This window comes from Dendropsophus ebraccatus, chromosome 1, assembly GCF_027789765.1.
Source record: "Dendropsophus ebraccatus isolate aDenEbr1 chromosome 1, aDenEbr1.pat, whole genome shotgun sequence".
NCBI classification, from domain to species: Eukaryota; Metazoa; Chordata; class Amphibia; order Anura; family Hylidae; genus Dendropsophus; species Dendropsophus ebraccatus.
Window position 1 is genome coordinate 24,333,579 of NC_091454.1, and position 72,089 is coordinate 24,405,667.

At 41.8% G+C, this 72,089-nt stretch overlaps 1 protein-coding gene and 2 long non-coding RNA genes across 4 annotated transcripts in view; 2 read left to right on the forward strand and 1 right to left on the reverse strand.

Annotated features, from left to right (window-relative positions):
* The first annotated feature begins 15,243 nt into the window (after window positions 1–15,243).
* SPARC (secreted protein acidic and cysteine rich) lies at window positions 15,244–36,380 on the forward strand. 2 transcript variants are annotated; one of them, XM_069969104.1, is made up of 10 exons: window positions 15,244–15,347; window positions 27,051–27,120; window positions 27,543–27,599; window positions 27,685–27,775; window positions 28,376–28,497; window positions 28,866–28,986; window positions 31,079–31,212; window positions 33,542–33,690; window positions 33,827–33,975; window positions 35,621–36,380. In XM_069969104.1, exons 2-10 carry the CDS (start codon window positions 27,064–27,066, stop codon window positions 35,647–35,649), a joined length of 909 nt encoding a protein of 302 aa, XP_069825205.1. In that variant the 5' UTR covers window positions 15,244–15,347; window positions 27,051–27,063; the 3' UTR covers window positions 35,650–36,380. The 2 variants fall into 2 exon arrangements, with proteins under 2 accessions (XP_069825205.1, XP_069825206.1); XM_069969105.1 differs by having other exon boundaries at window positions 27,546–27,599.
* Window positions 29,560–30,115, reverse strand: LOC138790314 (uncharacterized). The gene is made up of 3 exons (XR_011362985.1): window positions 30,026–30,115; window positions 29,835–29,877; window positions 29,560–29,753 (listed from the first exon to the last, which is right to left on the reverse strand). It is a non-coding gene; the product is annotated as an uncharacterized lncRNA (long non-coding RNA).
* A 27,907-nt stretch (window positions 36,381–64,287) lies between the features above and the next one.
* Window positions 64,288–72,089, forward strand: part of LOC138772853 (uncharacterized) — an 11,229-nt gene continuing 3,427 nt past the window's right edge. Inside the window, exons 1-2 of the long non-coding RNA XR_011359836.1 lie at window positions 64,288–64,344; window positions 71,200–71,307. This is a non-coding gene — a long non-coding RNA (uncharacterized lncRNA). The remainder of the gene's footprint in view (window positions 64,345–71,199; window positions 71,308–72,089) is intronic.

Genomic DNA, 72,089 nt, shown 5'->3' on the forward strand with positions numbered 1-72,089 from the left:
AACTGGGAAAGTGGAATGATCTGAATGACTAATAACAATGCCTCGTCATTTGTGCTAGACTAGCCATACTCTGCCAAGCTTGTGGGGTGTTCTCATGTAACGGTGTGGAGAGTATACCAAGACTGAGATACAACATCATGCAAAAGGGAATCCTGAAATAACAATAACAATGTGAGAGGTCGAGAATGGATGTCTAGCATACCAGGTTAGGGCATTGCCAAAAACCATGTCAGGGCAGTAATGGCATAAAGCAGGTGCAGGGAAGGGAGATGCACATGGCATCCTTAAAGAGTCACTGTCGTATTTTTTTTATTTTTTTTTCAGAAATCAATAGTCCAGGCGATTTTAAGAAACTTTGTAATTGGGTTTATTAGCCAAATCTGCCATTATCTGTCTATAGAGAGGGGAGGGGGGAGGAGGAAGGAGGGAGTTAGCCGGCAGCAGAAAGCAGATGACAGAGGATTACAGGCAGGGAGCTGGGTGACAGCTGTAATCTGAGCTCAGACAGGTCACTGGTGACTGTCACAGGAGATATCCCGTGAGGGATTTGTAGATTAACTCTTTGTTGTCCTGTCTTTTATTTAGCTCTCTCCATAGGAGAACAATGAAGACAGGGGGGAGAGCTTCAAACTGCTTTTTCATGATAAAAATGCATTTTTCGGCTAATAAACCCAATTACAAAGTTTCTTAAAATCGACTATTGATTTCTGCAAAAAAAAATTTCACGACAGTGACACTTTAAGGGTCATATTACACAGGCCAATGGCAGCCCGATCAATAATGTAATCGAGCACCGATCTGCCTATTATACAGCTCAATTATTGTTCAGCAAGGGCTGCACGGACATCGTTAGCGATGTCTGTGCATCCCCTGCCCTAAACTGTTCATACATTGCCTGTCTGCACTCCTGGTCTTCTCCTGCCCTTTGATTGCTTCCCATTACCCGCAGCTGTAGCCTCTATGAGCTGACAGGCCGCTCAGCCAATCGCTGGCTGCTCAGGCCCGGCCAGTGATTGGCTGAGCAGCCTGTCAGCTCGGAGAAGCTGTAGCATGTGGTGCCAGGAAGCAAGCAGAGAGCAGGAGAAGACCGGGAGCGCAGACAGGTAATGTATGAACAGTTTCTTTAATTGTTAGTCATTGCCCGCACATTGCTATTATACATATGGGCGCCCGACACCCAGTGATTTTAGGTCTGGATCAGCTGATGATCGGGGTGTCAACCTCAAATATGCACAAAAGTATGCCCCATATAGTAATTGGTTCCCCCAATAATCCTCCATACATTTGTTAATTACCCCAATAGTGCCCCACATAGTAAGTACTCTGTCCATTAGTGCCCCACATGGTACTTATGCTCCTTCCACCTAGGTGAATGGGCTGGACTTACCTATCCTGGCTCCGATGCTGGAGCTCCCCCTCCTGCAGGACGCACCTTGCGTAGGCAGCATGTGTGATGATGTCGCCACACTGCCTGTGCCAGAAAATAAAAATATGGGTGGCCTGGGCTGCTGCCAGACCACCTATGTTATAATTAGCTGCGCTGTCCGGTGGGCCAGAAATCAACTGCCTTCCCTCTAGGATTAAAAATATGCGACATCATAGTAGTGCCTTGATTCTCAGGGTCGCAGAAGATTTCCAGGAGGAAATCCCTCTGCACAGTGTTTCCTCGGGGCACACCATCATTTTCTCAGTTTCTCACACTGATCTGCAGATTCAGGTGACACATAAAGAAACAATAACCCTTTACGTCGCTCAGCTGTGCAGCTTCCAAATACACATATATAATACAGTGACATCTAGTGGCGAAACTTTATTACTATTTTCATCACCACACAAGTACAATAAGTACAGACTTTTGCGAAGGGTGTATATAACTGTAACACCCATGGTAGGATACCACAATGTGTACCATTGCTATTGGGGTTGCACCATCAGCATCAGGCTCACTCATTACTGGTAAGAAGTATAGAGATAAAAAGCTATGCCTATAATCCTGATGAGAAGACAATATAACCTTTACCCCTCTTACAATATTACATGTTGGCCTACTAGATGCCATACAGAATCAATATACACTTAAAAGGCTCTATTCCGTGAACAACATTTATGACTTTGATCAATTTGATGCTATTAATATTTGATCAGTAGTAGTCCGCCTGTTGTCCATCACACGTGTATCCTCTGCCACTCTCCTGCATGTTTTCACAGTTTGTACGGAAAAATTGTTACACGGCTGATTGTTTTACCCTACCACGTCCAGTTTATATGTTCGAGGGGCGGTTACAGGATTCCCTTGATCATAGAATGTGATCACTGAACAAGTAAAGAGGTGACCTTATTTTCTATGGTGGCACACAATGGTGGTACAATAAGCTTGGTGGTTCCAGGTCGTACATGGAGGTACTAATACTTGAATGTTGCTCTCTTGATCACTTTTGCGCAGTCTTTTAGAAGAGGAAGGGGCCGTGTGATACTCCACAAGTCCAACAACAGGCAAGTTACATCTGAAGTGACTACTGGCTTTAGCCCCTGTGGTCTCTGATCCCCTGCAGCTCCTGTTGCAGCCCCTTCCAGTCTACTCTATCTGTTCTTCCAAGATGTCAAAGCAGGACTTACCCGCTCAGCCAATCACTGCAGCGGTTTGTCGTCTAGGCTAGTGATTGGCTGAGCAGGCACATCCTGCTCTGATGTCTTTTCTCAGAAGAAAGCAAAGGCGGAATGCAGCGGGGGCCCAGAAGATGCTGGGACAGCAGCTGCTACATATCACTCCCCCCCCCCAGTATTTATAGTAGAAAACCCCTTTAACGTCACATAGACCATTTGCCTTTTAGTTTCACTTTCACTGTCTTCAGAAAGGGACAATACTCACCCTCTCCCACTAGCTTCCACCAGTACACAGGCTATAACCCAGCTGTATGGGAATCTGGGACCTTGATGGAATACAGGGACAGATAGATAGTGTGAACCCTAGCGCTAGGCCCCCCAAGACTGTCCCTGCCTACTTGCAGGCCTGACCCCAGGCAGTCAGCGGCAATTGGGTGATAGTTTCTACACTAGATAAGTAAGACACAGAACAAGACAAGACAAGACAGACACATATAATAAAGAATAGTCAGGCAGATACAGATCAAACTGTAGGTAGCAGAACAGTACAAACAGAGAGGTCAGAAGGACAGACAAAGAGGTCAGAACACCAAGCAATAAAATCCAATACAAAACACCAGCTCAAGCTCCAAGAGACTATCGCTAGCAACGTCCCAGTGCACAGGTGGGATTGGACCGGCCCTCTGACATCCAGACCACACAGAACACAGACTGGCAGGGGAGAGAGATAAGTGGTGAAGGCAACTGCCCATCACTACTCAGTCTAAACCATCTGCAGCCCATCTAAAGGCAGTATTACACAATAGAAGGGACCGCCCAGACCGCCCATTGAAGTCAGTGGCAGTCTGCTGCCATTGCACCTGTAGCACTTAGTGTACATGCGATCAGCCGACATCGTGCATGCACTATTAGGCTATGTTCAGACTACGTATAGAGACCGGCCGTTCCGTGACCCGACCAGGTCATGGAATGGCCGGTCTCTGCCCAGATCATCCCAGCGTGCGCCCGCATAAGAGCTTCCCATAGCACACAGTGAAGCGAGCGGCCGGAGCAAACACGCCGGAGTGCCGGAAATTTTATAAGATTTATTTTTGAGTTAAATAAACAGCAATTTTGTGGCAAAGACGCCACGTACACCAGCAAAACTCCCATCATGCACCCTGCCATTTGGTTCTGTTTAATAGAAGGAGGGTGCGCTTTGGGCCAGGAATAGGAGGCTTTTCCTTCTGCCACGTCTTCAGACCAATCGGCTGTTACTTAAGTCAGCCCCGGCCCAGATGTTATGCGTCTTGTAGAGACATGCAGCGTGGAGGCAGCTGCTGTTCTCATTGCACAGTAATCAGGTTTGTACATGGAGAAGACTGTAATAATCGACCTCAGATTACACGTCATAACCCGTCCTACAGAAACACAATGAGGAGCACTAGTATATCCAGCTAAATATAGAAATCTTCTCATTCTCATCACATTTCTAAGGAAGCTGAGAATGACCAGCAGGGCCATGTGTATAGCTGTATAGGACACAGTCATCCGCCTCTCCTACTATAGAAGGTGACATATCTATATATCCAAGGCTGGAATAAGGTTTATAAGGGCCCGTAGGTAAAAATACAGGGTCCACTGCTGTTTTATGTAGTGGTTTAATTAAATGTAATAACACTATAATGCCCCAATAACAGCGTTATATAGTGATGAAATAAGGACACCAACATGACACTGCTATATGGTTCCTATATAATACTGCAATATGGTGCTAAAGGAAACAGTGCTAAGTACACAGATAATGACACTATACAATTCGCCTATCTATCTATCTATCTATCTATCTATCTATCTATCTATCTTCTATCTATCTATCTATCATCTATCTATCTATTATCTATCTCCTATCTATCTATTATCTATCTCCTATCTATCTATCTATCTATCTATCTCCTATCTATCTATTTATCTATCTATCTATCTATCTATCATCTATCTATCTATCTATCTCCTATCTATCTATCTATCTATCTATCTATCTATCTATCTATCTATCTATTGTCTATCTATATATCTATCTATCATCTATCTATTATCTATTAATCTATCTATCTATCTATCTATCTATCTCCTATCTATCTATCTATCTATCTATCTATCTCCTATCTATCTCCTATCTATCTATCTATCTATCTATCTATCTATCTATCTCCTATCTATCTCCTATCTATCTATCTATCTATCTATCTATCTATCTACCTATCTCCTATCTATCTATCTATCTATCTATCTATCTATCTATCTATCTATCTATCTACCTATCTCCTATCTATCTATCTATCTCCTATCTATCTCCTATCTATCTATCTATCTATCTATCTATCTATCTATCTATCTATCTATCTCCTATCTATCTCCTATCTATCTATCTATCTATCTATCTATCTATCTATCTATCTATCTACCTATCTCCTATCTATCTATCTATCTATCTATCTATCTATCTATCTATCTACCTATCTCCTATCTCCTATCTATCTATCTATCTATCTATCTATCTATCTATCTATCTATCTATCTATCTATCATCTATCTATTATCTATTAATCTATCTATCTATCTCCTATCTATTATCTATTAATCTATCTATCTATCTATCTATCTATCTATTGCTGGGTTTACACAGAGCGATAATTCGCCCGATTGTACGATTAACGATTTAGAAGTAACGATTTTTTTTATAACGATCAGAGTTTAGATGGAACGATATATCGTACAGAAGATTCGTTTTGCTATCGTTTTGCGATCGCTTAAGCCTATCTCGCACATAGGTAAAATAGGTGAACAACTGTTTACACGGAACGATCTGCGAATTTTTTGCGAACGACGAACGACGATACGAACGACGATTTAAGAACATGTTGAAAGATCAAAATGAACGATTTCTCGCTCGTCGTTTGATCGTTCGTTGCGTTTACACGTACGATTATCGTTCGAATTCGATCGTTATCGTGCAAATTCACACGATAATCGTTCTGTGTAAATGCAGCATATCTCCTGTCTATCTATCTATCTATCTATCTATCTCCTATCTATCTATCTCCTATCTATCTATCTATCTATCTATCTATCTATTTATTATCTATCTATCTCCTATCTATCTATCTATCTATCTATCTATCTATCTATCTATCTATCATCTATCTCCTATCTATCTATCTATCTATCTATCTCCTATTTATCTATCTATTATCTATCTATCTATCTATCTATTATCTATCTATCTCCTATCTATCTATCAATCTATCTATCTATTATCTATCTCCTATCTATCTATCTATCTATCTATCTATCTATCTATCTATCTATCTATCTCCTATCTATCTATCTCCTATCATCTATCTATCTATCTATCTATCTATCTATCTATCTATCTATCTCCTATCTATCTATCTATCTATCTCCCTATCTATCTATCTATCTATCTATCTATCTATCTATCTATCTCCCATCTATCTATCTATCTCACTATTATCTATCTATCTATCTATCTATCTATCTATCTATCTATTATCTATCAATCTATCTATCTATCTATCTATCTATCTATCTATATATCTATCTATCTCTTATCTATCTATCTCCTATCTATCTCCTATCTATCTATGTATCTATCTCCTATCTATCTATCTATTTCCTATCTATCTATCTATCTATCTATCTCCTATCTATCTATCTATCTATCTATCTATCTCCTATCTATCTATCTATCTATCTATCTATCTATCTATCTATCTATCTATCTCCTATCTATCTATCTATCTATCTATGTATCTATCTATCTATCTATCTATCTATCTCCTATCTATCTATCTATCTATGTATCTATCTATCTATCTATCTATCTAGAGTAGAGAAAAAGCCGCACATCCAGATCTAGATGGATTGGTGGTTGCCGAGTAAGTAATTTGACCAGGGATCCCAAAAGTATGTAGCACACCAGGTAGTAAAAGTGAAGAGTCTGGTGTGCTGCAGATTGTTGATATCTATCTATCTATCTATCTATCTATCTATCTATCTATCTATCTATCTATCTATCTATCTATCTCCTATCTATCTATCTATCTCCTATCTATTATCTATCTATCTATCTCCTACCTATCTATCTATCTATCTATCTATCTATCTATCTATCTATCTATCTTCCTATCTATCTATCTATCTATCTATCTATCTATCTATCTATCTATCTCCCTCCCTCCTATCTATCTATCTATCTATCTATCTATCTATCTATCTATCTATCTATCTCCTATCTATCTCCTATCTATCTATCTATCTCCTATCTATCTATCTATCTATCTATCTATCTATCATCTATCTATCTATCTATCTATCTATTATCTATCTATCTATCTATCTATCTCCTATCTATCTATCTATCTATCTATCTAGCTATTTTAAATTATTTTTGGACTGCATTTTCATTTCCCCCCCATTGAATTTCATTAAATAAACATCTGTCCGTTCACATCTAGTTAAGTGTCATGGCCATTACTATCACAATTGAGGGCATAGGACGTCTTTGGGTCCCATAATGTTTCAAAACAAGCCCCATTGTCTGACATTGTCTGTTTACAGACCCCAAACAGTCTGGTTTTGCTGAAGCCCCTTCCAATGGAGAATTCATAGATACAACAGGTAAAGGATGGGAATGGCTGACACAATCACCCAGATGCAATGTTAAACCTCCATATCGACAGTGTGAACATAGCCTTACAGTGAGCATGGGAAGTCATTCTCTATACTGATATTCCGGGAAGCTATTACTGTCAGCTGTATTTCTAGTGTAAACTCGATTGTGTGTAAAAAAAAAGGTCAAAGATCAGGAACATTTTATATCTAAGCGGACAATGATTTGTCACCCGTTTCCTGTTTTCTTAGATATTTAGGGCTGGGGGTCATCAGTAAATTCTCTAGGTTACAATGTAAGAGGTGGGCTCCATAAAACAAGGCTACAGGGCTCCAGGCATTGGGACGATGAGCTCGCTCAAAGCAACGGATGATCCGCTAAGATTGGCCGATCGAGCCAGTCCACCAACCAGTGCTAGAAAAATCTAATATTGGTCAGTGATCGTGAACGTCATTCATGTGCAACTTACGAATAATGGGTTGAAATGGTCAAAATCAGCCAATGAATGTGTACGGCCAGCTTAAGCTCAGGGTCTGACCAAAGGGAGCAGTTGTCAATGGGAGGTATTACGTGATCAGATCGCTGTCGACCAGGTAGATTTGCACTCAATTAACAAGTCTATTATACAATACATTGTTATTGTGGCCATTTACTTTTATCATTTGTCAGCCACACATCCCCCATTACATTATCCCCCACTATATATATATATATATATATATATATATACACTCACCGGCCACTTTATTAGGTACACCATGCTAGTAGCGGGTTGGACCCCCTTTTGCCTTCAGAACTGCCTCAATTCTTGGTGGCATAGATACAACAAGGTGCTGGAAGCATTCCTCAGAGATTTTGGTCCATATTGACATGATGGCATCACACAGTTGCCGCAGATTTGTCGGCTGCACATCCATGATGCGAATCTCCCGTTCCACCACATCCCAAAGATGCTCTATTGGATTGAGATCTGGTGACTGTGGAGGCCATTGGAGTACAGTGAACTCATTGTCATGTTCAAGAAACCAGTCTGAGATGATTCTAGCTTTATGACATGGCGCATTATCCTGCTGAAAGTAGCCATCAGATGTTGGGTACATTGTGGTCATAAAGGGATGGACATGGTCAGCAACAATACTCAGGTAGGCTGTGGCGTTGCAATGATGCTCAATTGGTACTAAGGGGCCCAAAGAGTGCCAAGAAAATATTCCCCACACCATGACACCACCACCACCAGCCTGAACCATTGATACAAGGCAGGATGGATCCATGCTTTCATGTTGTTGACGCCAAATTCTGACCCTACCATCCGAATGTCGCAGCAGAAATCGAGACTCATCAGACCAGGCAACGTTTTTCCAATCTTCTACTGTCCAATTTCGATGAGCTTGTGCAAATTGTAGCCTCAGTTTCCTGTTCTTAGCTGAAAGGAGTGGCACCCGGTGTGGTCTTCTGCTGCTGTAGCCCATCTGCCTCAAAGTTGGACGTACTGTGCGTTCAGAGATGCTCTTCTGCCTACCTTGGTTGTAACGGTTGGCTATTTGAGTCACTGTTGCCTTTCTATCAGCTCGAACCAGTCTGCCCATTCTCCTCTGACCTCTGGCATCAACAAGGCATTTCCGCCCACAGAACTGCCGCTCACTGGATGTTTTTTCTTTTTCGGACCATTCTCTGTAAACCCTAGAGATGGTTGTGCGTGAAAATCCCAGTAGATCAGCAGTTTCTGAAATACTCAGACCAGCCCTTCTGGCACCAACAACCATGCTACATTCAAAGGCACTCAAATCACCTTTCTTCCCCATACTGATGCTCGGTTTGAACTGCAGGAGATTGTCTTGACCATGTCTACATGCCTAAATGCACTGAGTTGCCGCCATGTGATTGGCTGATTAGAAATTAAGTGGTAACGTGCAGTTGGACAGGTGTACCTAATAAAGTGGCCTCCTGGCCGGTGAGTGTATATATGTTAATGTGATTGGCGTCAATAAAGAATAGAGAAGTAAAACTAATTTCTATCAAAAACAGCACCACCCCTGTCCTTAGACTGAGCGTGGTATTACAACTCGTCTCCATTCACTTCAGTGGAGCTGAGCTGCGATACCACACACAACCTGAAGACAAGAGTGGAGCTGTTTCTGGAAGAAATTAGCTGTTTTTCTAATCCTGGATATCCCCTTTAAAGAGGATCTGTTAGCTTTCAAGTCCAGTGAAAGGTGACACCGCTAGAGGAGATAATAATGAAGCTCGCACCTTAGCCTTCCCCTACCTGTTATATTATCTCTTCAAAGGTCACAGAGCATGTCCAGTAACATTTCCCATTCATGTCAACAAGTCATGGAACTGCAGATCCCCATAATGCAGTAGCGTAGTACAACAGGCTAGAATAGAGAAGCAGGGCTGCTGTCAGAGGTCTGTGTGGTCACATGACAGCAATGGGGAAGGGAGGTGTGTTCATAGACCAATCAGGAAGTGAGAATCACAGAGCTGTGCAGGAGGACGGTGACAGAAACTTTATACTTTAGCAGCTTAAATGGCTGAGTGTAAGTGCGAGCGCTTTATAGCAGCAGTGTGTATAGCTTAGTGTAAGTACAGACAAATTATAGCAGCAGTGTGAATGGCTGAGTGTGTGTGCAGGCAGATTATAGCAGCAGTGTGAATGGCTGAGTGTGAGTGCAGGCACATTATAGCAGCAGTGTGTATAGCTCAGTGTGAGTGCAGGCACATTATAGCAGCAGTGGGTATAGCTGAGTGTGAGTGCAGGCACATTATAGCAGGAATGGAGAGGATGGGAAAGACAAGGGCTGACAGAGACTGCAGGGAGCATGAAGGAATGAGCAGGGCAGATGTGGACACAGTATAGCAGCACTCTGACCGAGAGAGAGGGGTTACAGCTATGAACAGATTATCTCCACAGTCCTGTCCCCTGTTGTAAGCCCCAGCCTGCAGTAGATCTGCTATGATTTGGAAGGTGAGGGAGACTTCCTGGTTCATAGTACAGAGCTGTAGACCCCGCTATGCAGACCATACCCCTCCCCCACTTGCCTTCCCACCCAGTACAGGGAGCTCTTAAACCAAAGCAATGCTCTTAAACTAAGTCACAATTTAGAAAAACTGTGAGCTCTTAAACCAAAACGCTCTTAATCCAAGTTACTCTTAAACCAAGGTACCACTGTATATATATATATATATATATATATATATATATATATATATATATATATAGAAAACAAAGAAAAAGTTTGAAACAAAGAACACGTTTCCGTCTCCGACTATAATAGTTAAAATAAAACTTATACTTTCTCTTTAATCTTATACCTAGGAAATCATGTCTTATAGCTAGGTGAATGGTCTTCCTTACGAAAAACTATAAATACTTAATCAGAATGACCGTAATGAAAGACAATGGAATAGATAATGTCCTCTGGGGATAGCTGATGCAATGGTTACATCGAATTTCTTAGTGCACTAGGATGTGGTTTAAAGTCTCGGTCCACAAAGTCTTCCTCCCAATTCACAGAGAGCTCATAAGTAATAATTGATCTTATTACTGCACGTTTCATCCGTATCTTACACCTCCTCATCCTCCTCTTCCTTCTTGTCTTATTGTTATCAAATAACTGTGTGACTTATGGTTCCAGAGTGCTTGGCCATGTACGGACCCAAAAGCTAGATCGGCACGATAAATAGCTGGGCCACATGAATGATCGCTGTATCGTTCATGCGGCCATTAAAGGAGAAGTCTGGCGAAAATTTTTATTAAAGTATTGTATTGCCCCCTGAAAGTTATACAAATCACCAATATAGACTTATTACGGGAAATGCTTATAAAGTGCTTTTCCCTGCACTTTCTACTGCATCAAGGCTTCACTTCCTGGATAACATGGTGATGTCACTTCCTGGATAACATGGTGATGTCACTTCCTGGATAACATGGTGATGTCACTTCCTGGATAACATGGAGTTGTCACTTCCTGGATAACATGGTGATGTCACTTCTTGGACAACATGGTGATGTCACGACCTGACTCCCAGAGCTGTGCTGGCTGTGGCCGCTGGAGAGGATGATGGCAGGGGGATGCTCAGTGTCCCTCCAGTGCCCTGTGTCCCTCAGTGTTCCCCCGGCCATCATCCTCTCCAGCAGCCACAGCCCGTACAGCTCTGGGAGTCGGGTCGTGACATCACCACTTTATCCAGGAAGTGACATCACCATGGGAGCAAAAATCCTGGCCATCGTCTCTTACGGCAGATGCTCATTTTTTGTGCAGTGGCCTCTACAGGAAGAAATTGGTATTGCATGGAGTCCATTAAAATTGTTTATTATACGGTCGTGCTAAGTCCTCCAAAGCTGGAGCCACTCTTTGCAGTAGTGGTAAGATGGGAGTTCCTTTGTGCCCTAATACATATATAGGCAGTCAATTTCCTTTCAATTGAGATTATTACAACAACTTCTTATACAAGATCCTATAGCCAGAAACCTATTTAGTTATGAACTATCCCACCTTGTCAAACGTTCACATAGAGGAACTGTGAGCACATTTATTTTGGCTGGAGAGTTCTGAAAGTTCTGCTTTTATGACTATTTGGTTGCCGAGATGGAAAAAGAAATACACAGCGGATTTAAAGGGACCTCACATTTTTATAATGGCCCAGAAGAGATGAATGACTGCTAACCACATGCTTGCTGCTGGTAATGGCTCAAACCAAGTACATAAATAAACTAGTATAGGACTGTATGTTATGTACTGCCAGGCAGGAAATATAACTCACACAGCTGTCAGTTCACCTTTTACAAGCAAATATCTATTGAAGACTCAAAACAAGACATGTGTCAGGCCTGAAGGTGTGGAAAATTGCATATAGGATAAATTATTTACATAAGTCACTAGGTCTTAAAGGGGTATTCCCATCACGACTAATATAGTTATACTTGTAGGGTTTTTCAAGTTAAATATTTTCTTCCCCTTGTTGACAGCTCGTTGTCTAGGTTACAGACCAAAACCCTGCTCAATGACTTTTGTGACCGGAGGCGGCACTATGCCTACGGTCACAAGAGGCGGCTCTGTATCGCCAGGGGGCGGCTGCGTTATTCATAGCCAATGTTTGCTATGTCACCCGTCAGGATGCAAGAAGAAGAAAGACACCACCACCGGAACCTCTCTTATAGGGAGCAGAGCTTAGGGAGAAGGATGGATCTGCTAAGGAGCGTTGTGACAGGTGAGTATGTTTTTATTTTTTGTTTTTCTCATGGGGGACCCTACATGGGGGGGGCTTCACTATTTGGGGATGCTGCACACTGGGGGGGGGGGGATATATAGAGATGCTGCACATGAAGAGGCCTTTACTACTATGTGGGGATTCTGCACATGGGGGGTCTATAATGTCTAGGGATGCTGCACATGAGGGGGGGAGCTACAATATATAGGGATGCTGCACATGTAGTGGCCTTTACTATATGCACACACATGGGGGGGGCTTCATTATATGGGGATGCTGCACATGGGGGGCTTTACTATATTGGGATGCTGCGCAGCAGGGGTGGTCTTCACTATATTTGGATGCTGCACAGAGGAAGCCTATACTATATGGGGATGTTGCACATTGGGGGGGGGTCTTTAATATGTGGGGATGCTGCACATAGGGGGCTATACTATGCTGCATATGGGGGATTGTATAATATATAGGGATGCTGCACATGGGGGCCTGTATTATATGGGGATGATGCACATGGGGGCTTCACTATATGGGGATGCTACACTTGAGGGGCTATAATATATAGGGATGCTACACATGGGGGGCTATAATATATAGGGATGCTACACATGGGGGGCTATAATATATAGGGATGCTACACATGGTAGCTGTAATAAATAGGGATGCTGTACATGAGAGGCTATACTACAGTATATGGGGATGCTATACAAAGCAAATTCTGCACAGGGCGCCATCTACGGCCATCCAGAGTCGAAACAATATAATCTACATATTTTCGCGGCCGGACATATACGTGTTAAACTCCAGCCGGGGATTTACGTAAGTTGAGGTCGGCTACGTACGGTCCGCGAACTTACACCCGTAGTCTACTTACGCTTCCCGAGCGCCGTACGCAGCGATCTGACAGCGGTCTTTTACTTGGAAATCTTCGGCTAGCCCCGGACACCCCACAGAACCTTTTGGATCGGCAAAGAAAAGTGCAAAAATGAAGAAATCACCACTACGTACGCGTCCGCATGTTACGCTACGGGCGTAAGTTACGGCATTTCCGTCCTCAAACAATGGTCTGGTTCATTTTTTATGGCGCCGCGTACGATCCGGCCGTAAGTTCTTACGTAGTGTGAACTGTGCAGCTGTACATCGTATACTTTCCATTATAAGCAAACTACGTAAATCTCCGGCCGCTTATTCACGGAACGCGCTACGTCCGGAGACTTACGTAGTGTGAACATAGCCCCAATGTTCTGGTAGTATTTTTATCCCTAATTATGCAGTTGCCTTATGTGATTGAATATTCTATAGATTTTTTTATGGCTTATTAAAGGAACAATACAATGTATTGATACATAAAGAGGTACCACAGCGATAAAATGTTTCTTCCAAATCAACTGGTATCAGAATGTTATATAGATTTGTATTTTACTTCTATAAAAAATACTCTTCAGTCTTCCAATACTCAAAGCCAGTCAAGAGACATAACTGGCGGCTGAATGATTGTTTGGCCATAAGTTATTGAAGGGGTATGGATACCTTAAAGAAGGCTAATTTGCTTCTATTTAATAATCTCAAGTCTTCCAGTACTTATCAGCTGCTGTATGTCCTGCCGGAAGTGGTGTATTCTCTTCAGTCTGACACAGCGCTCTCTGCTGCCACCTCTGTCCATGTCAGGAACTGTCCAGAGTAGTAGCAAATCCCCATAGAAAACCTCTTTTGCTCTCCTGACTGGGAAGAATACACCATTTCCTTCACGACATACAGCAGCTGAGAAGTAATGGAAGACTTGATATTTTCAGATGGAAGGAATTTACAAATCTCTCGCACTTTTTGACACCAGTTGATTTAGAAGAATTTTATTATATTATTGTAACTAGATTTAAGTTTTTGTAAAACAGATACCATTGTATACACAATTTCAGAAGGAGCTGTCATATTAGAGCCTTGATGCTTTTGGGGGCACACACCTTTATCAGACCCCAGTGTTATAAATGGCCCATTATAGTGGGGGCGACCTGTTACAGTGTTTGCACTGGGGACTAGGATACTTTTACAGAATGACATTAAAGGGGTTGGCCACTTTATAGTAAAATAGTTCAGTCTATAGTGTACTCACTGTATATACTGACAGCAGCTCCTGTGTACCTCATAGAGCTAATATCAGACTCCCCTCCTCCATGCTGGGCAGTCCTGCTCTGTGGTGAGTCTGTCCATAAGATGGCTGACATGGAGGAGCATGTGACCATGCTCCACCCCCTAGTGTCCACCACTGAGCCTGTATATGCCTGTGGAGGAAACTAGGGGGGCCATGTCGGCCATCTTATGGACAGACTCACCACAGAGCAGGACAGCACAGCCTGGAGGAGGGGAGTCTGATATTAGCTCTATTAGGTACACAGGGAGCTGCTGTCAGTATATACAGTGAGTACACTTACTAATACTGTACACTGAACTATTTTACTATAAAGTGTCCAACCCCTTTAAGCAGGTATTACATGTAGGTTTGGATACAAGCTCCATGTTAGGGTGAGCAGGACTTCTATTCTTCAGTCTTTTAGTCACATCAATGTTAGTCCTGACAGTATTGGACTCTGTCATTAGCTTCCATTTCCTGACATTACATTTAGGAGTCTCTGTGGATTGCTCTGGTCTGAGTTTTTTTTTTTCTGGCTGCATCCTTAGAATAGGACTGGAAGAATGGGGGGGGGGGCAGGATGGGGTAGTGCAGCCTCCTATGAAAGAATGAGAGACAGACAGCACAGTCCCACCCACCCCATCTCTGTTCTCTGCTAACTTATCCTGCACCCTTCAGATTTCTTCAGACCATCCCAGCGGCTGAAGCTCTCTCCTCTCTTGTCCCAAGGTATGGAACCCATGCACACAACCTCCAATAGGACTATCTTATTGTCTTTATAACTTGTAGCTCTTGGACTATAGAAACTCCTTTATAGGGAAATATTAGAATTTGCAAGTAGATGTTGCAGAGCTGAGTTTGTCATTTGTTACAACTTAAAATTGCAGAAACATTTAACTACTATACAGAAACTATGCAACCTGCAAAGATTTAAACTCAGCTCTTTATACAAGGTAGTATCTGTAAAGATTTTATATATATATGTATATATATATATATATATATATATATATATATCCTACAACCAATATATTCTGCAGGGCTGTACATACAATATACCACATTTCACACTCTCATTGGAAACCAATGAACCTGTATCTTATTATAACACTTTATTATGATGATCTATTGCTGTATACATAGCTAGCGGTGTATAGTTTTATAGGTTTTAGCTTGCCTCTTGAAATTCCTTTCTGATAAAGGGATGGAGCTTAGTGTGGATGAGGAGGAGGAATCTGAACAATCCACTCAGGAGGACACTTCATCTGTGATAGCGGCAATAAAGGAAGTGTTAGGAATCTCAATGGGATGGGATATATATTTATATATATATGTATATATATATAACTGCAGGTAAAACTATTGCGTTATTTTAGCTCTCCTATCTATCTATCTATCTATCTATCTATCTATCTATCTATTATCTATCCATCTATCTATCTATCTATCTCCTATCTATCTATCTATCTATCTATCTATCTATCTATCTATTATCTATCCATCTATCTATCTCCTATCTATCATCTATCTATCTATCTATCTATCTATCTATCTATCTATCTATCTATCTATCTATCTATCTATCTATTATCTATCCATCTATCTATCTCCTATCTATCATCTATCTATCTATCTATCCCCTATCTATCTCCTATCTATCTATTTATCTATCTATCTTTTATCTATCTATCTTTTATCTATCTATCTTTTATCTATCTATCTATCTATCTATCTATCTATCTATCTATCTATCTATCTCCTATTTATCTATCTATCTCCTATTTATCTATTATCTATCTATCTATCTATCTATCTATCTTCTATCTATCTCTCTCCTATCTACCTATCTATCTATCTATCTATCTATCTATCTCCTATCTATCTATCTATCTATCTATCTATCTATCTATCTATCTATCTATCTCCTATCTATCTCCTATCTATCTATCTATCTATCTATTATCTATCTATCTATCTATCTATCTATCTATCTCCTATCTATCTATCTATCTATCTATCTATCTATCTATCTCCTACCTATCTATCTATCTATCTATCTATCTATCTATTATCTATCCATCTATCTATCATCTATCTATCTATCTATCTATCTATTATCTATCCATCTATCTATCATCTATCTATCCATTATCTATCTATCTCCTATCTATCTATCTCCTATCTATCTATCGATTATCTATCCATCTACCTATCTATCTATCTATCTATCTCCTATCTATCTATCTATCTATCTATCTATCTATCTATCTATCTCCTATCTATCTATCTATCTATCTATCTCCTATCTATCTATCTATCTATCTATCTATCTATCTATCTATCTATCTATCTATTATCTATCCATCTATCTATCATCTATCTATCTATCTATCTATTATCTATCCATCTATCTATCATCTATCTATCTCCTATCTATCTATCTTCTGTCTATCTATCTATCTCCTATCTATCTATCTCCTATCTATCTATCTATCTATCTCCTATCTATCTATCTATCTATCTATCTATCTATCTCTCTCCTATCTACCTACCTATCTATGATCTATCTAATCTATCAGTTTTATCTGGTGTCATATTTTTCAATATAAATGCATTGTTTTCTCATTTCTGGGACTTTGTAACAAAGGAGAGAACAATAAAAAGATATAACAATGCATAAACGACAATAGAAATGTAGCAGAGCCGAATATGCTGTCGCAGTGTGTTATCTGCAGGTAAACCTAACCTGGTATCTGCAACTATTCTGTTATCTCCAAGAATGATCTCAATGCTGGGTTGAATAACAGACTCGGCTCTGCTACATCTTGAAAACAGCATCTGTAAAAGCAAAGAGTTGCAGCTGTTGACATAAATTGTAGTTGTCACTGCGTGGCAGCTTCTATATCGTAGAGGGGAAAAAGGGGTTAACACATGCATTGTCTGCCACATAAGCAAAAAAGGGGGTGGGGGGGGGGGGAGGGGGGGATGGGAGAAAAGAAAGGAGGGGGGGGGCTGTTATGTGGGAGAGAGAATCAACTCTACAAAGTTGCTGGAAGCTCCACCAGCTCCACCCTGCCTGGCTCTCCTCTCACATTACTCAGGCCCTGAGGAATGCCTGGCGCTATAGCAACGTGGTCAGGTCCTCCTTTACGACCGATCACCCCCATCATCATAGGCTGGGATGTTCAGAGTAGTTGGTCTCTCTGGTTTGCACCTATATCACCTTTCATGTATGACGCATTTCCAATCAGGAGTTAATAAAATCAAGAATCGTCTATTGTTTTATTTTTTGTCCTGTAATATTTTTGAATTTTTTTTTTCTTTTGGTGTTTGAAACTTTTTTTTTTACATGATTTTTTCCCCCCTATTACGAATGAACTTCTAAGGGTCAAAGATTATCTGCCAAAGATTTGAAGCCAAAGCCAGGAATGGATTTTAAAAGAGGAGAAATCTCAGGCTTTTCTTTATGACCTGGTCTCTGTTTATAGTCTGTTCCTGGCTTTGGCTTCAAATCTTTGGCAAATAATCTGTCAGATAATCATTCTGTGTAAATGGACCCTAAGTCATGTCCCATTTGGGACTAGCGTTTGATAGCAAAAGGTGGGAGGCGAGTTCACTGTCAGCACTGGAGGAAAAGAGGGTCGCATATCATAGAGGACAATGTACGTCAATGGGGGCTTCTTTTTAACAAGACCACCATAGGCCATGATCAAACTGTGGTTGCTGCAAAAACAAATGAGAATTTAGGGCCAGGTTCACACAGTGCAGTTTTGCCAATTTATTTTTTTTTTTTTCAATTAGAATTTCACAATATTTATCTTATTCCTTTTGGATCTTCTGGAATCTTCAAGCCCTTAGGGCAGGATCTATTGCGGGCCTACCCCACATATCATCAAGGGTATGTTCACATGTACTTAATCCGCTTCTGATTTCATGCTATGGATTTCAGCTATTTATTTACATCAATGGAAACAGCAGCAGGTTAAGTACATGTGCACCTACTCTTATAGTACTCTTATAGTAATGGTCTCCTCATGTTGGGCAGATGGAACCTTTGGTTGTAAGTGTAATATATCTTATCAGATATATCTTATCAGAGAAAAATTCTCAACTCATTAGGCTCATCTCTTCCGCCTCCCTTAAAAAACTCATCATTCACTCTGAAAAGCAGCTTAAAGGGGAACTATCAGCAGGTTAGACAGATGCTGCTCATAACTCCCTATTTTGCAGGGGACACCGAGAAGGAAGGTATGTCTCTTACCTTCCTCCTTGGCGACGTTCCTGTGCTGTTAGAAGTGTCATTAGGAGCAATGCCCCGTCCAATCAAGCAAGCTGGCCCGCTCCTTCTAACGATAGTCAATTAAGCAGGCCAGCACGATGGGGGCGGGGCAGTGCTCCTATTGGTGCTCCGAACCGAGGATTACACTGCGAACAGCATGAGAGCAGCGCCAAGGAGGAAGGTAAGACACATACCATCCTCCTCAGCACCTCGTGCACAATAGGGGACTATCAGCAGGTTAGATTAGTCTAACCTGCTGATAGTTCCCCTTTAAATCAATGTTGAGATATCAGAAAGACTCACTGAGAGATTAGGTTACAGATGCCAATAGTAGTCTATGGAGAGGGGAGGGAGCAAGAGGGAGAAGAGGGGGAGTGGCAGGACAGAGCCAGAGGCAGACAGAGAGACTTCTGAGAGACCATAGAAGTTTATAGTAAGTATTGATCTCAGACTGTTCACTGCTGCTCTATAATGTCTTCCATGTGTCTCCTATTTCTTAAGGTGTATATAGTAGAGACATGGAGGTGTAGACTTCCCTCTATTGTGAGCAGTGTATGGGAGACATACGAGGCTAGGCTCCACCCACTAGCACAGGGACAACTAAACATTAAAAGTGAAGACTGCTGAGGGGAAAACTGGTGAAAAATTATGTAGACACGTGGCAGTTTATCCTGCCTGAAAAGTCACCCGAAGTTATAAGTATAATATACCATATGGAGAAGCATGGGATAGAAGTAAACCACTCTGTTATATAAAGGAACACTCCTTGTAAGAATTTTTTCTTAAAGGGACCTGACTCCGATAATTTTTATTTGAAGCTATGGGGGAGATTTATCAAACATGGTGTAAAGTGAAACTGGCCCAATTGTCCCTAACAACCAATCAGATTCCACCTTTCATTCCTCACAGACTCTTTGGAAAATGAAAGGCGGAATCTGATTGGTTGCTAGGGGCAACTGAGCCAGTTTCACTTTACACCATGTTTGATAAATTTCCCCCTATGACTTTGATTTAAAACTGCATTCCAAGGATACTCATGCTAAGTCTTCGTAGGTAACATTTTTCCCGATATCACACTTATATTGTGGAGTGTAATGTATGTAATTTGCCTCCATCGAGTGAGCACTGTAATTCCACCCATTGCAGATGATGGCGGATGTCACTGATGTGACTATATATTCATCATCGACTAGATGACCGAGATAGGGCCCTATTCCACCGGATGATTATTGTTCAGATTATCGTTAAATCTTTCGAATCTAAACGATAATCGTTCGGTTGACATGCAGTTAACGATTAACGGCCGAACGAGAAATCGTTGATCGCTATTATAAGACCTGGACCTATTTTTATCGTTGCTCATTCGCAAAACGTTTGCAAATCGTTCGCATTGAATAAGACATCGTTCGGTCGTTCGCAGTAGATACGAACGCAATAGCGAAGAAAAAACTATCGCAAATACGATCATAAGTAACGATTATCGTTCCATGGAAATGAGTGAACGTTTTCAGGTCTTTCGCAATAGCGGTCGTTTGAGATCGTTAATCGTTAACGATTATGCGAACGATAATCGTCCGGTGGAATAGGGCCCTTAGAGCTGTACTGGGTGGAATTACAATGATGACCCCCTGATTCGGAGATGCCTGCGGACTGCTCTGATGATGATTTACATACAGCATTTACAGCAAATTATAATATCCAGACAAATGTTATTCACATGGATACAGCACAGGTATCTTAGAAATGCATAGCGAAAAAAACTATACCATGATGACTGCAGTTTAAAGGGGTAATAAAGTCCCAGAAAAGTCAGGGTGCTGTAAAAAGAAACCATACTCACCTGTCCCGGTTCCATGCTACTGCCAGTCCTCGTTCCAGTGATGTGTCGTCCTTGCAGAACCTGCCTGCTCTGCCAATCACTGAACACAACACTGGCCTGGTCAGTGACTGGCATGGTGGGCAGGTCCTGGATCCAGGAAACTGTAGTGAGTGGCAAGGACTGTGAGTCATTAGATTGTAAGTGGCATTGGATCAGGGCAGGTGAGTATGGCTACTTTATATTTTTATAGCACCTTTAATATAGAAGGTGCTGTCTTCAGAAATCCTCAGAGATCAGTTGTAGGGAAGCTGGTCATACATTTACCGTAAGCAGTTATACAGTTTTACATATTGCCCATGCAGATGATAGTTGCTAACCCTTTCTTAGTGGGTTCAGCCATTTATATTGGAGGAGGGTCCATAGTAGGACATATAAAACAGAATTGTCTTGATCAGATCAAAAATCCTCCATAGTTGTCAGGAGAGGTCAACCCTTTCTGACCTAGATAAGGGGAACCCCTGGTAAGTATTTACCAGAATATCAGGAACACTTTTCCAAAAAATTAGGAACCATAGATGACCACACAGATGTCATCTACAAGCAATACAACCCGAATTGTAATGGAATAGGTTTTATGGGGAGACACTATTGAGGTCTACATTTCCTTCTTCTTCTTCTCAATCCTTAGACTCTATGTAGACAGTCTTATAGATCTAGCCTCCTGGTACTTGTCACCATGACCTCCGTGATTCATTTCTAGATTTAAGACGTGGGTAAATCCCATAAAGGATCAAAATAGCCTCCTAAGTTTTCTTAATATAGCGGTACAACACAAGCATGAATGCCTAGGGAGGTGTATGCTGCAGTAGCTATAGTTTTGCCGATAGACGTCCACCTCTTGTCATGTGTTATAGTTCCAATAAAGTCTATAGGTGACCCATCAACATAAACTCAGAAGTGCAGGGAACTCTTAATGCCACCAAACCAAGGACATGGGCCCACTGCACTATTTTTTTTAAGGCTTTTGGCCAAGTTGAATTTCCTGCTACTTCATTACTTAGATTAATATGGTCGTATCTTGGAAAACCGTATCTTGTCCTCAAGTCCATAAAGAAATTTTACATTTCTATACAATAGTAGTTCTTCCCTGGTGTCTTCCCCATGTTCTCTTTTTTCTTGGGATATACATAGCAAACCAGTATCATAACCATGCTGGATCCATTTATTTTAATGGACACAGTCTGACAAAAAGCCGCATACATTTAGTTGGATGGACTACACATTGTCTTCTGGGGACTGTGTGTGATCTGTTTCCACACATATATTGTTATATTATTGAACTTAATAGGCAAGGCTTGGGTATGAAGCTGTATATGACGCCATAGATGTATGCCAACATGTAACCCAAAAGTAGAGTATTTAACATTTCAGAATTTAAAGAAAAATTCACTCTAGTGGAAACTCAATGAAGACTAGTATCATTACATGGAGAACGTCTTCATCTCAGGCAACATAGGGCCTAAAAAAGTAGGCAAACTTGCATGTTTATTTTAAGGGAACAAGGCATGCTATATACCTCTGATAATGGCTTTTCTGCAGCAGTAAGAAAGGATTGGACAAATAGACATCCAAATATGACCAAGGTATTTATACTTTACATTGTTGTCCAATGCCATGGGGTTAAATTTACTAAGACTGGTGATATATCACATATTGGTCTAAGTGAACTCCTGGCCATGCGCAGAACTGGTGTAAATCATAGTAAATTGGTGTAAATCATAGTAAAGCTGATCTAGCGGGCCACTATAGCCATCTCCTGTACACTGTGTTCCACCCACTTTTTCAAAGGTGAAAAAATCTGCTGCAATTTTTGTGCAACTGAGTGTTGGGCAAAACTGTGCAACTTTTTTTAAGCCAAATACCTGGTGTAAGTGGTTGATAAGTAGCAGACCTTTAATGTGTTTGGCCAAATTTAGTTATAGCATAGTAAAACTGGCCATAAAAATTATTTTGGCTATCATATGTTCATGTTCATGTGCATTCATGTGTTGTGAATGAGAATAGAAGAACAAGCCGTTGCCAGAAACCTCTCCCTGAGAACAATGTTTTGGCAGTTGATCCTTCTCCCCCAATACTACTACTACTAGGGGAGTTGCCAAACTGTTTTGGTTCGGGAACATTTTCCGAACCCAAACACTCTGCATTTGACTCCCAGATAGGCTGAATCCATGTTTTCCTGGCAGCCCAAGGGTGGCGCCAGCCACTGTTAGCCAAACGCCATGTTTTCGAGTTTAGAGGACTTTGCCAAACCTGAGCAGTTCGGCAACTCTGCTCAACACTAGTTGGGATCCTTTGATCCTGTGAGGCATAAGCCATTGACAAAGGCGCCTGGCATCATCCTATTCCTCTCTCTCTCCATAACATACACGCGTATTGCCAGCTTTATTATTATAGTATTGGCCAAACTGGAACCACACTAAAGTTCATAGTCAGGGTACTGGCACATAGAGACACCACCCAACAAAAAAAAATCGGAAAAATAGCTTTTATAGCTCCGTCTACAGATTCCTGGATAAAAGTTAGCTCAGATATTCTAATGTTCAATATTAACCTACAAATCCATATCCAAGAAAAAATGGAAACTTCCTCTGCACTATTTGAAGAGAACAGATGCGAAACCCATTGACCAAACGGGTTAACGTCTACATTTGCTTCATCTTCCATGATGAATCCCACCAATGTGTATTCCTCTGTCCATGAAGTGTACCAAGTGAAATCTTTCCAGACATAGACACGGAGCAAGAAGAAGTCTCTTTTCATAAAGTTAGTTTACTCTTCTGAAATAAACTTGTTTTTTCCTCGCTCTGAGATCATGAGGAGCTGAGGTTTGTTTGCTGCAGGGTACATTTCCCTCTCCGGGCCCTTCCAACCAAAATACATCAGGTTCTGTACTTCTGTGTCAATGAGTTTTAACATGGGAGGACTATTTATTGACATGTTGGGGGCCAACCAAATAAAGTAGGGGGTCACTTCATCCTCATTTCCTATAACTATCTTTATTTTTTTTTATTTTTTTTTTGCCAAAACTAACAAAAAGTAGCACTCTCATCATTGCTCCCAGTGTATAAGATATGAATACATCTGTATATATGGAGGGGAAGATTTATAAATCAAATATATTTTTTGCATGTGTAGTTTTTGTCTTATATTTGTACATATTCAAGTATCTTCACTTTTTGAATTTTATGTTTGAATTTGTTTTGGTTCTTTTAAGGCGCCTATACATTTTCTATATCTCTTCCCTATATACATGAATGTTCGGCACACATCTGGTCCCTATGGGGATGGATAATCTGCAGCAAGATAGTTCTGCTGCCAGGTAGAACAATAGGATCGGGCATTAAAAATTCATCACACCCAACCATATCACCTATTGGTGGAGAGTGGGGAGGCCGCATGCCTTCATACCCGGCAGTGGTGGGTTCATCTCACATTAGTATAAGGTATATGGTCGCCTTTAACTACAAACTACATATACTCTTGAAATGATAGGGCATGGTCTATAATGTGCCACTTGGCTATTTGCTGTCTCAATAGAACATTATGAAAAGAACAAAAAATTCTAATCCTGATTCGTAACACGTCAAGATGCTACTAACATGGTACTCACTAGTAAGAAAAGCGGACATTGTTACTAGCATAGGCCTGATCTACTTAGACCTCTCTTAGAACTTAGACCCAATTTATAAGGGTTTTTCTGGGCAAAATTTATATTGATCTGATATTGATGGGCATCTGACACCCAGTCTGACATCCGGAGATGTAGCTCCGGAAAACGCTGTAGTGGAAGCAGATGGCTTTGTACGTTTTGGGTTACTGAAGCTCAGCTCTCTTTCATTTCAGCGGCAACCGAGCTGCAGTAACCCATCTCGGCCTTTACACACTGTATGGCACCATCTTCTTCCTGCTCTGTTTAACTTTGTAGGCCGATGCCACAGCTCTGGCAAACAGCTAACTGGAGGGCCACTGATCTGATATTGGAGAACAATAAGTTTTGCCTTGAAAAGAAGACGTCCTGTGGGAAGGGGGGGGGGTAATTTTGGGCAGGGAGTGGGGGTGAGACATAATAAGGTATTTTTACCTGTCCCAGTCCCCACACAGCGCCGCGTCCCGCTCATGGACCCCGTCAACAATTTTCATATCTTCCCTCCTGCTTCATCACAACCTGGCCAGCGGATGCCCCGCTTAGCCAATCAGTGACTGCGGCGAGACACCGCTGCAGTCACTGGTTGGCTGAGTGGGCTAAATCCCACCCCTTTGTGACGTTTCGGTCAATTCCAGCAGAGTACGGGAGCCTGGTGATGTGGCGGTTATGTTTCCCCCATCCTCTGCTTGAAATGATCCACACCCCACACCGGCTGGACTTCTCCTATAAGCCAACATGCCACAGTAGATCACAAAATGGACGGGGGGAGATGGGGGATGTGAGTAGCCTATATTCTCAGCACAGGTTACAGGGAATAGAAATGACTGTTCCACCTAGGTGTAGTAGGGGACACTCAATAGTAAAGGCCCTGGGCCAGTTGCCCATTTTCCCCTCTTTATAATCCCAACCTGACTACGACTACACAGATAAGTAATGGACGATAAATAACAATCTGTCGTATATGTACGTAGAGTAGGCCACTATGCCCTAGCAAATGATATTCTTCCCCTCGGATTTGGGATAAATTATAGTATTAGGATAGAGCATTTTAACCAACCACCTGAATCTATATGGGGGCACCGCAGTCATCTCAGTCCCGCTGTTGCTTTTGGTTAGTAAAGTGTTTTTGCTCCCTGATCTGAAAAGTGATGAAATAATCCTGTTGGTTTTTGGACTGCGGACATAAAGAATGTTCTCCCAGGGTTCATATAACGCCTGCCAGGAAATGTCCGGGTGCCCCGCTCCATGCACAAGCCTATCAGGGCAATGGGTGTAAAGAGACAAGCTGCCAAAAGTGGCAGTAATTTTCCACCCAGACACTCATAAAAGGAAAAAAAAAATCAAGCTGACCCCAACCTGAGACAGTGCACAGAGAGCGATCCATGTCCAGGGAAATTAGAAGGAAAAGATGTTTTTTGGCTTACTCCATCTGACCACTTCACAAAGTGTACTGGGGATGTAAATGAACATTTGTAGGTCGATCTACTTGAAAGTCCTATGTGAAGTGTGAAAGCTACAAATTTCAACAAGTTTCAGCAATGAATGTTTTTTCGAAATTAGTCAAGGAAAATAAATAATAAAATCGTATAATTTCTACTGTCCAGTGATAAGATGTGGTGGTCATAACTTCTAAGGGCTCACACAAAGTCATATACCCTGTGTATAGGCAGCTAAATACTAGGATGGCAACCAGCACTTTCTGTACATACAAAACACCATAGACACAACAGAGTCTTCAAGATGCAGAGCATTTTTTTGTGAAGACACAAAAAACTGTGTGTGAGCTTTTCTCTTTGTCTCACCCTCCCTTCCGAGACAGCTGATGTAAACAAGTCCCTATCTGTAACTTTGTAGCAAAGTTTGTAATCCTGGGAGGGTTACACTGAGGTCAAGTTGCTGATTAACTCACTTTGATTATCCCTACCGCCATTACAAAGAAGCTACAAAGTTGCAGATAGGGACTTTTTTGTTGTTGTTTTTTTACTTCAACTGCGTCGGAAGTGAGGGGGGGAAGGCTTCGAAGTATGCCAGGAGCGCGCTTTTGATAAATGTGCCCCAATGTTTTTTTACGTAGGTTTTTTTTTATAATTCTCTTTTTTTCCAATTTAAGTCAATGCATCAATGTTATATCTCGCCCTAAAATTAATTGACTACAACAGCAAATCAGAGTGGGCACAAAGATGCACCTCAAATGCTAGTATCAAAGTACCTAGTACTAGTAACCAAGTAATACAGCTCCACTCTGCTTATATAACCTGACAGAGATTCTTACTATTAGAGTCCAGCACTGTCTTCTTTTGTATGAACCATTATCCTCAAGGTGACCTCATTCTTCCCCATCTCTATATTGTATTGGTTATCACGCCACAATTCCAAATTCTCCTGCTTGCTCTGCTGGGACTTGTTCCATGCCTCGAGCCACATGCCTGTCTTGGCTCTGCAGTACATGTTCCTGTCCCCTCGGTCCCAGTCTCATAATGGTAGACTAGATTATGTTATTATTATGATTGATCGGTGATTGGAGTGAACATTTTAGATCAAGAATGTATTAATATTTGAGAGGGTTCCCCATAATTGTAACCCTATGGTAATGACACGCTTGACTTAAACTTTTGATTTCTTTTCCAGGTCTGGTTGCACAATGAGAGTCTGGATCTTCTTCGTCTTCTGCCTGGCTGGCAAAGCACTAGCTGCACCTGTAAGTGATCATTTACATACAATGACTTACTCTTCTCCCTTAGCCCTTACATAGTAACATAGTAGAAATAGGAAAAAAAAACCTTGTTCCATCTATAATATTACCATGTTGATCATGAGGAGCTTTGCTGCTGTTGGCCCAAAACATGTTCTTTTGTGGACCCTTTATGCCTGACCCACTATGCCAAGCCTACGTCTTCGTAGGTCACAATGGAAATATTCAGCATTGGGAATTATATACTTGTCTTCCCATGATAGATTAAGTAACGGGGGCCCTGGCCCAACCCATAAACCCAAGTTCCCACATCTACGTTGGTCCACACCATACCATGGAACAGGCCATAATGGAGGAGACCATATAATCGGAAAGTTTTTTCATAATTTATGATACTCTATCATTCACTAAGTTTTCCTTTCTTTAAGCAGCAACAGGATGCTTTGCCAGAAGAGGAAGAGGTGATAGAAGATGTCGTGACTGAGGTAAGACAACCTAAGACTTGTCAATTGTTGCCCAAACGTTTTTCTACAGTTTCTTTCATCTTCCATTTTTTTCCCCTATTAACAGGAGACAGTAGTGGGAGCCAACCCTGTGCAGGTAGAAGTTGGAGAGTTTGATGAGGCAATAGATGAGGAAGAGGAACCCACCACACCTGAAAGTAAGGAATACTTCCAGCTAACTCTATTACCCCCATACAGATTTAAGTAACATTGTCCATGCCCGCCTATTACGGCAAGACTGCCTGATGTTCTGGGACCTTCCAAACTTTTTTAGTAAAAAGAAGGATCAGTCGCATTGAATTTCAGCACCAATCCTTTTGTTCTCTCTAAAGATATGCCAGTGTTGGAGGTGTCTCGGAGAGGTCTGGGGAGAGGCCTACCACCCACTTCCACTACATGAATATGGGGAAATCAGGAAGACTAACTTTTATATATATATATAACTACAACAAACCTGAATAGACTGAAGAGGACAACTTCTGGAGCTAGAATATGGTTTAACCTAGTGGCGTAGCTATCATAAAGGCAGGGTAGGCAGTTGCTATGGGGCCCGTGCAGGAGGGGGGCCCGGGGGAAAAGGTAAGAGCGTGTGTAAAACCCTCCCAATGCAGTGACCACAGCGATGATACGGTAGCATGCTCAGGTCTCCACTACAGCCCATCACTGGCTTCAGTGATTTTGTGTCCTACACCCTTTAACTTGAAGAATAAAACCTTACCCAATTCTTCTAAAGTCTTATAAAACATTATTTCTCACAGATCCATGCCTGAACCACCACTGCAAACATGGCAAGGTGTGCGAAGTAGATGAGAGCAACACCCCAATGTGCGTCTGCCAAGACCCATCAACTTGCCCTGCAAGCGTAGGCGAGTTTGAGAAGGTAAGTCTTTGACTGGATCTTTCTAGGTCCCATTGTTTTCAATCCCACTAAAGAATCCATCCTATTTGTCTCATTCACACAAGCAGGTTTCCTGTCACTTTGTGTTCTGTATCTGGAAGGCCTTGAGTATGTTTGCCAATGTGGATACTAACAAAGTTCATAATGTGAAGAGTTGACAGCTACTAGCTGGGGCCTGAAGCGACGTTTTCAGCATATTTGCACATTCCAGTCTAGAGGTTGTTTGACTATGAATGACAGGGAACCATAGGGGACAAGCTGTTACACATGTGACTGAGTAAATAGAACCTATTGAATTCCTAAGATACTTATTGAAATTACCTTTTTTCCTATCTTTCCTTTGCTCGTAGGTCTGTGGTACAGACAACAAGACCTATGACTCTTCCTGCCACTTCTTTGCCACCAAATGTACCCTGGAGGGAACAAAGAAGGGTCATAAACTCCACTTGGATTACATTGGACCATGCAAATGTGAGTTACTTATTACTAGCTGTACTCAACTTCTTTAGGACCATTGAGATTAATGGACGTGTTGAAAGTCGCGTTGAGTCACCAGTGTTGTTTAGCGAACTTGCAAATTGTTTGCGTTCAGTAATGTCCTCCGAACCCAAAAACTCAGCATTTGACTCCCGGTAGGTGGAGAAGTTTGATGTTGCCCAAGGGAGTCCTGGAAAACATGGACACAGCCATAGCCTGTATCTATGTTTTTCTGGCAGCGTTGGGGCATCATCCAAATTCTCTAGCCACCAGGAGTCAAATGTTGAGCTTTCGGAGAATGTTGCCAAACCTCAACAGTTCGGCAAGTTCACCCAACACCCCATTGCTGGAACCCCAATGGGTGGAACTATTAATAGTTGGGGTTGCATGAATACAATGGTCAATAGGGAGCCTATGGTGGTTTCAACCCAACAATGGACTTGTTTTTAGACAAATTTGGTATTGAAGACTGGGAGAGAGAATGGCTGAAATTGTATTTAACTGGTTTCGCATGAATGATCGTTATTTTAGGATCCTCGCTCCACCCTCTTGGCTGTATACGTAAGATTCACATTTTCCACTGCTGGGCCTCGGGGTCATTTCATTTTGAATGGCGGATCCCATGAGGGAAGTTGTCTTCTCCAGCTGCTGGGAGTCAAATGTCTGTATCCTGCTAGCTCAGCGCTCTAGATACATGTAGCCAATGAGCATCGCCGTCTCCCTTAGGGACTAATTCCTGAGGTGCACAGATGTGTCCTAGCCTGCAATGCAATGTTTTATGGAGAACATTCTGCTCATTCTATTATAATAAAGCTATTATTACATTATATACATGATCTCACCTCAACGCCAAGCTTCGTTTTCAGCATATTTGCTTGTGAGCTGCTGCAAAGATAATAAATCCATTAAACGATAAAGTAGTGCCACCTAGTGGCCTAGACATCATGAAAAATTATCTATGGATTTTTTTTTCTACTAGATATTGGTAGGATAAAATACAGTATATTTTCTCCCTTACGTCTATGTAACTCACTCTATAGAACGTTGCGTCTTGTCAGCATTTTGCTGGGAACCAGTGTTTCAATCTTCCCTTGTATCAGTAAGGATGGCTTTCTTTGGTAATATGTACCCTGGAAAAAAAAAAGATTAACTCCAAGAACTTCACAATCCAAGGCTTACTTTAGAAAAAGATACTTCCCCTGTAAGTATGTCAGTGACAACAGGCAGGATAATAGACATTCCTGCCCGGACAAAGAAACCTCTGTTAAGTGTGAGAACCTCGGGCGACTGACTTTGCCTCAACAATGACCGCCCTGTAAATTGGTCTTTCAGGCAGACTGTGAGCACATGACCAGTGCCAAAAAGGATCTCGGCAAAGTGAATGGTGTCAGTCGCCATACTGATGTATTTGCTTAACAAGTGTTTGTGATAGATTCCTATCCTCAGGATAGGCGATTGATATTGATCACCGGGGTTCCGACACCTGATACACCTGCACCCAACCCCATACACAACCCCATACAGTCAGAAGCACACAACCCCATTCAATTTTTAGTGGTCGTTCATTTCTCCTCCCACAGCTATTTGGCATATTGGGCCAAGTATTGGTATCTAACTGATAAGACATCAATGGCTTATCTTGAAGATAAGCCGTCAACCACAAAGTTTTAGAAAGCCACTTTGAGTACGGGATTACCGTGAAGATTATTTATGAAGGCCGAAGATCTTTACCTCCTTGGCCAGTTGGGCTAGACGTCAAACTGTACATAGGCTTCTCTGAGTAGTTGGCTCTATTGCAGCCTCTAATTTGGGGCTTCTTGGACCGACCAGAAGAAAAGGTTCTTAGCACCAAGCCTCCATCTATACTGAACATCTACATGTCCACTTGCACAGACACGACATACAGTAACATCAATATGGTCTAGAAGGTTATTGGTAAATCAACCCATAGGAATTAGACTCTAGTGGCTCAAAGTCATATGGGGTTGTTTTCTCCTAGACTTATTACGTTGGAGCCACTAAAAGATCTGAACCAGCTTAGCCCTGCTTCTAACCTACTAAACTAAATTTGTATAAATTTTTTTAGTCATTCCTCCCTGCGTGGACTCTGAGTTGAGCGAATTCCCTCTGCGCATGCGTGACTGGCTTAAGAACGTCTTGGTCAGCTTGTATGAGCGTGATGAGGACAACAATCTCCTCAACGAGAAGCAAAAGATGAGGGTAGGTGAAATTTAGAGAATATAACTTTTGTATTCCGTCCATCTATGAACAGACCACCCTACCCAACATCCAGTGCACCCAACGCTCATCAGGTCACATGGTGCTCCAAGGAAGATAGCATTGGAGGATTGGGGTCATGGATTTAGTATTAATAATGATGGTTGTTAATGATTCTACAAATGACACTTCTGATGCAACCTGCTCCTTCGATTAGAGTCCTCATGGAAATGCTCTCAGTATAGTTTTGTTTATTAGCATGAAATTTCAATTCTTTTTTGCCCTTTTTGACATGCATTTCAATTAAGAAAAACATAAATCTGTATGGCCCAATGTGGTCAGCAGAAACACTAGATTTAGATGATCTTTTTTTCTTTATAACTAGCTCCAGATGGTGGATACTGGAGCACTTGTAGGTTACGCAACTTTTTGGATCCAACTGATATAGTAAACATGGAGGTCTAGTGAAGCTCGCCTAGATGGGATTTCCACAGTCATATCCTGCAGTAATTGCTCCACATCTGGTCTAATTCCAAAAGCCACAAGATTAACACTTAGTGCTGTCAATTCTGAATAAACAATACGTTTTGATTTCCCAGGGTCAGCTGACTTTTCTTCTTTTGTAAGCCAAATAGCCAATAAATGTCTCCATCTATAACAGTAATGCCATATCCTTTTAGAGGGAGAGAGAGGGACAAAGATGAAGTGAAAGATTGATAAATGGAAAGAGAGACGAAGCGAAAGACTTACAGAGAGAAACAGGGTGGTATAAAGGGAGAGGGAGCGAGAAATCGAGAGACGGAGATTGAAAAACAGAAAGAGAAAAGGGAGGAAGTGAGAAACCGAGGGATACCAACCAAGAGAGGGAGACCAAAGAACAATGAGATGTAAAAAAGAAAACTGAAAGAAAGGGAAAGAAGGTAGCAAGAGAAAAAGAGGTGACAGAAAGAGACTGACAAAAACAAAAATAGAAAAAGAAGGTGACTGGTAGAGAGAAAGAGTCAAAAAGACAGAAAGATACAATAAAAGTTCCCATACACTTTATACTAATGTTGGCTAAATCTGCCAGTGGCTGGGTAAGATTATCAGGGCCTTCCAACTCTCCAGTGACATCATCCAAGGGTTGGGCACAGTGGCGTAGCTACCATAGAGGCAGGGAAGGCGGTTGCTATGGGGCCCGTGGAGGGAGGGGGCCCACGGAAGATAAGAGCCTCCTGTGTCCTTTTGCTTAACCCCTTATTTACTGCAGTGTGTAAGTGACCCAGTGTTCTCTAACATGCTGCAAAACAAAAAAGGGGTTAATACAGAAGACAATTAGCTCTCTCCCTGACTACTCTGATAACCTCTGACCTCTTTTCCCTGAGATCCTGCAGAGGTCAGGGGTTATCAGAGCTAATTGTCTTCTGTATTAACCCTTTTTTGTGTTGCAGCATGTAAGAGAACACTGGGTCACTTACACAGAGCAGTAAATAAAGGGTTAAGCAAAAGGTATTCTGCTCCTGCATCTATGTATATAACCATAGGATTCTGCCTCTGGCCACAAGAGAATTTTTTCGGCCACATCACCGATTGTGTGTGTATGTATATATATGTATATATATATATGTGTGTGTGTGTAGGGGAGGGGGGCCCCATACAGTTTTTTGCTAAGGGGCCCCATGAATCCTTGCTATGCCCCTGGTTTGGCATGATGAATTTCCACTGCCCAACTTTTTAGGAGGGGTAAGTCGACACCAGTGATGTGGCTTTACCCCTCCGCATTGCATAGGAACAACAGGAAGGTTTGTCCATGCCCAGCATTTATACATATGGGGAGGCCAGGAGAGATAACTCTCAATCGATTGTCAATCAAACAGTCATTAAGCAAGAGCTATTAAAGGTGTATAGGCACGTTAAAAGTCAAAGAGCAAGTAGGAAGGACAGAGAGAAAAAGACAAGGAGACAGAGAGAGAGAGAGAGAGAACAATAGGCAGAGAAATCTAGGGACAGAGATGAAGATGGAAAGAGACAGACTAATAAACTCAGATTGATAAAGTGTAATATACTTCCAAATCTCCTTCAACACCAGGATTTGGTAACGGAACCCTACTAGACCTACTTGCCTAATAGAGCTAACAGAAACGGTCCAGATTCTCTTTCTGTCCCTATAGACCCATCATCCAATCTATGCATCCTGGAAAAGACTTCTTGTTAGTGAAATATCATTGTATGCCATGTAGTCGTTGACTCTTTACGTAGCCGATTCTTCCATGGATATCATAAAACAGTATTTGGGCTGGAGAGCATCCACAACACATTCATAAACCTGACCACACTATAATATAATACATAGGTGAAGAAGATCCACGAGAACGAGAAGCGTCTCGAAGCTGGAGACCACCCTATGGAGCTGCTGGCACGCGACTTTGAGAAGAACTACAACATGTACGTCTTCCCCGTGCACTGGCAGTTTGGACAGCTGGACCAGCACCCCATTGATGGGTATGTATTATTTCTGTGATCTTCTACATGGATATAGTTTGAATTGTCTATTGGGCAACTCACCCAGACCTCTTCCATTGATTGCACATACATTTAAATCCATAACTTACCCATTGGTAACTTCTTCCTTCCTTAGATACCTTTCCCACACCGAGCTGTCTCCTCTCCGCGCTCCTCTCATCCCCATGGAGCACTGCACCACTCGTTTCTTTGAGGAATGCGATATCGACAATGACAAATACATTGCTTTGGATGAATGGGCCAAGTGCTTTGGAATCAAGGAGCGTAAGTATAATTATTTTAGATTTTAGCATTGTTTCGTGTACAATGTAAGGGTTATATACATTCACATAGCACTGTTAGGGTTCATGCATACCTCATTATATTGCTTCATGCAACACCTGAATATACTGTCTGAAAGAAAATCTAGCAACTGTCAGGTACGACTAGGTGGTCTATATAAGGAACATGAGAACAGGTACTTATATCTGATGTAGAAAAAATTTAATCTTATAGACTTGTAGACTAAAGGGGTTACCCAGCCCCGATAAGCTATCTATATTATATAAGGCATAGATCCAACTCCCAGTGATGGATAGAACATCTTGCAGACATGGTTACCTATCTAGCCATAAATAGACACTTCATTTCAACAAACTTTGCCTAGATCAATGGCACACAAAAAAAAACAACTTTGTAACATATCTTATCAGACAAAAATGCCTCCTTCTCATGTTATCAAGCATCTTTCCTCTCCAACCTCCTGGATAATTTGTGTTTAACTCACTCTCTGCCTGGAACTAGCTTGGGGATCAAGTTACAAGAATTGCAACTCTCTAAACAGGGTGAAGGAGGGAGATGGGAGGGAGAGGGCATGGTTACTCAGTGAGAGACAGCTAAGAGACAGCTCTGTAAGGGTCCTATTATATGGCCGATCATAAACTGTAAATGAGCGTCGATCTTCTACATTGCAGCTCGTTTACTGAGCAATTACATGGACCGACTATCAGGCAGCAAGGGCTGCACGAACATTGTCAGCAATGTCTGTGCAGTCCTTGCCTTTAATGTAAAATAATAAACTATTAACTTTCCTTAACACGTTCCCCGGTGTCCTTGGGCTTTCCCTGGTCTCTGCAGCTCTGCCTTCTGTTCCAGTCTCTGCACTGACAACCCGCAGCTAGTGATTGGCTGATCACTGCGGCCTGTCAGTGTAGAGACCAACATAAGGTAGAGCTGCAGACACCAGGGAAGGCCTGAGACCACCAAGGAATGTGTTATGGTAATACTTTATTTTTTTATATTATTATTTTATAATATTATTTTATACAACAATCATCAGCCGTTGGCCACGCATCACTATTACACATAGCGATGCGAGCCCATTGCCTAATGTTTTTAGGTTGGACCTAAAGAAACGATCAGCTGATGATAGTTTCATTGACTGATCGTTCTCTCTATTACACAGAACGATTCGGCCAATTATCGCTCCATGTAAGAGGGCCCTAAGTAAGATATATTTCTCACTTTATATAAAGTTTACACTGCTCCCTACAGCTTTGTAATGCCTTCCATGCTGCTGCTTTCTAGGCTGTACACAGAGACAGTGCAGGATCTCCTCCTCTGTGTGGAGACAACATAGATCTTAGTAAAGGAGGAGGATCTGGATATTTTATGTACATTATGGGGGAGATTTATCAAACATGGTGTAAAGTGAAACTGGCTCAGTTGCCCCTAGCAACCAATCAGATTCCACCTTTCATTTTCCAAAGAGTCTGTGAGGAATGAAAGGTGGAATCTGATTGGTTGCTAGGGGCAACTGAGCCAGTTTCACTTTACACCATGTTTGCTAAATCTCCCCCCTATGTGTACATTTTCTTTGTAGTCTTCCATCAATATGCTATAACGCACCCCATTTCTTCCTTTCTTGCAGAGGACGTCGACCAGAACATGATCGTCTAAGTGACACCAGTGGATTTTTGTCTCATCTGAAAATTATTTGTGTAATATTTTATTTTGTATCTCCTCTTTCACATTCTAGTTTGTAATATTTGTCTCTCGGGGGTTGGGCGGCAAAACGATAAAATAAAAAATGGTGCTAACTTTAGAACAGATTCTATTAACGGTGCTGAGACCAACGCAACAACAAGACGCCATAGCGCACGGAGGAGATGACAGCGTGTCACCACTAGCTCGGGAATCCATTGTTTGACCAGATCGCCTTTCTATCTTTCGCTCTTTTCTAACGTTTCCATCTGTCCAACTTCTCTGCCTTCCATTTTTTTTTCTTTTCCTCCTCCTAAGAACAAAGATGAATAGAGCGGCTTACAATGTAGCTTCGAACCTGTCGTTGTTCTTATTCTATTCCGTGGCTACCCTCGAATGGAGTGTTAAAGCAGGACTTTAACCCCTTCTCTGCTGGAGTAGCCCCCCAGGTTTTGCCGAGAGACTCTAGCAATGAAGGGGTTAACCCCTGACTGGTATGCAGGGGCGGGCGGGTGATGGGATTTGATATGCCATGGGGCATTCTTCCATACGGTTTGTTGTGTGGGGGAGGCTCCATCGCGCACAAGAGTGGTTCTCCTGGAATGTCAATGTTGATTTAGAGAGTTTGGCATAACAATCGCACAAATGAGGCTCCTTAAAGAATAAAACATTGAAAAGTATCTCCTTATATTTTGCATTCACTGAAACTGCTTCTTGTCACGTGCTTTATTGTGTAGATCGAAATAAAACGTCTTCTTTAACATTCTGACCCAACTGTAGTGTCAGGACTCCAGTCTACACAGAGTAACACGCAAGTCTTGAGCCAAGTGTATTCCCCCTTGAAATCTCCCATTGTCTCTTGATAGAAGTAAGGCTGGGTTCACACTACATTTTTGCAATCCGTTTTTGGGAAAAATGGATGGAAAAACGGATGGATTCGTGTGTTTCAGTTTTTATCCGTTTTTCCACTGACTTCCATTCTAAGAAATGGATCAAAATGCGGCAGTTTTTCTTAACGTATACAAAAATAAAGTCAAGTACGTTTTGATCCTTTTTTTTATACTGGAAGTTAATGGAAAAACGGATCAAAACGAATGCACACAATTGCATCCGTTTTTCCATCCGTTTTCTGCAAATGAAAAAAAAAAAAACAGACAGCAAAAACGTAGTGTGAACCAAGCCTGAGCTATAATTGGACTGAAAAAGTCATCATCATAGAATTTTTCTCATTTTAGGCAGTAAAAAATTCCTGACTTCCTGACTTGGAATTGGGATAAATGACCCTTGTCTAGTCTTTAGTGGCTATAACATATAACATTAATACGCTCCAGAAGGTCATTTAGGCCCCTTATGATCTCTTGTAGTGAGTTTACCGTGACCACTTCCTCTGATCAATAGTCTCACTGCTCTTACAGTAAAGAATCCCCTTTTGTTGGTGTTTTTGTATACATTCCTGAGTATAAACAGATCAAAGGTGTCTCCGTATTTACCCTTTAAATATTATATACTATTCTTTTCTTATGAACTCCCATTGGATTTCTTTATGTCTTCCATTGTGCCCAGACCCGGACTGACTCTCAGTCTGTAGGGACAGACTGAGAATTAGTCCAGGTCAGGGCAAAGATAATCATAGGCTCCAGGGGGGAGGCTTATCAAACATGGTGTAAAGTGACACCGGCTCAGTTGCCCCTAGCAACCAATCAGATCCCACCTTTCATTTTCCAAAGAGCCTGTGAGGAATGAAAGGTGGAATCTGATTGGTTGCTAGGAGCAACTGAGCCAGTTTCACTTTACACCATGTTTGATAAATCTCCCCCCATATATTTTTACTAAGATGGGTTACAGAGCCCCAAATTTCCTTTACAGGTACTTGAGGGGTAGTGTATCCTTTTGGCATATTCTTCTTTTGCACCACACTCTTTTTGTACAAGAAAACAGCAGGCTTAAGTATTATGCCAATCGTTGTGCCAGGAAAGTTACAGGTCACAATGCCACCACATTTAAAATCATTAGTTTAAGGTAACATTGCTGCAAGGTCACGTCCAAATGAAAGCACAACATGTTTCTAGAGTGTTTGACTCTCTTCATCAGATCCACATGGCCTGGATAGGTGGACATAATTAAGAGAGTCAAGCGCTCTTTAAATGTTAGTTTTATCTGGAATAAGTAATTTTTGACTCTCTTTATAAGGTCTACATGGAGACCAGATGAAGAGAGTCAAACACTCTTGAAACACATTGTCCTTTTATTTAGAAAAATGACTCATCTTTTATGTGACCTTTCAACAATGGTGCCTTTTGTTTGCCTTGGATTTCTGACACAGTTGCCTATCTACTCTATCCAATCACTTGGACGGCAGCAGTAGTTCTTCACATCTTGAGCTATTATCCTACACACTATTATCCCAGCATAAACTAGTGACAGAAATACTGAACAGATCGGTGTATTACTTACATCATTCTGTTCAGCCGTTCTCCTAATATGCAGGAGAATAGGATTCTTGCTACACCCCCTCCCCCACCCTCCAGCTGCTGATTAACAGTTGACTGCCTATACACAGCATAGATAGATAATCAGCAGCTGGTGGGCGGAGTTTTCTGCTTCTCATGAATATTGAGGACTACTGGGCTCATGCACATAATGGAGAGGACTACTTATTGTCCATGTTATTCAGGAGGAGATCTCTGGATCCACTACACAGAACAATGGAAGTGATACATCATTCTGTTCAGCTTCTCTGTCACTAGTTTATGCTACCCTTAGATAGGACAGAGGAAACCTGCTGAGAGAGTCACTTTAAGTCATCTATATAAGGGCTATTTAATGTCCAGTTGAATCATGGATAACAATTCCTAAAGGACAATTTTAGGAACATTAAAAGTTAAGATGGTTTCTCCATATGACTATTTGTTGCATCTGCTGTAGTACCAGGTGGTGAAAACCTGAGGATGACTCCCTTATATAAAGGAACTGCATTGGTTGCCATAAAGGGGGCATTTTTTGCCCATTGGTCACAGAAAGGACGTAAAGGAGGGAAAACAAACATCAGACCCTTCTATTCTGGGTAATAAAACCTGAAATTATGGGGGAAGATTTATCAAACATGCTGTAAAGTGAAACTGGCTCAGTTGCCGCTAGCAACCAATCAGATTCCACCTTTCATTGCTCACAGACTCTTTGGAAAATAAAAGGTGGAATCTGATTGGTTGCTAGGGGCAACTGAGCCAGTTTCACTTTATACCTTGTATGTGGGGCCTAGTTTTATTTACGAGGGGACTTTCACTGTATAGAGAAGTGACAACCCCCCTTTGTTGTCCGTTTATGAGCAGGATAACACATTGCCTTGAAGACATTGGTGCTGGTTGTTTTGTAGAACAACCATTTGCATAAAATTCTGGACCTTTTTGATCGTTTTGCTTTTAAGAGTCAAATCACATGAAAAGGTTTGCTTAGAACATGGCAACTAGTGTGAATGGTCCCTATGAGGGTGTTATTTCACGCACTCTAAATCAGTCAGACGTGAATGGTAACACGCCTTTACAACTTAGTTCTCCATCCTGCTCCAGAACGTAAAAGCAAAGAAACTCGTTATTTGTCCTCGAAACTCCCGGCTCTTAGTTCTCTGCCAAATACCTACCCATCAACAGTGTAATGTGATCCCGTCCGGTCTGCATCGAGCTGCCTCCTGCTAGTCACAAAAGGTGCAAATACATCAGGCACTGAGAATGCAGAACGTAGGCCGGAGACTCCTGGCAGGGGCAGAGCTGCCTGGCATCCACCTCCTGTCTGAGAATGACCTGTAAACTTGCCCAGACCACACAGGGAAGCTGACTATTGTGTCGCATAAAGAGTTCCCTAAGCTCACCCTGAGCTAATGCATATTACATAAGAAATCAAGGCACTTCTAACTGAAGCACAGAAGTAATCTTTACCAGCAGAGGCTCTATCCAGTGTATTAGAAGTTTCGATGGTTACTTATGTCAGGAACTGACCAGAGCAGTAGCAAATCCCCATAGAAAACCTCTTCTAGTCTGGACAGTTCCTGACATGGACAGAGGTGGCAGCAGAGAGCACTGTGTCAGACTGGAAAGAATACACCACTACCTGCAAGACATGCAGCACATCATAAGTACTGGAAGACTGGACATATAATATACAAATCTGTGTAACTTTGTGGTACCAGTTGATTTGACTTTTTTTTCTCTAGAGTACCCCTTTATGGTGTACCTGTACTTTTTAATAAGAGATTTAAAAATGCATGGTTTTGTTACATTAACTCTTCAAAGTAGTAAAATGGGATTGTTATATTGTCCCAGACAGTCTTCTCAATAGTGCTCAGCTATTTCTCATTCACTTCTTTTCAGTGGACAAGACCAGAGATGGGATGTTTGCAAGCAATACTCACACCTGGACTTTCTTTCCCTTACTTCTTTGGACAATCACAGGACAGAGCTTTCATATGGTGGAAAAGGGGGTTATTGATGCATTGGCTTTGCAAAGTGCTATTTAAGATTAAAACAGCAACAGCATCACAGAAAGGCAGGGATTAAATCATATAAGCAGACCTGGTCTAAGCAGTGTACTTGTGAAGATGACAGTCTTAAGGGGTGTGTGGGGGGATTATAACAAGGAAGGGGTTACATCACAAAAGCAGCCCTGGTCTAAGACGTAAACTGATGATGATGATGACGGCGGCAAATAACACGTAATCAGAGAATAGCAGGAGCCTTTGATTTTTCTTTTTTGGCACTGGGTGGAACCTTTAGAGGATAATCCTGGGTGACAGTAAGGTGTTCCAACTACCCCATACACATATTGATAGATTGACTGAGCATACATGTGTTATTAATATGGTAATATGGAAAGACACATCTGGTGGCTGCTTATCCCTTGGGGGAACAAAAGGATTGGGCATCTATTGGCATCATTTGTAGGGGGAAAGCCAAGAGATGGCAAAGACTGCAGAAGAGAAGGATATAGGGTTAGTGATTTCTGACAGCAAAAATAAATTGTATGCTGGGCTGTATATATATATATATATATATATATATATATATATATAGGTATGCTGGGCTGTATATATATAATGGTATGCTGGGCTGCATATATATAATAGTATGCTGGGCTGTATATATATAATGGCATGCTGGGCTGTATATATAATGGTATGCTGGGCTGTATATATATAATGGTATGCTGGGCTGTATATATAATGGTATGCTGGGCTGTATATATATAATGTTATGCTGGGCTGTGTATATATATATATATATATATATATATATATATATATATAATGGTATGCTGGGCTGTATGTATAATGGTATGCTGGGCTGTATATATATAATGGTATGCTGGGCTGTAGATAGATAGATAGATATAATGGTATGCTGGGCTGTATATATATAATGGTATGCTGGGCTGAATATATAATGGTGTGCTGGGCTGTGTATATATATATATATATATATATATTTATTTATAAATAAATAATGGTATGCTGGGCTGTATATATAATGGTATGCTGGGCTGTATATATAATGGTATGCTGAGCTGTATATATATAATGGTATGCTGGGCTGTATATATAATGGTGTGCTGGGCTGTATATATAACGGTATGCTGGGCTGTATAGCAAGAGGTATAACCAGTAGGAAGAGGGATATTGTGATCCCGCTGTATAGAGCTCTGGTGACATCACATCTGGAATACTTTGTCCAGTTCTGCAGTTGTCACCTACAGAAAGATACTGAGAAAATAGAACGTGTCCAGTGACGGGAGACAAAAATGGTGGAGGGTGTGAGGCATAAAACATATCAGGAAAGACTCAAGAATTTTAATCTGTATAGTCTAGAGGAAATAAGAGAAAGAAGGGACATGATCGAAACCTTTAAATATGTTAAAGGATTAAATAAGGTTCAGGAGGGAAGTGTTTTAAAAAAAAAAAAACAGAACTCAAGAAGAAGAGGACACAGTGAGAGGTTAGTTGGGGGAAAGATCAGAAGCAACGTGAGAAAATATTAATTTACTAAAACAGTAGTAGATGCTTGGAACAAACTTCCAGCATTGTAAATCTGCCTGGGATAAACATCTATCTATCCTAAGATAATGAGAAGGGACTAGATCAGGGATGGGGAACCTTCGGCCCTCCAGCTGTTACAAAACTACAATTCCCATCATGCCCGGGCATGATGTTCTGGGCATGATGGGAATTGTAGTTTTGTAACAGCTGGAGGGCCGAAGGTTCCCCATCTCTGGACTAGATGGACCAGGTGGTCTTTTTCTGCTGATAATCTTCTGTTTCTATTCTGACAAATCCCTCACCACTCCAAAACCAAAAATTCCGCTCTAAGTGCTGTATGACCTCGACGCAGCCATATAAGACATAGTGTTTTCTTAAAATAGCCGGAAAAGTATGCGTCTCATTGACATCTGGAAGACCTATTATCAGCAGTTATCCGCCTTGGGCCTGTCTGTACCGGCCTCCAACATACAAGTGAGGACGTGGAGGAGCAACCACTCCAGTGCTATATCCTGTACGCTGGGCAGCTCCCTTCCATACACTACAATGATGTTTACATAGGAGTGACAGCTGCTACTATATAACAGGGAATGTGGAGGAAAGTTCCCTACAAGCCTTGGGTCACGTGGGCAATCCCCAGCTGGTATCCCCAGCCGAAAAGCCCAGAACATTCCCTCAACCTGCTATCCATCAGTTCCTTCACAGCCTGTGACTCCCGCTGTATCTGTTCCTCCTCCGGCAGAGAACAACATTCCTTCCCACTGACTTCTCCCAGGTCCCTGCCAGCAGCCAACCACAGCCAGGCAGATGTAAGAAAAGACTGCGCTGCTTCCGTAACCCCTTCCTGTCCGGAACGTCTCAATATTTCCCATTGCAGTATTGTCTTGCTTTGCAATCTATGCACTGCTATGGACCGGAGCTTCGCTGCCTGCGGAGCTGCGCTCATTCCAGGGGCTGCACTACATTCTGCATTATACAGGCTTCTAGAGAAAAAAAAATACTTCTTTTACTATGGCAATGCTTATTTGTTCGACAATATACTGAAGTGTTTAAAGGAGAAGTCCGGTGATTTTTTTATTTTTTTTTTAAGCATTGTATTGTCCCCCAAAAGTTATACAAATCACCAATATACACTTATTACGGGAAATGCTTATAAAGTGCTTTTTCCCCTGCACTTACTACTGCATCAAGGCTTCACTTCCTGGATAACATGGTGATGTCACTTCCTGGATAACATGGTGATGTCACTTCCTGGATAACATGGTGATGTCACTTCCTGGATAACATGGTGATGTCACTTCCTGGATAACATGGTGATGTCACTTCCTGGATAAAATGGTGATGTCACGACCTGACTCCCAGAGCTGTGCGGGCTGTAGCTGCTGGAGAGGATGATGGCAGGGGGATGCTCAGTGTCCCTCCAGTGCCCTGTGTCCCTCAGTGTCCCCCTGCCATCATCCTCTCCAGCAGCCACAGCCCACACAGCTCTGGGAGTCGGGTCGTGACATCACTATGTTATCCAGGAAGTGACATCACCATGTTATCCAGGAAGTGACATCACCATGTTATCCAGGAAGTGACATCACCATTTTATCCAGGAAGTGACAGCACCATGTTATCCAGGAAGTGACATCACCATGTTATCCAGGAAGTGACATAACCATGTTATCCAGGAAGTGACATCATCATGTTATCCAGGAAGTGACATCACCATTTTATCCAGGAAGTGAAGCCTTGATGCAGTAGTAAGTGCAGGGAAAAAAGCACTTTATAAGCATTTCCCGTAATAAGTGTATATTGGTGATTTGTATAACTTTTAAGGGGCAATATAATACCTTTTTTTTTTTGCGCAAGTACCGCTTTAAGATGGATGCTCTCTGTCCTGATTCTTCTGCATGTGTCATAGAAGACAGTCCCATAACAATATTCTTCCTTTACAAAATTTTACAGTAAGGACAATATATTTCAGTAGGTAACATCTGCCTTATCGTGATTCACCTATTAGACTGGCAGATAGTGAGATATGGCTCATCACTCCAGAGAAGACTATTCCACTGCTCCAGAGTACAATGTCCTTATGACTCTGAGAATTCCGGTCACTAGCTACGAGATAGGACTAGAACATTCAGCTATAATGCAGGTGCACACATGAGCCTGTATTATGCTTGTGGACAACCCCCTCAGCCAATCAGTAACTGAAGCAGCGTCCCGCCCCAGTCACTGAGTGGCTGAGCAGGCTGTCCATCAACGCCGTGACATCAGTGGATATCCCAGAGCCCAGAGAGGGTCCTGGAGCAGCGATTCATCGCTGCAGTGGCACGGGGAGAGGTGAGTTGGTGGCGTTTTTTATTTTCCCGACTGCCCCTGCATCCTGTGGCAAGACTTCGCCTTTAAATGATGCTATTGAAAATATCTCTGATCCTATAAAAACAAGTTCTCATACAGTAAGGTTGATGGAAAAGGGGAAAAATAAATAAAAATCCAGTTGCCAATTGTTGTGTTGGGGTTACCCTAGTCATATAGAAATTTGTGTAAAATACATTATAAAACATTTCCCATGTGATGTCATCTCTTGGCCAAAGAAACTACTCAGCAATCCAGAAACAGAAGCCTGGATTGTAAGAAGGGATGGCGTCATTGTTACTAGCGAGGAGAGGGTTAAAGGGATTTTCCAGTTTTATGTGTATAGAATTTCTTTCTGTAATAGAAGTTTGACAACTTTCGAACATATTTTGTCCTTCAATTCTTTTTTAATAATGACCCTATGTCTTCCCCACCTGACAGCAGGGACCTTAATTATACACTGACATACAGGATACTGGGAAAGCTGGGTGACCTCCATTATACCCTGACATACAGGATGCTAGGAAAGCTGTGTGACCCCCATTACAGTGACATACAGGATACTGGGAAAGCTGGGTGACCTCCATTACACACTGACATACAGGATACTGGGAAAGCTGGGTGACCTCCATTACACTGACATACAGGATACTGGGAGAGCTGGGTGACCTCCATTACACTGACATACAGGATACTGGGAAAGCTGGGTGACCTCCATTACACTGACATACAGGATACTGGGAAAGCTGTGTGACCTCCATTACATTGACATACAGGATACTGGTAAAGCTGGTGACCTCCATTATACACTGACATACAGGATGCTGGGAGAGCTGGATGACATGTAAACTTTGGCGCAGGGGCGGGGCTTATCGCGGGGGGGGGCGGGCTTATCGGGACATATCCGGGGCTCCCTCTGTGCAGGATTCCCCCACCAGATACTCACCTGTCACCCTGCAGCCTCCAGCTCCTCTTCTTGGTGAGTCCGTCCTCTTCTGGCTTCCGGTGCAGGCAGCCATCCTGTCATACAGAGGCCGCCTGCACAGGAAGCCTCTGTCTCTGCCCCGGCTGCTGTTTCCTTTAGCTGTGCCTGCGTACAGCTAAAGGTCGCTCTGGCCAGGGGATCTGGAACTTAGATTCCAGATCCCCCGGCCAGCCCTGAGGATGAGGGGGCTGCGGGCCGGATACTGTCGGGTGCCGCAGGGTGCCCCCTAGCTGTGGGCGCCCCGTGCAGTGGCCCGGCTCGCCCGCCCCTAGAAACAGCCCTGGGGGGGTGTTCAGCATGGACCAATCAGGAAGTGAGAATGGCAGAGCTGTGCAGGAGGACAGTGACAGAAAATTTTCTATACAGCAGTGTGAATAACTGAGTGTGAGTGCAGGCACATTATAGCAGTAGTGTGTATAGCTGAGTGTGAGTGCAGGCACATTATAGCAGTAGTGTGTATAGCTGAGTGTGAGTGCAGGCACATTATAGCAGTAGTGTGTATAGCTGAGTGTGAGTGCAGGCACATTATAGCAGGAATGGAGAGGATGGGAAACACAAGACTGCAGGAAGCATGAAGGAATGAGCAGAGCAGATGTGGGCACATAAATGCAGCACTCTCTGTCCGGGAGGAGAGAGGGGTTACAACTATGGAGAGATTACCTCCACAGTCTTGTCCCCTAATGCAAGCCCCAGCCTATAGTGGATCTGCTATGATTTGGAAGGTGAGGGAGGTGCTGTAGACCCCTCTATGTAGACTATGCCCCTCCCCCACTCCCCCTTCCACCCAGTACAGGGAGCTCTTAAACCAAAGCAATGCTCTTAAACCAAGTTACAATTTTGAAATACTGTGAGCTCTTCTTGTATAATGCTCTTAATCTAAATTACTCTTAAACCAAGGTACCACTATATATATATATATATATTTTTTTTTTTTTCCTTTCTTCTGAACAAATACACCACAGACTGATAGAAAATGTCCTGAAAAAATGAATGTTGTGTAATTATGTCTAATATAAAGACAATGAAACAATGCCAGATTTTATTGTACTGCCTGGCCAAGATAAGCAGCTTTGACACAAAAGAAACACATAGTAGTAGCTTGTGCTTACAAATAAAGGCATTGCCCCATATATAAGCTAAAATGTACAATTGGACTGATATGCCCCTTTAGGTTAGTAAGGCAGTTTAGTTTGATAACAAATTTATTGCAAGATGTTAGATTACCAGAAGTTTGTATTATGTGCTCAGTGCTTGTATGGGTTTTCTACGACCTACATGTGTCTGATATAGTTATGACATTAGGAGCTTTATTAGTGATTAATTTATTCAATCTGTGTGCTTTGTGCTCAGCATCTCCCTCTGTGTACATCCCAGCTGTACTGCAATGGGAAAGAATAGTGATGGCTTCAGCTCATAGCCTATGATAAGGGCTCCCTCTGCTGGTGGACTTGTATTATGACCTCTCACCATAGAGACAGCACAAAAGTTAACAAACATTTAACTGAGCTTTATTTTTGCTAAGTAGAGCGAGTGATTTCATTGACTACTGATAGAACCTTAGCTGCATTTACAAGCTGACAAAACTGCTCTCTTACCTATTTAATATTATAAAGTACTATTACTATTTACATATTCTACAGAAAGCTCCGAAGATAACCTGCTACGGCTGCTTAGTCCTCCATCAATCAGCAAATCTGCTAGAAAAACTGGTAATCAGGGTTAATTTTCCCTACAGCACCCCCAAAGGACAAATGAAGTATTGCGCACCACCAATAAATCAATGGGTGAGTGACACCTATTGCAGCCACTTTATTCCTGAATAACGAGGGCCCTAAAAGAGAGTCAATATTCACTTATGTTGCAGAATTTAATAAAAACGGTGCTGAGGATGAAGGTAAGAAAACTATCTCTATTTTCGGTGTATCCTTTTAAAGGGGTACTTTAGCTAAATATTTTTTTCTTTCACCTGCTGTCAGAAAGTTATATAGATTTGTAATTTACTTCTATTAAAAATTTCCAGTCTTCCAGTACTTATCAGCTGCTGTATATCCTGCAAGAAGTGGTGTATTCTTTTCATTCTGACACAGTGCTCTCTGCTGCCACCTCTGTCCATGTCAGGAACTGTCCAGATCAGTAGCAAGTCCCCATAGAAAACCTCTTCTGCACTGGGCAGTTCCTGTCACAGACAGAGGTGGCAGCACAGAGCACTGTGTCAGACTGGAAAGAATGCACCATTTCCTGCATAACATACAGCAGCTGATAAGTACTGTAAAACTGGAGATTTTTTTTCTAAAAGAAGTAAATTACAAATCCCTTGCACTTTCTGCCACCAGTTGATTTGAAAGAAAAATTAATTTGTGTTTTTTACTGGAGTACCTCTTTAAAGGAAAAGCATAGGCTACATCTCAATCACAGGTAGTGGCAGCGCTGTCCTGTCTCAGTTAGTGATTGGCTAAGTGGGCTGTCACTGCCAAGACAGAAAGTTGTGGTGGGAGTGCTCAGCGGAGGACTCATTAACATCACAGGAGTACTCAGAGGTGGGGAGTGAGGTAAGAATAGCATGTTTATCATGTTCCATGCTAGTATACACAATAGACCCACCAGACAGTATACAGTGGTACCTTGGTTTAAGAGTAACTTGGATTAAGAGTGTTTTGCAAGAAGAGCTCACAGTATTTCAAAATTGTAACTTGGTTTAAGAGCATTGCTTTGGTTTGAGAGCTCCCTGTACTGGGTGGGAGAGGGCGTGGGGCATGGTCTGCATAGCGGGGTCTACAGCACTGTACTCTGACCGAGGAAATCTCCTTCCAAACATAGCAGATCCACTTTAGGCTGGGGCTTGCATCAGGGGACTGGTCCGTGGAGGTAATCTCTCCATAGCAGTAATCCCCTCTCCCCAGACAGAAAGTGTTGCTATGCTGTGCTCACCCTATACCCTGCTCATTCCTTCCTGCAGTCTCTGTCAGCCCTTGTGTTTCCCCCTCTCCATTCCTGCTACAATGTGCCTGCACTTACACTCAGCTATACACACTGCTGCTATACTGTGTCTGCACTTACACTCAGCTATACACACTGCTGCTATACTGTGTCTGCACTTACACTCAGCTATACACACTGCTTCTTTACTGTGTCTGCACTTACACTCAGCTATACACACTGCTGCTGCTATAATCTGCCTGCACTTACACTCAGCTATACACACTGCTGCTGCTATAATCTGCCTGCATATACACTCAGCTATACACACTATTGCCATAATCTGCTTGCACTTACACTCAGCTATACACACTGCTGCTATAATGTGCCTTCACTTACACTCAGCCATTCATACTGCTGTATAGAATAGTTTCTCTCGCTGTCCTCCTGCACAACTCACTTCCTGATTGGTTCATGCTGAACACACACCCCTTCCCCATTGCTGTCATGTGACCACACAGACCTCTGACAGCAGCCCTGCTTCTCTATTGTAGCCTGTTGTACTACACTACTGCATTATGAGGATCTGCATCTCCATCCTCTATCTACAAACTGCTGCTGTGTTATCAGGTTTATGCCCTTACTATACATTATACTCCACATGATGATTGCTATACTGTACAGTAACTTATAATATCACATATTCAGCTGTTTCTAAATATCTGTTTCATTTGTTTCACATGTTATTCAGAATAATAAAATCATTAGTTTTGGGGTGGGGAACCAATCGTCTTAATATCTTATGGTAAAATTTACTTTGGTTTCAGAGTGCACGGTCCCGAGACAATTATGCTTGTAATCCAAGGCACCACTGTATATCTATTAAATGTAGTGCAATACCACACTCTACCACTAGATAGTGCTGTCTGCAAACCAAAATAACACATCCACAGAAGCAAATATGGGCATATTTTCCATTAAAAGAATTATATAATGTACTAATAAATACAGATTAAAAAATAGAAATGTCTACAGACAACCCAACACATCAATAGTTGCAGAAGTGATAAGGATCCGGCACTCTAAGTGATGAGTTAAAATTCAAAAACTTTTATTAGAACATATCTAAAAAACAGCTCATGCTGTGTGGCCTGAAGGACTGACGCGTTTCGCGCATGCGCGCTTAGTCATAGTCTAGTGGTCAATGTATGACCGGAGATTTAAAAACAAATGATGGCCAATAGGATGTTTCCCTGTGCACGTGTGTGCAAGTGGGATGAATGCGTGCAATCAGTGATATGCTCCTGCTTGAACATTGTTTAGTTAGCACTACGGTCAGTTCACATTACAAGAAATAGGTTCACTAAGTGTGATCATACGATATATGTATTGTCAATAATGATGTGATACGGAAAATAAATAGTGGAGTGTGGTTAACACATAATCCACGTTGGAGCGTGTTTGGCGGCCAAGTTATATATGGATATAATGCAATGCCACGTTCTATCGCATGTGAAGCAACTAAGCCGCACAGTGTGAACACCGCTCCTAGGGTAGATTCCATATAGGCATGTGCACGTTGCAAGCCTAGTACTTGTTTTTGGATTCACTATGTTGGCGTGCATGAATAGCAACTCTCTATGTACATAAAGCTTAACTGTGTTGTCGTGCACAAGTTGTGACACTTTGTATGTGTGCAGAGTGCAACCCTTGGTTGTGAATAAGGTAATGGTCTGTGTATATGTATGTCTCCGTAACTATAATGTATTCACATATAATCAAGGGTTGCATACTGCTGCATGACCTGATAGTGGGATCTAGGGTATGTGAGTGAATAATAAAGTGTGTACATGTCCACAAACACGTGAATATGTAGAAATGTGGAGATGTGCACGCAATAATTATAAAATACTACTTAGTAATGAGGGACTATATATACTATAAATAATAAACAATAATATTATGATATGCCCATGATACAAAAGTAATATAACAGTTAATATATGTAATGGTATAAAAGGTCATTCTTGTAATTGAGACCAAGGGGGCTTCTTGTGTCCAATTTAAAGATATATTCGGCTTCCTTATTGCGGAGTAGTTCTTGTCTGTTGCCTCCTCTCTGGGGTGCAGTAATGTGTTTGATCCCGTAGAAGGTAAGGTGTGAAGTGTTCCCATTATATTATATTAACTGTTATATTACTTTTGTATCATGGGCATATCATAATATTATTGTTTATTATTTATAGTATATATAGTCCCTCATTACTAAGTAGTATTTTATAATTATTGCGTGCACATCTCCACATTTCTACATATTCACGTGTTTGTGGACATGTACACACTTTATTATTCACTCACATACCCTAGATCCCACTATCAGGTCATGCAGCAGTATGCAACCCTTGATTATATGTGAATACATTATAGTTACGGAGACATACATATATACAGACCATTACCTTATTCACAACCAAGGGTTGCACTCTGCACACATACAAAGTGTCACAACTTGTGCACGACAACACAGTTAAGCTTTATGTACATAGAGAGTTGCTATTTATCCACGCCAACATAGTGAATCCAAAAACAAGTACTAGGCTTGCAACTTCCACATTGACCTGCCTATATGGAATCTACCCTAGGAGCGGTGTTCACACTGCGCGGCTTAGTTGCTTCACATGCGATAGAACGTGGCATTGCATTATATCCATATATAACTTGGCCGCCAAACACGCTCCAACGTGAATTATGTGTTAACCACACTCCACTATTTATTTTCCGTATCACATCATTATTGACAATACATATATCGTATGATCACACTTAGTGAACCTATTTCTTGTAATGTGAACTGACCGTAGTGCTAACTAAACAATGTTCAAGCAGGAGCATATCACTGATTGCACGCATTCATCCCACTTGCACACACGTGCACAGGGAAACATCCTATTGGCCATCATTTGTTTTTAAATCTCCGGTCATACATTGACCACTAGACTATGACTAAGCGCGCATGCGCGAAACGCGTCAGTCCTTCAGGCCACACAGCATGAGCTGTTTTTTAGATATGTTCTAATAAAAGTTTTTGAATTTTAACTCATCACTTGGAGTGCCGGATCCTTATCACTTCTGCAACTACTTACCTATCGATGGACAGCCACCGCCAGGAACCGTGCACCCTCTCATATACGCTGAGGACCCCAACAAACACATGAAGAGGTGAGCTGATTTCCTCTATTTACTCTTGTTCAACACATCAATACACAGAAATCATGGGTGGTTTATAGCAATGTCTATCTCTATATTACCATATATAAGCCACAACTCCTGCAATCTTAACTACTAAGTATGACAGCTCATTCACTATATGGCCACGTAGTCCTCTCTAGTGCGTCATAATCCCGACTATTAGAAATCATCCATTGTGGCTACAATATAAACAACAAACTATCTGCCCACCTAGGTCCACACTGTGTCAGACATGATGCCCCGGCGCACGTTTCACAATGATGGCTTCCTCAGGGGTTATCTTGACACTTCTATTTTTATCAAGATTTCATATGTATATATATATATATATATATATATATATATATATATATATATGTATAGTATATATTTTTTTTTACATGGCTAGAGTACCCTTTTAATCCTGGGTAACCCCTTTAACTAAGTACTGCATCTCCATCATTCTGACAATCCGTGGAGGTTCCAATGGTCAGACCGCCGACAAATCCTAATGATACACCATCACATTATTACATGAGAATGGTCCTTTATTATGTGGTATATCGAGGTTTTTGTTATTTCTTTAGTAATAAGTAATATTTTGTGGAATGCTGCCATGTAACCAACTATATAAAGGGGCTAGGATCTAGGATAAAAAACTAAAACAAAACATAGATGATTTCTTTCAGAAACAGCACCACTCTTGTCCTCAGTTTGTGTGCGGTATTACAGCTTAATTCTAGTGAAGCAAATGAGAGCCAAGCTGCATTACCACCCACAACCTGATCACATGTGTGCTGCTCTTTCTCATCCAGGGTTATGCTCATCTAACCTTGGATGACCCCTTTAAACGTGATGGTTTCTCCATTGCAGGGAACTTGTTTTTAAAAGTCAACCCCCCCCCCTCCCCCCCAAAAAAAACCCCAAAGTATTATCTGCGTTCTGATAATCATATCCAGCACTGATGAGTGTTCAACCATGTTGCATGTAAAATATCCTGTAGCTTCTATTTCTTGATTCTTTCCTCAATAAGATCTCCGCTTGGTGTCAGTGAACGGACATATGCTTGTTTACATCCACAAGCCAAAACCCTGTACAGACCTAATGTTATATACAGTTGGTATCCAGTGTAAGCAATCATCTGTAAAATAACTGGCTTAGATCCCTGGTTGATAACTTGTAACTAGTGTATGAGCGCCATCACCTGGTGGTTTATGAATAAGTTCAGAAGTATACCTGATTAGAGCTTAGTGGAACATGGAATTCAAGGGTTCGTGTCGGGTCCTGCTGTAAGTATGAGGTGTATTGGGCTCTCCATACTGTCCACCGAGATAGTGGAGATAGTGGTCGGGCATGATAGAAAATCACTGTCCGACCCCTTTGTCCTCAAATAGATAAGCCACAGCCAGAGCTCTCTGGCAGCTGCCTTATCCTCTGCTACCATAAAGAATACTTCTAATCATTAATCAGTTTTGATGCCCACAAACTAATGCTACATTTTAACAAGAGATGCTGTGACCTGGGGTTGCTCGGTGGTAACAGCTGTGGGGTAGGCAGTGTTTTCAATGGGCACTTGTCAAGGTGGTCAGGAGTGGTGAAACCCACCACCGGGTACACTGGCACTGGGCTTTGTAAGGGTTGAATCAGTTGTGTGAGTGCAGGTTCAGGTGTGGCGGAGAGGAATGAGTCAGGTCCTTAACCAGAATATAGCTTTACTTAAAGGATCTTCAGTGCAATACAAGAACAGGTGAAATGAGTGCAAAAGACAGTCACAAAAATTGGAATACGGTTCAGGGAAGAAAAAGAGCGCTGCACCTCACACCTATGGCTGATACTAGTACCTCTCCGCTGCATAAAAAACATCAGAATTCTGTATGTGAAAAATTGGAATATAACAATGTCCTGATGGACAACACAGAAGGTCTAGGTGCTTGAAGTAGTGAGCTAGTAGCAGAAGGTGGCAGGTAGGAAGTAGATGTTGCTCAGGTGTAGTAAGGTTTAGGGGCTGACTTGGGGCTTTGTCTATTTGTACAGTGCTCTGACAGGATGACTTGTAGTGTGACTTGTGTAGAAGAAGAAGAATCTCGTACTCACAGTTAAGACTGAAAAAGTAAATATAGACCGCCTTTTGCTAGAAGAGCCAACCGATTGTCAGGTCTGGTAGTACAAGCCCCAGGGTTGCACAACTGGGCGAAGCTAACCCCTCAAGGTTTCCTGAGTAGGTTGATTGGTTCAATGGAGTACTTCAGCTTAAGCTCTTTGCTCCACTGTGGATCAATCCTAGACAGATGGATTGTCCTGAAAATATAAACTATCCCAGACGAAGGCAAGGTATACCCAGGTGATAGTCACCCCACCTCTGGGTTTAGCACTACATGCTTTAACAAACTCTCACAAAACTATCCTCTCTCTCTATCTCTTTCTCTCCAAACTCCAACTAACTGACTAACTGAGAAGTACTCTCCAACCAGGAACTAACTACCCTATATAGGGATGGCCGGGACTAACTTCCTATTGGTGGGAAAAGTGCTGGAAGAGTGAGGTGTAAGGGTGTGATAAGAGAAAAGCATGAGGCACTTAAGCTGTTGATTAGACAACACATAACAGTACAAGACACAAGTTAACCCTTTCCAACTTCAGCTGTGCACAGAAATAGGGGAAAGTGAGACACCAAGTGGTGATAGTGTAAACAGCATCCATCATCCCAGGGTGTGACACCTGACAGAGTTACGTTTGGAGTACAGCGACTTAGTCGCACACCTGTACAGAGACATCAAAGTTTTGTGTGGTTTGTGTGTAAAGACCCCCAACGGATCACTACGGTAGAAGGAGCGCTTCTCTCCCTGCTCTCTGTGCACCTGACCAAGACGGGCTCACATAGTTGCATGAGGAGTCCCTCTCGTTCATGTGCCACAGAACTGGAGAAAAACGCACCAGCTCGTTCTAACCACACGTCAAACGTTTTTCAAAGTGACATTGGCTCTTACTTATTTTCATTAGAAACCACACCGGACTTGTATTGGTATAGGGCATTCATTTCTTTAACATATTGGCCTACTGCCAGCCATGTAATTGTATTGACTGGCACAGCATATGTGTATTTAACAGAAATTTATTACCAGCTGTATTGTTGTTGGGGTTGGCGTAGTGTGTTATTATCGCACATATGCCTATGCTATGCCTGTAAATGCCGTCTGCTACGGTTTAGCAAGATAGCATAGAGAAAGACTGTGCCTTAGAAAACATGGTGCCTCCAGAATGATGAGGGTTAAATCCGAGCTGGGATAGCAGACTTCAGGCCTAGGTTTTACTGCACTATAATAACCTGCCCATACACATAATGTGCCAATCTAAGCAACAATACAGCTGGTAATACACATATGCTGTGCCAGCCAATACAATAACACTGCTATGTAAAGAAATGTATGTCCTATAGAGTCCACTGGGGTTTCCAATATAAATTAATAGAAAATATCTCTGAATGATTAAAAGAAAATAATCTTTTGGTAATAGGACTGCCATAATACAAAAGGGGATAGTAGCCCTTTCTATATTCCGAATGCCACAATATATCTGTCTCTTTCCTAGTGACTATAAGAATTTTAGCTCATTGGTGAATTTTATATAGTGACAGTGCCCCCTATAGCTCTTTTTGATTCCCTGTCTGAACATCTGCCTAATGTGTCCAGGGGTGAAATGAAAAAGCCCCTTCTTGTGTGCTGATCCCTTTTAGCAGCCTGCACAATAGCAAGAATGACTCCGCCCCTTGTGTACAAATGGACTTGGTGATAGGCCTGAGCTACTGAGCATGTGCGACCACCAGCATCCGATACAATAGGTGGACATTCTGAGAGGGACAGCAGGGGGTGCCATAACAACATGTAACAGCATTGATTGTAATTTATTTCAACTAAATAAATAATTTTTTGGGTGATCTTAAAGGGAAAATAAAAATGTTTTTTGGGGGAAACCCTTTAAATTCTTTATTGTACTGTCATGCATACTTACAAACACACACACACACACACATATATATATATATATATATATATATATATATATATTAATATATAATGTTTCGTATCAACGTAATGTATTTTTAAATAAAATACAATATTATTATTATTATTATTATTATTATTATTATTAGATGTGTTATTGGAAATTTTGAGCTTTCAGTGATTTTTGGCTCCAGAGTCAGGAAGAAACTAAAAGTGAGGTGTCCAACAACAACAGCAAAGCTCATTGTGCTGCACAATAATTACTTTTTTTTATTTCCGATATAGCTGAATGGTGTGGAGTCCTCTGATGGAAACGAGTTACCCCAGACCCACATTAGCCTTACGGAAACTTAGCTGTGCCAATAGGATTGTATATGGATCTATTTATTTCCGAGCCTGCAGTGTAATTTCCTAAACATGCTGTAGAGGGCAGTGTAACCTCACTGAAGATGGGATGCTGTTACCTGGAATATAGTTTACTGGAGTATAATATTATAAGGAAAACTCCATTAGGAAAACAAAGAGTTCCCTCCACTCCCCTCCATTGGTCAGTCATCAGTCAATATTTCCATAGACATTCACAGCCAGGTAATGGGTCAGGGTATTCTTCTTTTTCTTCTCCCATTGATGCCACTATAGGATGTCAAAAGGTTGGTTAGTCCTGGGATTAAGGCTTGGGCTACATGGTGATATTGGTCGCGAAAGGTATTGTGCAGTCAATGAGCACTATGTAGGGTGCCTGAGTACAGAATGGGTCAGCTATGGATTTACTGCAGAATTGCTAATGCGAATATGTAAATTTAGAGGGGAAATATTATTTTTTATTATTTATTTATATTAAAACATTTTTTTTAATTATGTTTATTTCATGTTCAAGCCAGAAATTGCAACATTTCAACTCCCTCTAAGAGCATGAGAAAGGTTCCTAGAGGGAGTTGAACCGTCACAGTTTTTGGCTTGAACATGAAATAAACTTCACAGTTTGATTTTCACAATGATTGGTAGCGCCGTGTAATTCTTCACTCCATTCTTCAAGAGGAGAATGGAGTTAAGTCTCCACAGTGCTGGCACCCGAATACTACAGCTGTGGACTTTTATTGTGAATTTGCGTATAGATATGAAATAGATAGATAGATAGATAGATAGGAGATAGATAGATAGATAGATAGATAGATAGATAGATAGATAGATAGAAGATAGATAGATAGATAGATAGATAGATAGATAGATAGATAGGAGATAGATAGATAGATAGATAGATAGATAGATAGATAGATAGATAGAAGATAGATAGATAGATAGATAGATAGATAGGAGATAGGTAGATAGATAGATAGATAGATAGATAGATAGATTGATAGATAGATAGATAGATAGAAGATAGATAGATAGATAGATAGATAGATAGATAGATAGAAGATAGATAGATAGATAGATAGATAGGAGATAGATAGATAGATAGATAGATAGATAGATAGATAGATAGATAGATAGGAGATAGATAGATAGATAGATAGATGCCATAAAGTAGTAGTAGTTACACCGTTCATTCACTCAGAATACCATGTGACCTTAGCTGATTCATAATATAGAGGTGATCTGCTGATTAATAATAGTAGTAGGTGTGTAGACATAGGTAAACATATCACATGTCTGGAAGGATAGCTCAGACGCTCTATAAACACAGATGCAATCCTACATGATAGGACGTGCTGCCTACACACTATGGTAAAAGCCATTTATTAGGCGTAACCAATATTTACCTAACTGTCAGCATTCCTAGGGAGATACAGGGACTGAACCGCTGATCGGACCAATCTCGTGTACCCATAGGGGGCGCCGAGGTTGTGGCCACAGCTAGTTCTAAAGGGAAGTGCTACCTACATAACAGCAAAACTATGTCATTATGCTATATGAAGGTATAGTGTTATAGAAGAATGCTCCTGTTATATCAGCTACCTCATGTATGCAGTGCCACCTATCTTATATCAACTACCTCATGTATTTAGTGCCACCTCTCTTATATCAGCTACCTCATGTATGCAGGGCCACCTATCTTATATCAGCTTCTTCATGTATGCAGTGCCACCTATGTTATTTCAGCTACCTCATGTATGCAGTGCCACCTATATTATATCATCTACCTCATGTATGCAGTGCCACCTATATCATATCATCTACCTCATGTATGCAGTGCCACCTATCTTATATCAGCTACCTCATGTATACAGTGCCACCTATCTTATATCAGCTTCTTCATGTATGCAGTGCCACCTATCTTATATCAGCTACCTCATGTATGCAGTGCCACCTATCTTATATCAGCTACCTCATGTATACAGTGCCACCTATCTTATATCAGCTTCTTCATGTATGCAGTGCCACCTATCTTATATCAGCTACCTCATGTATGCAGTGCCACCTATCTTATATCAGCTTCTTCATGTATGCAGTGCCACCTATCTTATATCAGCTTCTTCATGTATGCAGTGCCACCTATGTTATTTCAGCTACCTCATGTATGCAGTGCCACCTATATCATATCATCTACCTCATGTATGCAGTGCCACCTATCTTATATCAGCTACCTCATGTATGCAGGGCCACCTATCTTATATCAGCTACCTCATGTATGCAGTGCCACCTATCTTATATCAGCTACCTCATGTATGCAGTGCCACCTATCTTATATCAGCTTCTTCATGTATGCAGTGCCACCTATCTTATATCAGCTACCTCATGTATGCAGTGCCACCTATCTTATATCAGCTTCTTCATTGTATGCAGGGCCACCTATCTTATATCAGCTTCTTCATGTATGCAGGACCACCTATCTTATATCAGCTACCTCATGTATGCAGTGCCATCTATCTTATATCAGCTACCTCATTTACGCAGTGCCACCTATCTTATATCAGCTACCTCATGTATGCAGTGCCACCTATCTTATATCAGCTACCTCATGTATGCAGGGCCACCTATCTTATATCAGCTTCTTCATGTACACAATGCCAGCTACCTTAGCCATCATCTACCATGAGCTCTTCGGTCACGACCATCCAATTGACGTAGTGATCTTGACAGTGCCTGTACTCAGGATATGACTGATAGGACCGCAGTCTACAATAATAAAGACATCTGTGCTCAGAAAATGAGATCATCCCGAATGCCGGAGCCCACAGGGTGCACCATATGTCCCCTTTCCCAGTTTTTGGACTATAATGCACACCTTGCAGGAGAGGTGAGAACAGACATATTACATGGACTATGTCAGGGTGTTGACTAATGGATGGTGTGTGTTCTGAGATATGTTATCAGCAGGGATAATAAACGTTATCTGGATGGTAACACGTTAACCTTTCATCGTAGCGAACAAAAAGCTGCGCTGAGCAAAAACCACACATGAAAGTCTGCTTTATCCCTATGAAATACTTATTTACTAGGAGCAGCCCTGAAGAAAGTCAAATACCCATCTCAAGCAAACCTGTATAATAACTTGTTGTGCTGTCCTGTCTCTGCTGCTCCAGTGTTGTAGTGTCCCATCCCCCTTATATAAGTGACATGGTGTTCTGTCTATGGTGCTCCAGGGGTGTAGTGTACCATCCCCGATGTATAAGTGACATGGAGCTCTGTCCCTGCTGCTACAGTGGTGTAGTGTCCCATCCCCCATGTATAAGTGGTGTGGTGTTCTGTCCATGGTGCTCCAGTGTCCCATCCCCCATGTATAAGTGGTGTGGTGTTCTGTCCATGGTGCTCCAGTGGTGTAGTGTCCCATCCCCGATGTATAGGTGGTGTGGTGTTCTGTCCATGGTGCTCCAGTGGTGTAATGTCCCATCCCCGATGTATAGGTGGTGTGGTGTTCTGTCCATGGTGCTCCAGTGTTCCATCCCCGATGTATCGGTGGTGTGGTGTTCTGTCCATGGTGCTCCAGTGGTGTAGTGTCCCATCCCCGATGTATAGGTGGTGTGGTGTTCTGTCCATGGTGCTCCAGTGGTGTAGTGTCCCATCCCCGATGTATAGGTGGTGTGGTGTTCTGTCCATGGTGCTCCAGTGGTGTAATGTCCCATCCCCGATGTATAGGTGGTGTGGTGTTCTGTCCATGGTGCTCCAGTGTTCCATCCCCGATGTATAGGTGGTGTGGTGTTCTGTCCATGGTGCTCCAGTGTTCCATCCCCGATGTATCGGTGGTGTGGTGTTCTGTCCATGGTGCTCCAGTGGTGTAGTGTCCCATCCCCGATGTATAGGTGGTGTGGTGTTCTGTCCATGGTGCTCCAGTGGTGTAGTGTCCCATCCCCGATGTATAGGTGGTGTGGTGTTCTGTCCATGGTGCTCCAGTGGTGTTATGTCCCATCCCCGATGTATAGGTGGTGTGGTGTTCTGTTCATGGTGCTCCAGTGGTGTAATGTCCCATCGTCGATGTATAAGTGGTGTGGTATCTTGTCCATTATGTTCCAGCGTTGTAGTCTTCTATCCCTGGTTGTAAAAGTGGTGGGGGAATCTATCCAAGGTGTTCCAGTGCTGTGATCTCCCATCTGTGGTGATAAAGTAGCGCATTTTTTTTTTAATGAAGGGGACCATCTACTATAGGGAGACTACTCAGGGGGCCATCTACTATAGGGAGACTACTCAGGGTGCCATCTACTATAGGGGCACTACAGAGTGGGCCATCTACCATAGGGGGACTACAAAGGGGTCATCAGCTATAGGGGGACTAAAAAGAGAGCCATCTACTATAGGGGGATGCACAGAAGGGGCCATCTACTATAGGGAAACTAAACAGGGGGTCATCTACTATAGGGGGCCTACACAGGGCACCGTCTTCTATAGGGGGACAACACCATAGGCCATCTAGTATAGGAGGGACTACACAGGGGGCCATCTACTATAGGGGGACTGAACAGGGAGCCATCTACTATAGGGGGACCACAGAGGGGGCCATCTACTATAGAAGGGACTACACAAGGTTTGTCTACTATTGGGGGGGACCTACACAGGGGGCCATCTATTATAGGGAGACTACACAGGGGGTCATCTACTATAGGGGGCTACACAGGGCACCATCTTCTATAGGGGGACTACACAGGGGGCCATCTACTATAGGGAGACTACACAGAGGGGGCCACCTACTATATAGGGGATGCACAGAAGACGCCATATACTATATAGGAGGACTACACAGTGGGATGTTATTTGAAGAAAAAATGACTTTTTTTTCAGGTCGCAGGGTGGTCAAAGAGGCGGGGCTTGGCCTGCAATGCTTTTCTGAGCTTCCTCCCGCCTCTCTTCATTTTAGTAATAAGAATCTTGAATCTTGCGCCATTGCTGGTAAGTCTGCACAGTCTTGAGCTCATTGCTCTAGGGTCCTGCATCAGTGACCTGTGGGGCGGGGGGCATGGGGGTTGTTGGGGGCTCAGGGTGGGTGGACAGCCCAGGGCTCAGGGTACATTTAATTGACTACTGGGGATATGGCTGAAAGACATATAGACACGTAGAGAGGCTGCTCTAGTAAGTGTTATGTTGTCTCACAGCAACCCTGCTCACTATTTCTTAGATATAAGGGGGTCTAATAGATACCTTAGGGGTCAGTCATGTTTAAATATTCAGTCCTAGAATAAGATGGATTGAAAAAAACAATATTAACTTTATAGTAACTGGAAATTCTGCATAGACTGGTCTGGATATCCTATGTAAGAGCAGGCGTGATAAGGGAGAGGCATGGAAAGTGCTTCCAGTGACATCATACATGTCCCTATTAAAGATATATCACAACCTCCCATATTGTGTCTGACACCAGACCGGCCCAGTTTCATCAAATATCCCTTCTGCTGCGGGAGAAGAAGGAATAGACGTGTTTCGTAAACCTAACGTAATTTCATTAGAAGAGGCAATGTCTAGACCGAGAGACACGTCTTACTAGAATTTATTTCCAGTCTTGTTTCCTGATGACAACGTAACATTACAGGAGAAATGATGATGGCAATAAAAATAATTACAACAAAAATATTATTATTATTATTATTAATAATAATAATAATAATAATAATAATAATAATAATAATAATAATAATAACAATAATAAAAATAATAAGAACAATCATAATAATAATAATAATAATAATAATAATAATAATAATAATAAAAAGAAGTATTATTGACTTCAATGCAATGAATCTTTTGTATTAATTAAGGCCGTTGTTGCAAATCGGCAACAACGGCCGTGATTAATAGAAAAGATATGTTGTGTGAACATGGTTGGATATGGGATCACCTTAAGCCTCTATTCCACGGGCCGACAGTGAGGAGCAAACGCTATTAACGTTCGCTATTAGCTCTCGTTTGCTCCTCGTTTCCCGCTCTGTGCCACCGATATTACACACGGCAGCAGCGAGCGAGTAAGTGCGGGAGGAGCCGCGGGCAGCTGCGGGGGTGGGCTGCCCGGGTGATCGCTAGATCGTCCGGGCAGCCCATAGAGGGTAGTGGCAGATCGCTGCTATCCTGGTTGTTTGTCTTTCAACATGTTTGAAAGACAAACGAAGCAACGATCATTAGACATGAACGATGTCGGCTGATCGTTGCTCTCTACTTCACAGGACGATTATCGGCCGTAACGGCCAAATACGGACGATAATCGTTTCGTGGAATAGGGCCTTTAGAACTGTAAGAATTTAGCAGTCACTGCACCCCTAACAGGGTTTTCACAAGATTATGTCTATACCTTATGCACACAATCGGTGTTAAGTGTCATATTGGTGGGGGATGGACCACTGGAACCTTCACCTATCACAAGAAGAGAGGACCCAGTCTCCCTGTTTGAATAAAACAGTATTGTGCTTTTTGCACGAGGAGACGTGTGGCCAACAAATGATGATTTTTTTTTTTACACTCCGTGTAAGAGGGCCGGTAGCCACTATACGTATATAAGTCACAGTGCCCCTATATTCATGAAGCTCGCCTCTCCTTTCTACAGATCCTAACCTGTGCTGACATGGAGTGACCTCTCTGCCGCTTGTCTTGAATTCTTTAAGGTTCTCTTTTTCTTACAGTCTATTCATTGATGATTTATTCTTTTTATTTAATTTGACTGACATCCAACCGCGCTAATTGTTCTTCATTATTTTCACACCTTTAACATTAAGGCAGCTATATAGCGGTTAATAGTGACCTCCGCCACGCATGGATTCACATTGTAAAATGCCAGGATTTTATTCTCCCTCTAAATAGAAAAGCTTTTGGGATATTTGTTTGAAAATGACTTTTCTGCTCTGGTTAGTGTGAATGTGCGTGTATTATTGTAGCGCTGTGTTTGGTTAGTGTGTTGTGTGCATCACTCAGTATACATCAGTGTGTTTGCAGATTCAGTGTATTGCATGGGGCCCATCAGCGTCAATTTATTTAATTAAATTTTTTTTTTTACATTTTAAACCTTGATGCAGCAGGAAAGCTTAGGATTTGTGGGAATTGTATAGATGTTAAGTAAGCTGCGCAAAAATTTTGAAAGACATATACTAAAGACTTTATATAGCTCCATGGCTTATTAAAGGGGTACTCTGGAAAAAATTTGTTTCATATCAATTGGTGTCAGAGAGTTATACAGACTTCTATTTCAAAATCTCAAGTCTTCCATTACTTATCAACTGCTGTATGTCCTGCAGGAAGTGGTGTGACACAGTGCTCTCTGCTGCCACCTCTGTCCATGTCAGGAACTGTCCAGAGCAGGAGAGGTTTTTTATGGGGATTTACTACTGCTCTGGACAGTTCCTGTCATGGACAGAGGCGGCAGCAGAGAGCACTGTTTCAGACATCACTTCCTGCAGGGCATACAACAGCTGATATGACGCCTTGGGTGCTTATGACCCTAATGCAGGTTCACCGGTTGTCCTTCCATGGATCACTTTCGGCAGACACTAACCACTACATACTGGGAACACTCCACAAGACCGGCTTAGAGATACTCTGACCTGGTCATCTAGCCATCACAATGTGACCCTTATCAAAGTCCTTCAGATCTTGCCCATTTTTTCTGCTTCCGACACATCAACCTCAGGAAGTGACTGGGCCTCATGGCTGGCTCTTTGGGAGCATAGTGTATGAATTAGCCCATAAAGGAACTCTATGTCTATCACTATATTATGGGTAGAAAAAAGTCTTTTAGACAGCACTTTTGTGTCTAGGGTGGTGTTCACAGTAAGAAAAAATCCAACGATATTATAAAAGTTCAATCTCGGCACTCACCAAAATGCTACATAATTTTTATTGTAGAAAAAAGTCCATCATAAAATACAACAGCAACAGGATGTTGAGGAAGGCTTGACGCCAAAACGTCCTGTTGCCGTTGTATTTTGTGATGGACTTTTTTCTACAATAAAAATTATGAAGCATTATGGTGAGTGCCGAGATTGTCACTATACTACAGCCGAATGATGGATCCTGTTTAGAGATGAGCGAACCTCGAGCATGCTCCAGTCGATCCGAACCCGAACTTTCGGCATTTGATTAGCGGGGGCTGCTGAAGTTGGATAAAGCCCTAAGGCTATGTGGAAAACATGGATATAGTCATTGGCTGTATCCATGTTTTCCAGACAACCTTAGAGCTTTATTCAACTTCAGCAGCCCCCGCTAATCAAATACTGAACGTTCGGGTTCGGATGGACTCGAACCCGAACCCGGTTCGCTCATCTCTAATCCTGTTATGGGGTTTCCAAATCTGGAGTATTAAGGCCCTACCCGGAACGATAATCAGTCAAATCAGGCCAACGCAGCCGATTATTGCTCAGTGTAATAGAGAGAACTATCAGCTGATGAAACGATCATCGGCTGATCGTTTCTTTAGGTCCAAACCTAAAATCATCGGACGTCAGACGCGCATAGCTACATGTAATAGTGATGTGCGACTGACAGCTAGTGATTGTAGTATAAAATAATAAAGTATTACCTAACCTTACCATGTTCCCGGGCATCCTTGGGCCTTCCCCATTCAGAGGCCTTCCCTTGGTCCCTGCAGCTCCGCCTTCTGTTCCGTTCTCTGCACTGACAGGCCACGGCCGCTCAGCCAATCACTGGCCGAGACAGGCCGCGACCAGTGATTGGCTGAGCAGCCGCGGCCTGTCAGTGCAGAGACCGGAACAGAAGGCAGAGCTGCAGAGACCGGGGAAGGCCCGAGGACACGGAGGAAAGTGGTAAGTCAATGCTTTATTATTTTACACTAAAGGCGAATTGCTAATGATGTCCATGCAGCCCTTGCTGCCTGATAGTTTGTCTGGGTAATTGCTCAGTAAATGAGCACCAATCTAGCAGATCAGCGCTCGTTTACAGGTTATAGTCGGGCCGTTTAATAGAACCCTTACAATGGGCTAAAGACTGCAGTTTGCACTGTGATCGGGCCATTAATTGTGGCTAGGAGTGTTTTAAGGCACTGGATGTGACTATTAAGCATGCAAACCAATATGTTGGAGCATGACCACAAAATCCAAGGCATCCCGGTCTTCTCATTAATAATTTATTTTTTTCTTGCATCAAGCACACAGCACATTTCCTATTAATCAATGTTATCAATGTTGAGTCGAAAAACAATCTAATTAGGAAATTGCTATTTAGACTCCTATGTGTGGATATTAGATACAGCTGTATTATCTGCATAAAGATTACCCAGGATTGCGGTGTCATTTATTCAGTGTCACTGTTGTTTTTATGGTGTGCATTGGTTGGCATGTGGCTGATGTTTGTCATTGCTGACAAGGACCAGTGACCCTGCATTAAATTACAGATATTAACTCAGAGGAATCAGAAATCATTAACTTTTTTGGGGTGGAATGTGTGCGCCATGGTTTACTATTATGTCGTGGACCACCACATTGACATGTCAGGAGAGATATACATAATGCAATAGTATTTCATTGGTATAAATCAGTGTTTGTTATCAGTGCAACGTCCATGTAGGCCTATCACTGTCACTATTGAAATAAGTAAAGAGCTATTGACGGCTACAGTTGAACGCTATTGAGATTCATCAGATAATGATGATATTCCGATTTATACTTCTGCCAGGCCCATTAATTTTAATGGACTGGCCGTAGACTAATATGGTATATTAAAATATATATATATATATATATATATATATATATATATATATATATATATAGTGGTCCAAAAGTAGGTGGACAGTAGAGTTTTGAAGGGCAAGATTTATCATGGTGTAAAGTGAAACTGGCTCAGTTGCCCCTAGCAACCAATCAGATTCCACCTTTCATTCCTCGCAGACTCTTTGGAAAATGAAAGGTGGAATCTGATTGGTTGCTAGGGGTAACTGAGCCACAGATCCACCTACTTTTGGACAACCCTGTGTGTATATATATATATATATATATATTTATATTAGTCTAGTAGTGAGTACATTTTTGTATACACTATTCTCCACTAGATGTTCAGTCCATTGATATGAGTTTACCTTGCATGGGTAAGTCGCAGTATGCATCAGTATACTGTTTTGCCAATATGCCAACTTATAACCCTACATTATAGGTGTGAACATAGCCTTGATGTAGATCAAGCTTACTGCAAAAAATAATAATAAGGTATCCAACTGTATACCAAAAGAACAGTCTCTCTGCATACACCTATGCCATAGAAACTTAATGATATTGTACAATAGATGTCTGGATATTTTCTATACGGCAAAACACTGACAGTCTTTCTTATCCTGAGTTCCTAAGTTACTTTGTTTTTGATATGTGCAGTTTAAAGGGGCACTCTCAAGCCACCCCCTTCCCCCCACCACACACACGCACACACAGTAAGTATTCCATTTTCCCACAGCGCCACCCCAGGGGAAATTAAGCATTACACGGTGTCCACTGAAATCAGTAGGTTGTCTGTGTAATACAGGACAGGACGGGGTCCTCCAGAGTGAGAGACACTCTTTGTAGCCACTAAATTCTAAATAAGCTCAAAAGTCTGTGCTGGTCTAACAAAACAAATTCTGTCTGTACAAAATAATACCCTTAACTATTACTGGAGTCAGAAATCATTAATGCTAGAATCAGAATTGTGTACACGGCCATTAGGATGAAGAAACGACATCCATGACCTCTATGTAAATACCTTGTCCTCAGCCTCTCGGACAATAAAGGTGAGATTACTTAGGTAGCTTTGTCTGAACCTTTGTGTCACCTCCAGACCTTGGCTTTATCTTGGTTTGTGAAATACCTTCATAAAGCTGAACATATTCCCTTTCATCCTGACAGATATATAGCATTGACTCACCAAACACACAAACACAAGATAAATAACTGCTGGGATTTAAAGGGGGTTTCCGTTCTCATGAACCTCCAATATATTAGTATCTTGCAAGTTCCTGTATGTATTGTCTCCTCGTATACAGTAGGTCTTTCTACTTTCCAACCAGAGCTTTGACTTGCAGCCAGTATATGAAAGTGTTGCAACCCAGAACAAGAAAATGTCACCATTACATACAGAAAATCTAGTATGCAAGAGATAAATCTCCTGTAAAAGGTGGAAACTTCCTTTAAACTCTGTATGAACTAAGCTTCCCCATACAAGACCTTATGGACAGTTTCCAGTCTATTCCTTTCTATCTTTCTCTTTCTCCATCTGTTTACCAATACATTGTCTGTGACACCGCTGTGCCCTGCCAGAAGTCTTGTCCCAGCATCTACTAGGCTTCAGACCGCCCTGTTCAACATGGGAGTGGGGCTAGGTGAGTATTTTATATATATATATATATATATATATATATATATATATATATATATATTTATTTATTTATTTTTTTTTTATTTTTTATTTTTTTTTTGGGGGGGGGGGGGGGGGGGGTATTATCACTGAGTGTAGGCTACTAAAAGGACATCTTTACCAAACAGGGACTTTAAGTGGAGGCACTAAGGAGGCATCAATACTAAGTGGGGCAAAGAGTTGGCGTGAGTACTGGGTAGGGAGCATTAAGATGTACTAGTACTGAGTAGTGGGGCAGTAAAGGACTTAAGTACAAAGTCATGTGAAACTATCAATACTTGGGGCCTAAGGAGCATCAGTACTAAGGAGGGGGGCACTGTGGGGACATTAATACTGAGTGGGGTTCAGTATAGGGGGACAAAAGAGTTCTAAATTTAAAGAGGTAAGGAAGTGGTATTATTAGTAAGTAAGGGAATTATTACTGAGTTTAGGTACTAAGGGATCACCAAAGGGCATTTTTTCTGACTCAGGGGTATTAAAGGATATTATTGCAGATTGAAGACACTAAAGGGGCATTATTGCTAAGTGTATGCACTAAAGGGGCCTTATTATTGAGGGGAGTCACTAAGGGGCATTAATAGTGAGTGGGGCTCAAAGGAAGGCACTAGAACCATTAGTTAAGTGTTAAGGCAAGTACTATAGTGTAGAGGCCACAGATGATTTGAGGCCAGAAGAAATTGTCATGGAAGTCTGGGCCAGACGGAGAAGAAGAGGAAAAGTGACTCCAGTCAGAGAAGATGCCCCCTGTGAATCACTGGATGTAACTGTAATCACTTATAAGGTCTATAGCATGTTTACAGCCTGCATAGCGCCACTGTAGTGCGGGTATAAAACTGCTATATGGTCATGTTCTGCTATATTCATATCACACGATGCGGTGTTGGTATGGTATGCTCTGGATAATCTCAATCAGCAGTAGACATTGGTTACTGGTCAATGGGGTAATAAATGCTTTGTTCTCACTTCCTGTACGATGAAAGATCAAGTCTATGGATACCAGGTATATCATTCCATTAGGAAGGTTCCTCAAGAGGAACAAGGTGGCCCTTGGATTGTACACATTCATCATATGCCACGATAAGACCTCTCAGTTGAGCGTGTCTGCATTGTGTAGCTTCACCTGTGTTTGTCCTTCTGCCAGTCACCTTAGAAAACATGTGTGTACATATAAAGCGGCTGCCATGGAAAGAGCAGGAACACCTGGAGCCGCATTCACACACTAATTTCATCTTGTACAGTTACTTTTTTCCTTTAATGAAAGATCTATTCTTCCGATAGTCTTGTTTGCATCTCGGCATTGCCAAAAAGTGAAGACTTTTTTCGAGTTATTTATGGACCGAACAGCTCGTGAGAAGCTGCCATGACCCACCTTAGTGTACACACTCATGGGGCCTTTTGTTTCCTTTAACATGTTACAGCAATATACATATCTTGAGCGCTACGCGAGGAGCCACACGAGATTTCCATCAATTTAGTCAACCTGTCACTGATTATATAAGGGAGATGAATGCCGAGGTCGGAGTTTACACACGAAAAGAAAATGCATGGCTATAATCTGAGCTCACGTTGTGTGTCTACTGTTGCCTCCTGTACATAAAAGCCTCTGGTGTCTTTGAAGCCCCTATAGAACACAGTTAAAAGAGATAGTTACTCTATATACATTCCTTTCGGTTACGTTGTAGGATCAAGGGATTTATGGATTAAGTGCCTGTTTTTACATTTTTTTGCAAATCTTTTCCCATTACATATTAACTTTATTTATGTGCTGTTGGCTTGCACTAGATTGATTCTGATCCCCTTGAAGATCAAGAAATTTTTGGTTGTAAGTTTTTGATAATTCCTACTAGTTAGGCTAGCCATTTGCCTTTCCCAATCTTAGCCAGGGGCTTCCATAATGGTTTCCCCATGCTTCTTGGGCTGGCATAGCGAGGAGGGGCTGCACAATAGGCGTAGGGGATAATAATTACCTAGAACGCACCACGCAAGTGGCTCAAGTCTGGCTCAATGATGTTTGGGATGCTCTTGATGGTACACTAGGAAGCCAGTGGGTTGATGGCACAGTATTTTCTGTATGGAGTCTTGTCAAGTGGAGGCACAGTCTTAAAAGGGGGTAATCCAGCACTACAAAAACATGGCCACTTTCCCCCTACTGTTGTCTCCAGTTTGGGCGGGGTTTTGAAACTCAGTTCCATTGAAGTAAATGGAGCTTCATTGCAAACCGCACCTGAACTGGAGACAACAGTAGGGGAAAAAGTGGCCATGTTTTTGTAGCGCTGCATAACCCCTTTAATACCAGGATTTGGTTGGAGTTGGAGAAACCCACACACTTAAGTGTGATGGAATCTGGAACTTTTAAGCTCCGCTCTTGCATCAGTTTCATCGCTAGTCCTGAATTTCTCACTCGATGTGAGTACTAGCTGTGTCTCTTAATATTAGAGGTTGTGTTGAGCTCAGTGTTGTGTTTCCTTAGGAAAGTTTTTAACTCAGGATCAGTTGAGTCTGTTTCTAGCTCCTGTAAAGAACTCCGGAAAAAAAAAACTTCCTAGTCCCTCCTGAGAGCAAGTTCAAGAGAAAAAATTAGCAGAAGAACAAGTTATACAGCTTGTGCGAAGAAGGTGGGCAAGAGTTCCATAGCATGACCCTGGGACCTTGTTGGGCTTCATGCTGGTCCTTGAATAAAATGGTCTCCAAGCTAAAAACAAAAAAACAAAAACTTGACTCAGAAGTTGGGAATCACAGCATTAGTTAAAGTAGAGAACCAAGTTAAGTCCCTTTTACACAAATTGATTAGCGGCCGTATTCGGTCGATATCACCCATTACAGCCGAAAACCGCTTCTTGTAATAAAAGACAACGATCGGCTGATGGTTGTCTTGAACATATGGAAACATCAACGATCTAGATAGCAGTGATTTGCTGCCATCGCTCTGTATAATATGATTAGCGGTAGCAGACTGCCGCTATCTTCTATGGGCTTCTGAGCACCCCCGCAGCTCCCTGTGTCACTGCCCCCCAACCCCCCACACTTAATGTAATAGCACTGTCAGCAAGCGGGGAACAAGGAGCAACCAAGCACTGAACTGACAGGTTGGCGCTCACTTGCTCCTTCTAATCGCCCTGTATAATAGGGGCTTTAGAGTCAACTTGTTAGACTCCCCTAATTGACAACTCCTCTCTGAAGAGAATCTTGGTTAAGAGCTAAGTCCTTCATCTCTAGAAGGTTCTCTAGCTAGCTTAGAACACTCACAATTACAATGTAAAAACAGTTCTGATGCGCCCGCATCAGAACTCGGCGGCGCAAAAGATCATCCTTTTGGTACTGCAGTACCGGCCGGGATGATCTTTTTTGAGAACGGCCGGTCACTTACAAGGTCTGAACATGGCCCAAGAATATAAAAACATTTGGAAATCAAGACACAAAACAACTGACGAACAACCAACAGAGATTGCAACCACAAATTAAATGGTCAACCAATCCTGCCATAAATTGTTGGGTTTTAATTTAATTTAATGTAATGCGTATGGCCAGCTTTAGAAAGGCCCATGAAAAGTGCACAATAAATTTCCCTGACCGTTCAGGGAAAGTCAGGAGACCACTGTACACAATAAATGGCCGGAGTTGACCAACACTTGGCCAGCTTAGAAGACAACTCTGGCCAAAATGTATTTTGTCATATGTTATTACATAAGCAAAGTTAGACAAATTCCTAATGTACACTAATTATGGGAAATGGACATATAGTGCTATTCCCCTCAATTTAGTAGATCAGACAGGCTTCAATTTCTCCCAAAAAAAAGTGATGTCACGACTCGGTCTATACCTAAAGGGTCCAGCAGGGGGCGCAGTACATTTAGAAATTACATGTAAAAAATGATGTTATCATACTATATGTGCATTTCCCATAATTAGTGTATATTGCGAATTTGTCTAACTTTGCTTATGTAATAACATATTAAAAAATACATTTGTCCTTTACTTCCCTCATGTAGCTGCCTACAGCCATATCTGCTGTTACTAGAACTTTCCCCTAGCTAGTGATTCAAATGACATTGCCCCGAGGAGCGGACATGTTCTTGGAGAAATGAGATATTATGATTTCCGCTGATATTCCACTAGTTTTAATAGATTTTCTTTTTAGTCACCGATCATTTAATCCATTATACATTATATCTCTTTCTGTATTTATTATAAAGAATGAACTTTCCTCTAATGTATACTGAAATATCCATGAAATTCTAGAATGCAAACTTATTTCACCTTGTGTTCTCGGTCCCCTGCAGGCGGACAGTGCTGACGACAGAGCCACTTTGCTCCATACGCCTCGGAGAAGTTTAAGGCATGTAGCGTTATGTTACCCCATAAAGAGGAGGCGGGAACATGGATATCAGGTTGTTGTAAATTCTCGTTTGTTCTGGTAACATGAATCATGTTGTTCTTTAAAGTTTCTTAGGTTTCTACAAAAATTCTCAGAAACTAATGGTAAAACTTACTTTACTTATTGCCCTACGGCAGCACAACACACGGGATTAAGGCCCCTAAGGTACAATCAAACAGACACAGGTTTATTACCAATAAATTACTTAAGCACTTAAAGGGGAAGTCCGGTGTTTTCTAAAAGGTTGCAGCCTGAAAGGGGGGGGGGGTATTGATTACAAGTAACAACTTACCTCTCCCTGTGCCGACAGGGAGAGGTGGGAGTGGCTGCGGGACGCCTATCGGGGTCCGGCATCTCCAGGGTGTTTACATCACAACCTGGCTAATGATTCAGAAGAAAATCCCGCCACTCACCACTTTCATCATCATGCAATTTTATTCGGTTCCATAAACCACATCAGTGTGAACAGCAGAATGTGGCAGTTGACGAAGGCAAACGGCCAAAAGTGCCCCAAAAAATTGTTTAAAAATTTCATAGAATTTTGATTCAAAATACAAATGAGGGAACATCCCAAAATTCATTTTGGGACAATTGACTCAAATCAGCAGTTGAATTTGATTTCTATTCAATGGCTGGTTTAAATGTGTACAGAGTCAAGGACTCTTGTGAGAAGACAGTGGTCCCCGCTACTGGACATTGAGTGCTGAGGCATACAAGGCATCAGTCAAACCAGGATTGTTGAGAAAAGTTCAAAGTTTAGGGGGAAACATAATTAAGAATCTATCCTTACCTGTC

Bases quoted from the DNA above. Each gene is read 5' to 3' on its own strand.
- SPARC (XM_069969104.1), top strand. From the start codon at position 27,064: ATGAGAGTCTGGATCTTCTTCGTCTTCTGCCTGGCTGGCAAAGCACTA. The intron at 27,121-27,542 runs GTAAGTGATCAT...CCTTTCTTTAAG, and splicing joins GCAAAGCACTAGCTGCACCT to CAGCAACAGGATGCTTTGCC. The intron at 28,987-31,078 runs GTGAGTTACTTA...AAATTTTTTTAG, and splicing joins TTACATTGGACCATGCAAAT to TCATTCCTCCCTGCGTGGAC.